Raw genomic sequence first — 72,089 nt, 5'->3', positions numbered from 1 at the left:
ACAGCTCCGGTGTTAGCTTTGCCATCAGATCAAGAGAAATTTGTTGTGTATTGTGATGCTTCCAGACAGGGTCTGGGATGCGTTCTGATGCAAGCTGACAGAGTCATAGCTTATGCCTCTCGTCAACTGAAGGATTATGAGCAGCGTTATCCAACTCATGATTTAGAGCTCGCTGCTGTGGTTTTTGCTTTAAAGATTTGGCGACATTATCTTTACGGTGAGAAGTGTGAAATTTATACTGATCATAAAAGTCTTAAATACTTTTTCACCCAAAAAGATCTGAATATGAGGCAGAGAAGGTGGTTGGAGTTGGTTAAGGACTACGATTGTGAAATACTGTATCACCCCGGAAAAGCCAATGTTGTGGCCGACGCTCTGAGCAGAAAAGGTCCCGGTCAAGTGTGTACTACGGTTATGATAGCTCCTCAGCTAGCCTCGGAAATGGTTAGTGCAGGAATTGAATTCGTGGTCGGGAAACTACATAATTTAACACTCCAATCTGATCTGTTGGAAAGAATCAGAAAGGCGCAACTGGAAGATCCCGAGCTAGTTAAAGTTCGAGATGAAGTGGTGGCCGGTCGGCCTAGAGGTTTTTCAGTCTCGAACAGTGGAATGTTGTTATATAAGGCTCGAGTCTGTGTTCCTTGTGTGAATGAGCTTAAGAAAGAAATACTGGATGAAGCTCACACCACTCCATATTCATTGCATCCGGGAACCACCAAGATGTATCAGGATTTGAAACCCTACTTCTGGTGGTATGGGATGAAAAGAGATGTGGTGGACTATGTGTCTAAATGTTTAACCTGCCAGCAGATTAAGGCTGAACATCAGAGGCCGGCAGGGTTATTACAGCCTTTAGTCCTTCCAGAATGGAAGTGGGAGGACATCACAATGGACTTCGTAACTGGTTTGCCTAGAACCACAGGGATGTATGATTCTGTTTGGGTCATTGTGGACAGATTTACAAAGTCAGCTCACTTTCTACCTGTGAAAGTTACATATTCAGTGGATCAATATGCTGAATTGTATGTGAAGGAGATAGTTCGTCTCCATGGAGCCCCTAAATCTATTGTATCAGACAGGGATCCAAAGTTCACATCGAAGTTTTGGGTGAGTCTCCAGAAGGCTATGGGTACCAAGTTAAAGTTTAGTACAGCCTTTCACCCTCAGACTGATGGTCAGTCAGAAAGAACTATCCAGATTTTAGAAGACCTATTACGAGCCTGTGTCATGGACTTTGAGGGTTCATGGGTTAAGTACTTGCCACTAATTGAATTCTCCTACAACAACAGCTACCAAAGTACAATAGGGATGGCTCCCTGTGAGATGCTATATGGTAGAAAATGTCGTTCTCCTATTCATTGGGACGAGACAGGAGAAAGGAAGTACCTGGGTCCTGAGTTAGTGCAGAAGACCAACGAAGCTATTGATAAGATCAAAGCTCGGATGCTTGCTTCTCAAAGCAGGCAGAAAAGTTATGCGTCCGAAGCGCGAGATGTCACATTTCGGGCAGGGAACATGTTTTCTGCGAGTTTCACCCATGAAGGGTATTCGGCGCTTCGGGAAGAAGGGTAAGTTAAGCCCTAGGTTCATTGGGCCATTTCAGATACTTGAGAAGGTCGGGCAGGTAGCGTATCGGCTAGCCTTACCACCAGCATTGTCAGCTGTTCATGACGTATTTCACATTTCTATGTTAAGGAAATACGTGTCAGACCCGACTCATGTCTTGAGTTATGAAGCTCTTGAACTTCAACCAGACTTATCCTATGAAGAGCAACCTGTTCAGATTTTGGATAGAAAAGAAAAAGTTCTTCGGAACAAGACTATTGCCTTTGGTTAAGGTGCTGCGGAGGAATAGTAAAGTGGAAGAAGCCACCTGGGAGTTGGAGTCAGATATGAGGACTCAACATCCAGAGCTATTCAGGTTAGATTTCGGGGACGAAATCCTATTAACGGGGGGATAATTGTAATGACCGCTCTAGTATTGTGGATTAGAAAAGGCAATTAGCACTAATTTTTATTATTTTATTATTATTTGTGAATTAATTTATTTGTGGATCCCAATATTTAGAAATAAATATTTGAGTTATAATTTCTCAATTCCGGAGATTTTATTAAACTCTAGGGGTATTATTTAGCTTATATGTGAAATATGTTAATTTTGTAATTTTTGCTCGGCGGCAACGGAAAATGCGATGGATGGCTAGATTGATCACATGGGTAAGTTTAGAACCCTATTTCCTAGTGAGGAATATTTTAGAAGAAATAAATTATCGGGATTGAGCGGGGTTATGGAATTTGACCATTTTACCCCTAGTTTCAAAATTACCCTAAGTTTGATTTAAAGGGCATTTTAGTCTTTTAAGGGGGGATTAGGTGGCTGATTGTGAGGATGACACCTAGTCATTTTTGGGCAGCAAGGGATTTAATCAAATCCTTTTTCCAATTTAGGAAAGTCAAAAAAAAAAAAGAAAAGAAAAAGAAAAATTAGAAATCAAGAACCATTTTTCTCCTTTCTCTCTCTTGGGGTTCGGCTATCTCAACCAGAAGGAAAAACCCAGAATTTTCTTCACAATTTCTGTATTTCCATCCAAGGATTCAAGGGAAATTATCTAAGGTAACCCTAGCTCCTTTCTCTTTCAAGTTCTTGAAGTTGTAAGTTGGTTTTTGAAGTGATATTGAGTAATAGGGGCTGTTAGGGTTTAAGGTTTGCTTAGTTCGAATTTTAGGGTTTGTTTAGCTTAATTCTAGCTCATGGTAGCTGGTTTAGAGATTGGTTATTGGTTTTGAGCAATTCTAAGCTTTGAGTTCAAGCTTTAAGCTTTAATGGCAAGTTGTTATTTACTGAGTTTTTCTGTGAAATACTGGCTGGGTTTTATTGTGTATGCCTTGTTTAGGAGCTCTGGAGAGTTTGGTAAAGATTGGGCTTGATTTGAATCAAGGGGGAGAATTTTTTGGGTTTCTGCAGATGAACCGGAATTCCGGTTCTGGGTGGTCTGTACCAACCGGTCGACCGGTTGGTGACCCAGAACCGGGATGCCGGTTGGATCCGGTCTGCCTGTTGGGGATTTTTCCAGAATCCTAGTTTTGGCCAATTTTGGGTAATATAGGGTATTGCCATGAGGTTTAGTGATAGGGGAACATTTAGTTTCGGGTTTTAAGTCCCGGAAAGTGATTTGGCGAGTCACTCATCTGTGTTATCATTCTTGTGATTAGGGCATCCATCTAGCACGTAAATTCCGTTCAGGTCGGCCAGCACACTTGAATTCGGAAAACAGGTAAGAACTGTGTATAATGTATGATGTGATTATCTGAATGTGTGTATATGTGTTTATATATGCATGCTTAAAATATGTTAAACACTACCAACACTTGTGTGAGTGTATTGGTACAGTGATTGTTGTTAATTTGAGTACGATACAGTGATACCAACACAAGCATAGAAAATGCTAAGGTGTGTGGTACATCACTCAGTGATACTCAGTGATCGGGATAAACCCTACCAACACTCGTACAGCGAGGTACGTTGTGTATGTGGTATAGTGGTTGTACCCTGGTATTGAACGTTCATGCTCATCTGTTAAGCTCTGTAAATAGGTGTATGGGCGCCTATTTACAGGTCGGAAATTATATGGTATGTTATATGCATTTCTTACTGAGTCTGTCGACTCACAGTTTCTGCTTCCATGTGTAGGTAAAGGAAAGGCGAAAGCTGAACAGGAGTGAACCTGAGCTCGGGTGAGATTGTACATGTCAAGCAGCGTGACCTGGAGTGTTCGGTCTCGGGACATCTGGGAGTTGTATTTTGAATGTCGCTGTGCGACCTGTAAATCCGTAAATTTTGGAATATATGTTTAAAAAGTAAAGTTTGTAAAGTTTTAAAAATCGGGATCCCGGCACTTGTAAATATTTTATTAAATTACAAAGTTTAATGTTTAATGCAAAAGTTTTAATTTGACACGTTTTTCGAGAAATTTCTTTGATTAGCAAAGATCGCACAATTATTGAAAAAGCACTGTAGCGTGCCTTAGCATTAGGGCGTTACAATTTTGGTATCAGAGCCGCCAGGTTTGTCTACCGAAGCTTGCTATGACATGTACAATCTTCATCAGAGAAAGCTCGGTTCACGGTTCAGTAAGCCCGTACTTGTTTAGTATGTTAAATAAGTGTGATGTAAAAGCATGTTAGGAAGCATATTAGATTTAAATTAAATATATTTCTATAAAAAGAAAAGAAAGTGCGTTGCCTTATGCTATTAAGAGCGGTGTTAATTTTGATCGCCGTCTAACCTGCCTACCTTATGGATTCGCAGGCTAAGTCCTATTAAATGGACGCCCCGCGAAATACGAGAAGCCAGGGTGGCATGGTTGAGGCCGGAGGCGGTCAGGGGAATCCTCAAAATCCCCGTGGTCGCGGCCGTGGCCGTGGTAGAGCTCAGGGTGGTCGCCCTGTAAATCCACCTCAAGCTCCTCCTGATTGGGAGCAAAGATTTGCTGAAATGCAAGAAAGAATTCGTCAGCAAGATGAAGAGATTCAGAGGCTGAGGCAGCAGGGTCCTCCTGCCGTGCCTCCTCAACAAGTTCAGGCCGTTGCAGTTCCAGCGGTGCCAGCAGAACAACCTGTTGTTGGCAACCGTATGGAACCGTTGTACGAAAGATTTCGAAAACAGGCACCCCCAGTGTTTTTGGGAGGCCCTGATGTGATGAAGGCCGAGCAATGGCTTTCGATGATTGAGCGTATTCTCAACTTTATGGGAGTGGTTGGAAATGATCGAGTAACCTGCGCCACTTTCCAGCTTCAGGAAGATGCCCTCGTGTGGTGGGAATTGATAACCCTCACACGGGACGTCACACTGATGACCTGGGAAGAATTTAGGGAGTTGTTCAACTCCAAGTATTACAATGAAGCGGTCCGCAGTGCAAAGCGGAAAGAGTTCACTGATCTAGTTCAGACTGAGGGTATGTCAGTCACTGAGTATACAACGAAGTTTGATCGGTTGGCTAAATTGGCGGCAGGAATTGTACCCACGGACTTCAGTAAGAAAGAAAAATATTTAGCGGGTTTGAGTGCAAAGATCCGCACGATGCGGTTATTACCACTACTGAAGCAACCACGTATGCAGATATGGTTGAGAAGGCTTTGAGAGCCGAGGGTGCAGTAAAGTTTCTTCGGGAGCCCGGGTGACTCGAGTGTTGGTGGAGCCCCCACTGTTCCTACTCCTGTTTATGGTAGGGATGGTGGTGACTCCACCATTGAGCAGAAAAGAAAGGTTGTTCCAGCTTCTGGTGGCTCGGGGCAAAGCAAGCGGTTCCGTGGGAACCAAGGCAGAGGAGGACGCCAGGGTTATTCTTATCCTGAGTGTCCAAGGTGCAAGAAACATCATCCGGGAGAGTGTAACCGGAAGACATGCTTCTTATGTGGCATGGTGGGGCATTTCAAGAAAGATTGCCCCCAGGCAAAGAAAGAGGAGCCGAAAGCCGAGGTGAAACCGGCTCCTGCTCGTGTGTTTGCCATCACCCAAGCTGATGCTGCAGCCCCTTCATTGTGACAGTCGGCTTCCCGTCAACAACTTGTTATTTACAGTATTATTTGACTCGGGAGCTACACGTTCATATGTGGCTACAAGGGTGATTGATCTTTTGGGTAGGCCTTGTGACATTTTAGAAAGAGGGTTTGGAACCCTAATGCCTAGCGGGGAATTGGTTATCTCTAATAGGCGCATTAGGTCTATGCCAATTAGGATCGAAGATAGGGAATTGAGTACTGATCTCATAGAATTGAAACTAACTGAGTTTGATATTATACTGGGAATGGATTTCCTATCCAAGTATTCGGCCAGTATAGATTGTAGGCGTAAAATGGTGACTTTTCAGCCGGAAGGTGAAGATCCATTTGTTTATGTTGGATCGGTTCAGGGGTCTCGGATCCCGGTTATTTCTGTGTTGAGAGCTAGGGATTTACTATACAATGGTTGTGTAGGATTTCTAGCAGTAGTTTTTGACTCCAGCAGACCTGAAACATTTGGGCCTGAGGTAGTCCGGGTGGTGAAAGATTTTCTTGATGTGTTTCCCGAGGAATTGCCGGGATTGCCGCCACAGCGAGAGATTGATTTTGTAATTGATTTGGCACCTGGAGTCGAACCTGTTTCTAAAGCTCCATATAGGATGGCTCCAGCAGAACTCAAGGAGCTTAAGTTGCAACTTCAGGGGATGCTGGACATTGCATGGAGTGGAGTCTTTTTCTATTTTAGGTATTTAATCAGTGTAATCCAGTATTTTTTTATTTATAGTGCATCCGATTTGTATTAATTGTAGATTTTGTATTTTGGATCTAATTGAATTCTTATATTAATTCAAATCTAATTGTATCATTATTTTAGATTGGTTATTTTTAATATTAAATTATTTAATATTTATTAAAAGTATTTTTCTTTCACATAACTAGCTAATAGTAAAATAAATTAAATTATTGTTATTTTATGTCTCGAACAATAAATTAAAAAAAAATTAATAGGTAATAAATTAAAAGGAATAAAAAAAAATATATGTATAAAGAAAGTTTAATTTTGTTTATAAATAAGAATGAAATATCTATTTGATTTTATTAAGTTTTGAAATATATTTATATCATGTGTATTATATTTTTAAAGCACAATTTTTATATTAAAATATTAATTTTATTTATAATTTTTTTTTAAAATATATATAAATATGTATGGATTAGACTAGATTAGATTGATTATTTTTATATGTTAATCAACACTTGATCAGTACAAATACGAATTTTAAATTTTCTAATTAAATTTAATCTACACAAATATAAATATTCACACTTAATAAATTAAATTAAATTAAGTATTTTATAAACACACTTAGTGTACATAATAATGTATATTTTAAATCGATTATATTTTTCAAATTTAAATGCATAATTTTTATTATGTAGATATAGTTAATGAAGGTATACGTATATAATAAGAATAAATATATACATTTAGAGTTATTAATTTATAAAAGAAATGGTTGAAAATGAAAAAGTTTTGGTAGAGCCCAGCAACGGAGTGTCGGTGGGTGGCTGTTTCCTGGGGTCAGACACATTGGTCCATTTTCTCTAGATACATATTTTTCATTATGTGGGAATCCATATCACACTGTTTAAATTTAAATTAGTTCCTAAATATATTTTGTAAAAATTATTGATTAGATTTTGTATTTTGCAAAATTATTAATTAAATTCTCTATTTTGTTAAATGGTAAAATAGATTTTATATTTTCTAAAATATTAAAAATAGAATTTTAAACTCATATTTTGATAATTTTTTTTAATATAACTTACTTAAAGATAATTTCTAATATGAACAGATACAAAAAATGTAATCAGTTTTATCATAACATCTCTAAATCGGATCATTATTAAGTTTTATTTTGATAAAAAATCATTTCATGGTCTTATTTGTATAATTTTAGAAAATACATAATTCATTTTATCATTTAACAAAATAAAAAGTCTAATTACTAATGTTGCCCCTGATTTTGCCCGATATACGTGGATCAACCGGATAGGGACACGTGGATAAAAAGAGTTTAACAAGTCGAGTTAATTGCTAAGTCTTCATTAAGAAGGGTAGCATCCGGGAGCTGCCTCCCGGAGAAGGCATACGAAGCCTCATGTGCTCCCGGAGGCCTAAGCAACATCAAAGCATCTCCGCGAGGTGTCAGGCTTCCCCCGAGCAGTCACCTCGCATTTAATGCGGCATGGGAGGAAACGTGTTGGGACTGCCACACGCAATAAAGTCTGACGACACGAACCCCGATCTGCACCTTCGAAGTCATGATCACTTAAGTCTATTGACGGCTACACTGCGAAGAGTCACGTCAGTCAAAAGACAATAAGGACATTCCACATAAAAGCCCTACAGCACCTAGGGATTTGACCATGCATTACCCATGGTATATTCATTGGGAATACCCAACTTTATGGATTTTTACAGAAATACATGTAATATAATCCTGGGAATCACCCCACCAAAAACACTATAAATACCCCCTCAAAGCTCATTAAATGGGGTCGAGAATTTTGGGTTGCATAAGTGCAAGAAGAGTAAATACTCACCAAGAACATTCTCTGTATTTAATACACTCATAAATACATAGACTCGTGGACTAAGGCTCATTAACGCCCCAACCACGTAAAAATCATTCTCTTAATTTCTTACAGTTCTCTAATCTTATATTATTTTATTGGTTGCCGAAAACCTCGGTCAATATTTTGGTGCTTTCATTGAGAGCTGAAGAAAGCTTCTGTAAACATACTTTACATTACAACAATGGTGGAAACTAGAAGCACCTCGCCCTCTAGAAGATGCTCAAGATCCGAATGAGGAAGACGTTGCCTCAAGAGCGGCTGAGGGCTCCGAGGAAGAAGAAGGAATTCCTGATAATGATTACGAGGGAAACCTCGATGAGTATGCCTACGATGAAGGTAGCTACTCAGAGTTGGTGCTTCTAAGGCAAAAGGCTGTCGATCATGAAGCTGAGATCGCAGCCCAAAAAGCACAAAACCAAAAAATGCAAGAGGTAATGCTGGCCACGCAAAAAGCCATGGAGGTGGCTGGCATCCACGTGCATCCCAAGGCGATGACTGCTGGACTTGGCAAGGAGCCAGAGGAATCCTCGCCTAGTGCCCAACAGCAAAAGTCTAGGGAACCTAGACCTATAAGGTATCCCGCTGAAGGGAACCAAAAGAAAAATCCTACCTCTACCCCTGGGAGAAAGAAAAAGGCGCAGGATCCGCGAAAGGTCCGCTCAGATTTCCCGAAAGGGAAAGGTCCGCAGAGGGGCAAACTCCAAAAAGGGAGTCTTGGCCCTCAGGATCGAGAGGACCGAAAAAGCGTTTCCGTGCACCAGGAGCCCGAAGGTAGAGGGAGAAGAGGACAGAGATGTCCTCCCGTCGATTTGAGAAATCAAATCAATGGGAATCAAGGTGACCTCCGGGATCACCTTGACCAAAAGAAGTACGGACCCGCGGTCTCCACGGGAACGTTAAATGGAGGAATCATGGCGGAACTCGCCATACTCCGAAAAGATATCGCCCGAGTCTCTCGGAGACAGAAAGGGGACGACTCCGACTCAGACTGTGAGGACCGGGAGCCGTGTGCTAAGCACATCCTGGAAGCAGAGCTCCCCAAGAACTTTAAGATGCCTGAAATGACACCTTATACCGGGAACTCCGATCCAAGTGACCACCTGTCGCGGTTTAACCGTGTCATGACGGTCATGAGAGTCAGCAATGACGCAAAATGTTTGTGCTTCCCGCTTACTCTAAGCGGGTCCGCGGAGGAATGGTTCAAGAAGCTGGAACCAGGATCCGTGGGCTGTTGGAACAAGTTACAGACCAACTTCCGGAGACAGTTTGTCGCCGCAAGAAAGGTCAACCTGGAAGTCAGTGCCTTGACTAACATCAAGCAGCTGCCTACAGAGACCTTGAAAAATTATATAAAGAGATTCTGAGAGGAAGCCTCGAAGACTAAGAAAGTTGATGACGGACAACAGCTTGCCCTTCTCCATGCAGGCATCCGTACGGGGACTCCATTCTGGAACGAACTACAACAGGAAGGAGCCGCAAACCTTCAGGACTTCCAGAAAAGAGTCCAAAAATACATCAGCCTTGAAGAGGCCCAAATAGTGGCCTATGGAGGATACTATCCCACCGGGATAGCCGGGTATATGCCCGGAGCCCCGCCGTCGGGTACTGTCCCGACCGCGGCTCCACCAATGAGCGGCATACAATTCTCTGCTACTCCCAGATACAGCCAGGGCCAGGCCTTGGCCCCCGCATCGTCCCATTTTGGAAATCCCTCAGGGATAAATGGACAAGCTCCTTCGAACTCCGCTCCAACCGCCAGCCGGGCGGGTCCTTCTCAGGGTTGAGGAGTAAACGATCCTCCAAAGGCAGCACCCGAACGGAGGAGAAGCGACAAAAAAGGGGGTACACTCCACAGTACACCCAGTACACGGAGTTGACGGACTCCCAGGAGCGTGTGTACTTTGCTACCAGGCAAAATACGCACTACCGGAGACCACCTCCCTTGTACAAAGATAGCTCCCGGAGGGACCCCAACAAACGATGCGAATACCACAACGACATTGGGCACAACACCAATGAATGAAAAAATCTCAAGGATGAGATTAAAAACCTAATCTGATTGGGGCACCTCTATGAGTGGATCAAGAATCAGCAGCCTCACTTTAATCCGGGTCAGGCGACAGGGGTTGTACCGCAGGGAGCACCAGGGGGTGCAACAGGAGTATTGGCTCCAGTTGCTCCTACCGGAGATGCCCAGCACATCCCCGGTCTGCCACCCAGACCTAATGGGAGAGTGTTCATGATCTCAGGAGGACCCCATATTGGAGGAACTACCCGCAAAGAATTGAAGCGGTTGTTAGGCTAAAATTAGTCTAAGTTTCGGGTTGTATTCTCGGTTAGTTTTCACTCTTTGTTTCTAGTTTTAGGGCTATTTTACGCTTGATTCTTTTGTTTTAGGTCCCCGGGTGTTTAAAGAAAGTATGTATAAGAATCGAGGACAAGTGGTGAAAGAATCGAGAAGGAAAACCAAAAATTGTGTCGCTGCCTGTTCCAGTCGCGACGGGGAACATGCCAGTCGCGACGGGAACTGGTAGAAAGATTTTCAAGAAATCGCAGCTTAACCCCATCACGACGGGGGCATTGCTAGTCGCGACGGGGACCCAGTGACGGGATTTTTGGGCAGTTTTGTAATTTCACGAATTTTAAAGATGAGACTTGGTTTAAATAGAGAGAGTTCGTGAAAATTCGGGATTATTCAGATTTGGAGCCCTAGAAACAAAGGAGGAGGCTAAAAGAGCAGCTTGTGGCGACCCGGATCAATTGCTTCAACTAGTTCTTTCTCTTCTCTTTAATTCTTCTATGTTATTTTCTGTTTCAATGTTAATTATGGATTTGATTATGGATGTTTTGAACTAAACTCCTATTTAGGGAGAATGATGAATGTTGTTTAAGTTTTTCCTAGTTAATGAATAATTGCCATTCCTCCATCTTGATTGTGAACACTATTCATATTTGTGTTTAATTTCCATGTGCAAGATTGATCACCTTTTACATGTTTTATGATCTCAATTCGAAATCTGAAAAGTGAGAATTGAGAATGCTAAAATTGAGTAGTCTAGGTTTTGATGTGAAACGAGAGTATTTACATAGCCTTTGTGACAATTAGATTATTGCTTAATGTTGATTTCATGTTAGTTTAATTAAGAGATTAATTAAAGAGCATGTGATTTAGAACCTAAAAGATCTGAAAAGAGTTAGGTTAATTTATAATCTGTCATTCACTTCAAGAGAAGGATAGCAATTAGACATTAACATTAGTAACTTAACAACATGATTCGTCTCCCTATTTTCTTATCTTGATTAATCTTCCTTTGTTATTTTTAATTTTCTGAATTGTCTTATTTAATTCATAAAAAGTATTATTTTACCAGATAGAATCATAAGTATAATTTAGTAGTAATTAATCCAATTCCATGTGGTTCGACCTCACCTGTGTGAGTTTACTACTTGATTGCGTATACTTGCGTAGTGATCATAATTTTTGTAACAAGTTTTTGGCACCGTTGCTGGGGAATTGTATAAAGATTGACATTACATAAAATTAGACTAACTTCTACTTTGGTTATTTTTTTTTTTTTTGCTTATTTCTAATCTGTTTCTTTTAGATTAAATTTTGTAATATTATTAAAAATTAAATTTTGTTCTAATTTGGTTTTTCTTTTTAGTTTTAGTATTAATTTTGTTGTTTCAAATTTTTATCTTTTAATTACTAATTTATTTTTTTTTTTAATTTTACTAATGTTGTACTTATGAGTTTGACCTGCAAGATAAATCCAGATGCTATATCTTGAGAATTTTGTCCAACAACACAATGAGTCATTCTATTCTGCTTGGAGGAGATTTAAAGAGCTTGGAGAGATATGTTATCCCACTTTCTCAAGTGGATGTTTTACGTGGCTCTTTTATAATGGACTTAATAATGAAACCAGAAGCTGGGTTGATTATGGAGCAGAGGCAACTGGAGCGCCTCTATTAATGAGAGGCTATGATGTAATAAATTTGTTGAATAATATGGCAGATTTTGATTACGATTGGCATTGGGATCCATCACTTCAGGGTTGGAGTCACCAGTACCCACCTTATTGCCCAAATTCATCCCAACGAACTGAAAAAGATGAGCAACTACTATCACTTCTACAATCACTTCCAAGAGAGATTAATCGCTTAACTGACATGGTGAGATCCTTATGTGATAATTCAATGGCTCATGATTCAGAATGTAATAACTCCAATGATGAAAGTTATGAGAGTTATTGGTACAATGAAGAAGGGTCATTATTTGAATACAAGGAAGATAATGAGCCTACAATTGAAGATTAAGATCCTTGTGAAGAGGAAATCATTGAATATGAAATCACAAGCAAGGGTATGGATAGCCAAGTGGAGAGTGAGCAACAAGAAGAAGGGTTGTTAGATGAAAGTGTAGAAACTGTGACATTGGAGGATGAAGAAGAACATGGCATCATTGATTCGACTTCATCAATGATATTGACTGATAAACCACCAATGAATCCATATATTTCATCTACATCATATTATATCCTCTACGAGCCACGAAAGGCTTCTCCCCAAGCACATCTTCCAAAGTCTTATGTTGTTGGTGCTGATTTTAGTTCAAACTCATCACTTGCCAAGCTTGAAGGCAAGTACAACAACAATTTTCAAGTTGTCTTGCATGACGCTTATTACGGGCGTCAACCGCTTGTTGATGCGGCGCTCAGGTAAGTTTCTTTTCCTTTTTCTTTAATGTCACATTGGGGACAATGTGAATCTTTAGTTTGGGGGGAAGGATTTAAAAAAAAAAAAATTCTGCATTTTTAATTTTCTGCTTTAATTTTCTGTTTTTAGTTAGGAATGGGCAAAAAGCTAGAAGATAATTGTGTGCTGCTGTTTATTGTAATGTGCTCTGAAATTGCAAAATAACTGTGTGCTTAATTCTGTTAACTCTTTGGATTAGTTTGGATGCTTGTATAACATGTGTAAGAATGCAATTTGATGATCTGTGAAATATGTTATAATTATTTTACTATGGTTTGTGGTAAGATTGACTGGATAGCTTAGAACTTGCATGTCTTATTCTTTTGAGGCGAAATCCTTGACAATATTTAATAGGAATATGATTTAGGCACTTGTTGGATAGTTTGAGCCTTTCAAGCCTACCATGAAATGATTATCCTTAGTTAACCCTCTTGAGCCTAAACTTGTTTTGTTCTTCACCTGTTGAACCGAAATATGTATCCACACTGTTAATTTTGTCCTCACTATTTTATCAATGATATCATAAGCTATATAATTAGTTTGGGGGAGCAAAATACATGGTGTGAGAGAAGATAGAAAAGAAAAAAAAAAACTTGCAAGATTGAGAAAAAAGAGATATTTGGTAAGATCAATATCACTGAAAAAAAAATAATGAAAAAAAAAACATGATTCAAAAAAAAAAATTCAGTGATGTTGGGAAAAAAAACCGAAAAAAGAAAGAAAATTTTCTTTTTCTCAATCATGGTTAGTTGTGGGAACACTTTGGGAAATTTGAAATTAGAATGTGGGTTATTTTTGTGCTTATGATATCTTTAGCCAAAATTGTTTTTCATTTTCCAAATATCTAAGCCATACTTTCTAAACCTCAAAAAGCCCTATTGATTCCGAAAGGATGTTGTCAACATTAGTGGAGAGAGGTAAGCATGCAAGCATATGAGTTATTGGGTAGTGGAATGGTTGGAAAGAGTAAAAACTATTATAACATTGTTTCGATTGTGAAATCATCTTGTGTTTATGCAATATGTGACAAACTGAGCATCTAAATTAATTGTTAGAGTTAGTGGAATTAAAATTCTAGTTTGAGCAATGGAAGAAAACAGAACATGAGGCAGTAGTATTGTGATTATCTGATAGCGTAATTAGTAGTTAGTAGTATTTAGTTTCTTTATCTTACTCGAGGGCGAGTAAGAATCTAGTTTGGGGGAATTTGTTATGCTAAAATTAGTCTAAGTTTCGGGTTGTATTTTCGGTTAGTTTTCACTCTTTGTTTCTAGTTTTAGGGCTATTTTACGCTTGATTCTTTTGTTTCAGGTCCCCGGGTGTTTAAAGAAAGTATGTATAAGAATCAAGGACAAGTGGTGAAAGAATCGAGAAGAAAAACCAAAAATTGTGTTGCTGCCTGTTCCAGTCGCGACGGGGAACATGCCAGTCGCGACGGGAACTGGCAGAAAGATTTTCAAGAAATCGCAGCTTAACCCCGTCGCGACGGGGGCATTGCCAGTCGCGACGGGGACCCAGTGACGGGATTTTTGGGCAGTTTTGTAATTTCACGAATTTTAAAGATGAGACTTGGTTTAAATAGAGAGAGTTCGTGAAAATTAGGGATTATTCAGATTTGGAGCCCTAGAAACAAAGGAGGAGGCTAGAAGAGCGGCTTGTGGCGACCCGGATCAATTGCTTCAACTAGTTCTTTCTCTTCTCTTTAATTCTTCTATGCTATTTTCTGTTTCAATGTTAATGATGGATTTGATTATGGATGTTTTGAACTAAACTCCTATTCAGGGAGAATGATGAATGTTGTTTAATTTTTTCCTAGTTAATGAATAATTGTCATTCCTCCATCTTGATTTTGAACACTATTCATATTTGTGTTTAATTTCCATGTGCAAGATTGATCACCTTTTACATGTTTTATGATCTCAATTCGAAATGTGAAAAGTGAGAATTGAGAATGCTAAAATTGAGTAGTCTAGGTTTTGATGTGAAACGAGAGTATTTACATAGCCTTTGTGACAATTAGATTATTGCTTAATGTTGATTTCATGTTAGTTTAATTAAGAGATTAATTAAAGAGCATGTGATTTAGAACCTAAAAGATCTGAAAAGAGTTAGGTTAATTTATAATATGTCATTCACTTCAAGAGAAGGATAGCAATTAGACATTAACATTGGTAACTTAACAACAGGATTCGTCTCCCTATTTTCTTATCTTGATTAATCTTCCTTTGTTATTTTTAATTTTCTGAATTGTCTTATTTAATTCATAAAAAGTATTATTTTACCAGATAGAATCATAAGTATAATTTAGTAGTAATTAGTCCAATTCCCTATGGTTCGACCTCACCTGTGTGAGTTTACTACTTGATTGCGTATACTTGCGTAGTGATCATAATTTTCGTAATAGCGGTACGCGGGGGCCGTGAAACACAATGAGGTTTGGGAGGTTACTCAACTCCCAGCTCAAAGGCCCCGACTAATGGATCAACCCATCACGTTCACGGAAGAAGACGCCAAGACGGTTCATTTTCCCCACCATGATTTGTTGGTCATCGAGACCCCCATCGCCAACAAAGTAGTGGCCAGGGTCCTGATCTACAACGGAAGCTTCGTGAATCTACTTTTTAAGGAGGCCTTCACTACAATAGGCCTGACGGACCGAGACCTCTCACCTAGTGGTTCCCAACTCACAGGGTTCAACGCAACAACACTCATCCCGATGGGGAAAGTGAGACTTCCTGTCACCTTGTGCCCGGACACCCCCCCAAAGCACATTCAAATACTGCACTTTCGTGGTGGTGGACTGCCCGACCGCTTACAACGTGATCCTAGGCCGATCGGCCCTGGTGGATTTCGGCGCAGTCACGTCCATACGACATTTGTGCCTAAAGTTCCCTACCCAGGAAGCTGGAATAGGGACGGTGAGAGGAAATCAGGGGGAGGCAAGGCAATGTTACAATGTTGCAACCCACCTGCCCGTACTGATGGTCTGGGAAACCATTGAGCCAGAAATGGCTGAAGAAGATGAGTTGGATCCCCGAGTGGGGTCTGAAAAAATTGTAGAACCAATGGAGGATGTCGAGGAGATATCAGTGTGCGACCTCGACTCCACCAAAGTACTTCGGCTGGGAAAGAGCCTAGATCCGGAGGAAAAAGAAAAAATAATAAAAACACTGAAGGGCGCCATCGACATTTTTTGCATGGCGCCAAGAGGACATGACTGGCATAAGTCCCCACGTCATCACCCACGTCCTCAACGTCAACCCGGACATGCCGCCTGTCCAATAAAAGCGACGCCCCCTCGATTCAGTAAAGGCCGAGGCCCTAGAGACAGAGGTGGACAAGCTTTTGACAAACAGCATGATTTGCGACGTATACTACCCGGAATGGCTAGCCAACCCGGTCCTGGTGCCAAAGCCGAACGGGACTTGGCGAGTTTGTATAGATTTTAATGATCTAAACAAAGCTTGTCCGAAGGACTGCTTCCCGCTACCCAGGATCGACCAGATGGTAGATGCCACTTCCGGATTCAAACTACTGTCCTTCATGAACGCCTACGCCGGGTACAACCAAATAAAGATGCACACGGCGGACCAAGAGTGCACTAGCTTCAGGACCGATAAGGGGGGTATAATGCTACTTACCACAGTCAAGGATGCACAAGCAGCGAACCGCTTGGGCGCGCACCGGGTTAGCTGAGACACAAACTCGTCAATCATCTCCGCGGCAAAAGGAGCCAAGGTAGGCCCGAGGAAATGATTGAACCAGTCCGACAGGGGGTCCAAGTTTAGATCCCACGGGTTCTGGTAGTTCTGATCGTTAAGGGTATTTTGCATTTCATCTCGCAAAACCCTTCGCAGGGGTAACCATCTAGGAAGAAGTTGGAGGAAGAGGAGCGTCAGGAGTGTGAGCTCCGGCAAGGGTGGCCAAAATTGCCTCCATGGGGTTAGCTGCTGCAACAAGAGAAAAGAGTAAGTGTTAAAATATCTGTGAAAGCAGTAAACACTTAAGAAAGCAATAAAGCTAGTCCTACCCTGACTCTCTAATTCGGCCCTAGCAAAGTTCTGAATCTTAATGTTGGCTGCATATCCCGAGATAGCTATCCGAGGGCCGAAACCAGCTAGAAGAAAGATAGGCCGAATGATCCAGGGGGAACGGGCTCCGGAGGTCGAGAACCCATCCGGGACCGACCTAGATAATCTCCTAAGTTGGAGAAATAATACTCCTTTGCATGATCCCCCCACCGGGTCGAGGGCATCCTAAACCTAAGGAGACGTTCATCGAACCCTACAGGCCTAAGGCTAGCATATTCGCTAACGGGAGGGACGTAATGTATTGCTAAAGGGGACTTACCAGAGCCGGAAGTGCTGGCGTCAGGAGCCCCTGTATTCGGCACCTGGACGATAGGCCTTGGCCTGGGAGCCCTCTTCTCAACCGGACTCCCAATGCGAAGGGATCTCCCGGCAGCCGCTTGGCTTCTTCTCTCAATCGGGCTCCCAACGCGAAAGGGCCTCTCGGAAGCCGCCTGGGCCTTGGCATAAGCCTTTTCCTGGGCCTTCCGGTAGAGATAATCTTGGTACTTCTTCTCCGCGGTGGCAATAATCTCATCCCGGAAGGTCTTCTCCGCTGCCGGAACCCTCACGTTCGGGCAGATGACCTTAGAAAAGTTGGAGTCCTCCACCGACTAGTGTGCCAGGATCAACTTGGCCTTCCGACAGTTCTCCGTCGTGACCAATCCCCCGACGTCGAGATCCGCCCTATCGTAAGTCTCAAAGGTCTTAGCCCGCTGAAGAAAGATCTGAGTAGGCGCGGTCCGCTCGTACGGAGGGATCCTAACCCACTCCGTAAGGAGCTCCGGGTGCTCCACAGCCCGGAACCCGGAAGAGAAGAAAAAGTGACGGCGGTATTCCTTGACATGTGTTTGCTGGTTATAAGGGACCACACCCTCATTCGAAGGGTGGGCCCGGAAGTCGTAAAAACCATCCTTAAGTTTGTCCCCCTTCTTGGGGATAGAAACAGGTTCATAAAAATATAAAATCTCCGCCGGACTGGGAGAGCCCCATCCCCGGGCAGAGTAAAAAATAAATAAGCCTGAAAGCAGGCGGTAAGCTTGTGGAATAAGTTGGTATGGTGCAAGGCCGACAAATACAAGGAAATTAATAAAATAATCTTGAAGGGGAAGCATAGCCCCGGTCATCAGATGCGTCTTGATCCAAGCCCCGAAGCCTCCGTAGTTGTGGTTAGGGGTCTCCGCATCTCGGGGCGGCCGATGGTACGTCCCGGACGTCGAGGGCTCGATACCAGCCACCTCCACGATATTCTCCAGCTGGTGAGGGCGAGTCAAAGTGGAGTGAAGCTCGGCCGCTTCCCATCCCGTGGCACGAGGCTTATACCCCTCTTGGGCAACGGGACCCACCATGACCTCTTCCAAGGTGGCCAAACGCTTTCCTCCCTTCTTCGAAGATTTGGAACCGGATGCAGACATTTTTGATTCTGAAAAAGAGTTAAAATTCCAGCAATTAGGCCCCATACCAAACCCTAAATTAAAAAAGGGAATGGGGGTCCCCTAACCGCTGGAAAGAGGCCCCCTCCGGACATTTGTCAACAAGAAAGCCTTGGAAAGTAACCAAATGAAGGAAAGGTGGTGGCTTTTATAGGCCAAGGTGCATGTGGAACAGGCACAATCACCTACCAATCGAACGGTTGGGGAGGCGCACGATTCGAATTCCCAAGAATCAACGGTTGGATTGATTAGTAATTAAGGCAGTGGAAACGTTTGAGTATTCGTCTGACACCATTAATGCGCTGCATCAATCAATGGGCATGAAACGAATCAACGCCTACAAAAATTGAATCGCTGCATTAATGGTGATCATTAAATACACCCTCACGCGCCCAAAGCACGTGCCAGGAAACCGAGGAGTCAACCGGAGGCACTCGAACAAGCCTTGATTCATTTTTCAAATAAACAAGGCTTGGGGGTAAATGTTGCCCCTGATTTTGCCCAATATACGTGGACCAACTGGATAGGGACACGTGGATCAAAAGAGTTTAACAATTCGAGTTAATTGCTAAGTCTTCATTAAGAAGGGTAGCATCCGGGAGCTGCCTCCCGGAGAAGGCATACGAAGCCCCTTGTGCTCCCGGAGGCCTAAGCAACATCAAAGCATCTCTGCGAGGTGTCAGGCTTCCCCCGAGCAGTCACCTCGCATTTAATGCCGCATGGGAGGAAACGTGTTGGGACTGCCACACATAATAAAGTCTGACGACACGAACCCCGATCTGCGCCTACGAAGTCATGATCACTTAAGTCTATTGACGGCTACACTGTGAAGAGTCGCGTCAGTCAAAAGACAATAAGGACATTCCACATAAATGCCCTACAGCACCTACGGATTTGACCATGCATTACCCATGGTATATTCATTGGGAATACCTAACTTTATGGATTTTTACAGAAATACATGTACTATAATCATGGGAATCACCCCACCAAAAATACTATAAATTCCCCCTCAAAGCTCATTAAATGGGGTCGAGAATTTTGGGTTGCATAAGTGCAAGAAGAGTAAATACTCACCAAGAACATTCTTTGTATTTAATACACTCATAAATACATAGACTCATGGACTAAGGCTCATTAACGCCTCAACCACGTAAAAATCATTCTCTTAATTTCTTACAGTTCTCTAATCTTATATTATTATATTGGTTGCCGAAAACCTCGGTCAACAAGTAATTTTTACAAAATACAGGATCCAAAACAACATTTATTCTTTCTTTTGTTTATTTCATTTCAAGTACTACTATTTAATAAATTTAGCAAAAAATAAAATAAAAATAGTACTATTTAATAATAATAATGTTAATTTTAATGAGATATAATTATAAACATTAAATTGGTATAAAATTTATTCAATATGACATTGGATGCCGCACTTATATTTTTCAAACTATTAGTATCTATTTTTAGAGAATAAATATTATTTTGGACCCTGTGTTTTGCAAAAGTTACAGATTGGACCATCTATATTATTAAATGACAAAATAGATCCTGTATTTTCTAAAATGATAAAAATAGGATTCTGAGCTTAATTTTTAATAACTTTTTTTTTATATAACTAACTTGAAGACAATTCCTAACACGAACATATACAAAAAATATAAACAATTTTGTCATAACACATTTAGATCGGATTCTTATTAAATTTTATTTTGACAAAAAATCAATTCAGGATCTTATTTGTACTATTTTGGAAAATACAAAGTTCATTTTATCATTTATCAAAACAGAGAAACCAATTGATAACTTTTGCAAAACACATGGTCTAAAATAGTATTTACTATTTACCCATTTTTATAAAACAAATTGTTATGGGGAAAGTGTTTTATAGCATCATTGTAAAAATAATTATAATTAACGATTGATCGGAAACAAGTTTATTCATAATGAAAATAATTAATGAATATTGTTAACTAAAGTGGCATTTGGTAACACCTTTTTAATTAATTTTTTGTTTTTAAAATTAAAAAAGTGAAAATATTTCTCAAAAATATGCTATATAAAATGTTTTTACTTTTTAATTTTTTAAATGAGAATCAAAATTTTAAAAACAAAAAAAAGTCACTTTCAATATTTTTTTAAAATAATTTTTTTTTTCTTAATCAATATTTTGGATTTCGATCAAACCCGGACCCAAACCCCCCCATGGCCCTGGTGCTGAACCCGGCCTTTGACCTAAACCCGAATCCGACTCTGAACCTAGGCTCGACGTAAATAAAATTAAAAAATAAAAATAAACTTTGCAAAACACACTTCTATTTTCTATTTTTAAAATTGAAAAACAAAAGTTGTAACAGAACGAATTTTTGTATTTCAAAAACAAAATTTTTAAGGACAAAAATTTTACTTTTATTTTGTAATTAAAAAAATTAAAAAAACAAAAGTATTACTAAACGGAACCTAGGTATATAATAATTTCTAAAGTAAATGCAATTATTTCATTTTATGAGTTCTTGTTATGTTGGGTCCAAAATAAAAATTATTGAGCCAAGCATTAATGTTTTTTTTTTAGATTAAATGATGAAGTCAAAGATATAACACAAAAAGTGGACAAAAAAATAAAGGGTAAATTGCGGCATAAATACTTAATATTTTTTATTTTATACACTTAAATGCCTAATGTTTATTTTTGTTGGCAAAAATACCTAATGTTACAATTTTCTTACACCGTTACTACCACTTCTGTTATTAATTCATAAATATGGACACTTGGAGGGTCCAAATACATTACATTTATTTATTTTATTTTAAAATTTAATATTCTTAATATCAAAAACTAAATATTACTTGTTTTTTTAAAAAAAAAATAAGAGAGATGCAATACTAAATTACCATAGCTGAGTGAACCAGTGTAGTATATGGAACATGATTATCGAATTGAAGTGCCAATATCATGTAAAAATTGTTATGAGAACAGGTTTTTTTTTTAAACAAGTAGCATTTAGTTTCTGATATTAAGAATATTAAGTTTTAAAATAAAATAAAAATAAATGTAATGCATCTGAACCCTCCATGTGTTCATATTTATGAGTTAACGGAAGTGGTAGTAACGGTGTAAGAGAATTGTAACATTAGGTATTTTTGCCTCCAAAAATAAACATTAGGTATTTAAGTGTATAAAATCTGAAACATTAGGTATTTATGTCGCAATTTACCTAAAAATAAATAAAGAAATATATAAGTATATTTTGTGTTATTTGTTGGAGGGATAGGGATAACGGATAAGATTAATAAAATGGCCTTTTAAAATAAATATTATATCCAAATGTAAATTTAGTATTTTATATTTTTTTTAAAATGCTCATTTGGTATTATCTAACTTATAAAATAATACTGAGTCGTAGAGTATGTAAATTTTAATTACAAATTCACATAACTTTTTACTTCGTGTCTTATTTATATTTAATAATTATAAATATTTTAATTTTATTTATAAGACTTCATTGTTGTTAACGAATTTCCGTGTTAACATTTTGAATTTGAGGTATATATATATGGGATATGATTTTGTCCTGTTATTGTACTTTCACAGATTGTAATCCGTGATGTACGGCAGCCGTCAGATGAGGGAGTTATTTGATCTGACGGCTGAGATTGATCTAGGGGTAATTAGGGTTAAAAAGTAAAAACGTACCCTAACACTCATTTAATGTACCCTGAGACCCATCTAATGTACCACGGAATACATTCCGTGAAAGTACATCACGAGACAAAATCATATCCTCATATCTATTCTATATAAAGTGTGCTTATATAACTAAAATTCTTGGTTTTTGAGAAATTTATGGGTGACTTTTAATTTTTATTTAATAAAATAATAATAAAACAAATCTCATTAATATTTGAACTGATATTTGAGTGACTTTTAATTTTTATTTAATAAAATAATAAAATATTATTTATATATAATAAAATAATAATAAAACAAATTCCATTAATATTTGAACTGATATTTGATGCTAAATATTCGAGAATCACAACACATTTAAAAAAAAAAAAAAAAACCGGGATTTGATACTCTGAGACTCTCAATTACAAAAAAAAAAAAAGGAATATGCTCATCAAATTTGTATTTATTTTTAAACATGGTGAAAAAATGAATTATCTTTCATATTATTCAACAGAGTAAAACAAGTTTTATATTGGTTTACTATTCAACAACCTTGTCAAGAATTCTTGTAAGTTGTAACCACAAAATTGTCAGGTCAAACCAACACTTTCATTGCAATATTCACAGACTAACTACAAAATTATTTCATAACATTTACAGAACCGCACACCCCCAATCATCTTTAATATGGACGTATCAGAATTTATTTTGAAAATATTGACTTTTATTGACTTTTATTTTGTAGGTGTGACAACTATTGACAATTTCTTCAGTTTGATTTTTTATTTTTTTAATCAGAATTTTCTTTGTGAAAACAGAAAAATTACACCACTTCAAATGCATTAATTTATAAAATTAATTAAAAATCATTAAATTTCCTTCCTTTTTTTTTACCCAAAAAAAAACTACAAAAAGATATATGTATTTAATTTTTACTAGGGATTTCTTTATTGGGAAACATATAGCGTGACAAATTATTGTTCATATATTTAATAATTCTTTTTGATTAATGAGATTCATATATATAAATGTGTATATTGAATTCTTTATTCAAATAATTATTTTTGATTTTTACGTGATTATTTATTGTTCTTTATTCAAATAATCTCACCTAATAACTAATAATGTTTTTTCTTTAATTTTTTATTGTATCACTTTCAAATAACATAGAAAAAAACTAGCATAAAATTTAGTATATGTGCCTCGCACGTAGTTTTTGCTAGTATATAAATATATATATATATATATATATATATATAAGGCTCATCTAGTTGATATGTAATTTTTTAAATTGTCAGAATAATCAAATAAGTAGAGAAAATCTCCACCACGTGATTTTTTTTTAAAAAAAAATTAAGAAGGTGGAATACACAATTAATTGATAGAAAATTGAAGAACTCAAACACTAGTAACCATATATATAACAACCGATTGGTTGTTTAATGAAATTCTAATTTTCATTTAAAACTCAATTAATTGAATCTAATTTAGCTCTTGACCATTTAGACTTGGCAAGTGTGTATGACAAAATTAATTAAATGAATAATAATTGTGATGAACAAAATATCACATATGTTATATGAATGTGTCCTTTCGTCTAAATACTAGGAACATGTTAATTAATATGATGATTATACATACTATCTAACTATACAATAATATTGTTTATTTGTATACGAATAATATATAGTGCAAAATCACATCACTCGATCGGCTTGCAACTTCCGATTTTTCTCTTCAAGGTACGTATAAGATATTATAGGTTGATAATGCTAAGAAATAAGATTGTATTGACCAAATTAGCCAAACCTTTAGGTACATAATGACAATATATACTAACAAACAAAACAAGTAAAAGCCATAATCAAATAATATATAGCCAAACCCCATCAACAATAATAGTACCAAACCCAAAAATGGCTTCAAACACACAAAAAAGCCATAGGCTTATAAATTTAAACAAATTTAAGAAGAAAACATATATATACATAATAGGTACTGATACTGTACGTATCATTGTTTCTCTTTTTGAATTAGTAGATAAATTATCTTTTCTAATTATAATGTTTAGCAATATTTAATTTGTGTTAATGTTAGTGCATATGCACCTTAGTTTATGTATATGATTAGAAATTTATATATATATGTAAATGAATTTAGGGAGCAACTACAAAGTTTAGTTGAAATACTTCTAATACTTTTTTTTCCATACCTTTTCTCATAATCATCATTGTGGTTATAGATGGCCGTCTGTAAATTTTTTAAAATGTAAAGGATGTTTTTGGTAATATTTTTTTAATCAATTTTTTGTTTTTGAAATTAGAAAAGTAAAATATTTTCTAAAATCTATAAAACAAAAATTACTTTCTATATTGTTTTAAATATTTTTTTTCTTAATTTATATTTTAGACTCTGATCATATCCTAGATATTGGAACACGCACTCAGACCCTGACATCGACTCCGGACCCGGACCCAGCTCCCGATCCCGACTTCAGATCCGAACGCAACATAAATAAAATCAACAAATAAAAATAGAAATGAAATTTATTTATGTTTTTAAAATTAAAATATAAAAAATATTTATAGAACACATTTTTATTTTCAAAATCAAAATTTTAAAATAAAAATTTTATTTTTATTTTTGTGATTAAAAATTTAAAAACAAAAATATATCCAAACGTCACCTAAATAATTTATAGTGCCTTCAATATGAGATAAACTGTTTGAAATTAAATTGTATTAAGAATTAGTCCTATATTGTTAATTTGTGAAAATAAATTGTGATATATAAGATAAATTGGCTACTCCTCCCATTATCAATTGATTTAGAGATGAAATCTCATTCATCTTATCCCTAAATTCTAACAAATTAGAGCATAATAAATTATTTAAGAATTATTAAACTTTGTAGATGAACTACTATCACAACAATGAATATCATTATTATAAAAAATTTAAGTGTCTTAATTAAATCGTACCCTAACCATAAAATTATTTTATATGTGCCCATTATACAACTCGCTCCCTATAATCTATATTTTATACATGTCACAAAAATTTGACTAAACCTTAAAAATATATTTAAGAAGAAAATGCTTTTGCTTTTTGAAAACGTGTATTGATATTCTACAATATTTAACTTGTGCCGTTGTACGTATAAATTAGTGGACAAAAAAAATACTTAAAGTTCTATTAAGTTATTAATCTATAATTTTCTTTCAGAAAAAAAAAAAAAATCTATAATCTTCTTTGGTGGTCACTAAACCTTGATCTACATTCTCTAAGGTATTATTTAATTTAGGAAAAAACTATGGCAAACATAATGAGAACCAACAAACTTGGGGAATTTTCCAGACTTTTTTTTTTCTCCTTTGGAATAATATGATGAGAATGTCTACTTTAAAATTTACAACCTGTAAGAAAAGTGAGAATAATAATCAAAACTTTTTTAGAAAAATAAACGTTACAAACAACATCAATTATATTTATATTTTCATTTAGGGTAAAAAAAGAAAAGAAAAGAATTGTTTTATGATTTTGAGGAAAAAGTGGTTGCAATTATGGTGGTAAAGGTGTGATCAGGTGGTGTTAGCTTTTGGTTAAACGACAGAGGCGCTATATAAGAGCGCCGTTAATGGAGATTAGATTTTGATGTAAAGTTATAATATAAAATTATTTTGGTGCCAAAATGTAGTGGTAGTGTTATGTTGTAGTGTAGCCCCTTATCCATTCATTGATCTAATCTATACAACTACTACCCTTGCTACACTTTTACCAAAGGTAAAAACTAAACCTATTGCTAGTGTTGTAATTTCGGGAAAATTATGTGATACACCTCCTAAAATAAAGTTAAATTGGGGATATGTGGTGCACATCTCTTCCCTACCTTTTCGGTAGCTTTGACAATTCTGTAGATCAGCCTTAATTGGATCATTGGTATATACTTTACGAAGGTTCTCATCCTATTAAGAATGACACTGCCACACAACAAGTTAGCCTTCCAAAAAATCAAGTATAATCTCTGATAAGTGAGATTAAACCCTTTCTACATATTTTAGTTTAGAGTATTCCTATTATTAGACACTGTTATAGTGCGAAATTTTTGCCTAAAAACTCGAGATCAGTCTCCTATAAAATTGACACGTAGATCCAATCCTTAAGAGATGGATGAGCTGTTAATTAATGGCTCTCCGAGAGTTGAACTCGCTTGAACCAAACTCGCGAGATAATGCGGCCTTGACAGGATCTAGTCGTATACTATGTCTCACATATAATAAGATAAGCAGGACTAAAAGGAATTTATACAAGTCGCGCATATGTCAAAACATATGCAATGACTAAGTAGCTTTCTCCTACGACTAGGTAAAAATTGCTTCTTTACATAAAAATTAGTCTGAATGACGAAAAGTATTCGATGACTCGATAGGGACTCGCCTGTCCCATGTTGTCGATACATACAATGTCCGTTAAAGCGACTCAAATAGAACGTAGACATTCGAGTAGGCTCATTAGTCCTTTTAAGAATATAGAACGTATTTAAAGCCTGCAAGTTTGTGCGAGAATATAAACATGCAACTCGCACTTTATAAATTGCATAAGTTGTTTACTTATTAGAACATATTAAATTGTCCTTCATTTATTCTTTTACGTTTACTTTATTCTAATTTAATATTGTTATCAATGGTAAAAAATAGTTCTATAATCGGTTAGTTATAAAAGGACACTAACTTTTTATATAAAGGAGTGATTCAAGATGAAAAAACTAAGCAAAAATCATTTGTAACAGTGAACTAAGCAGACCGTAATATGACTAAACCACTATATTCTCTTGTGTTCATTTTATTTTTCTATTTGCTCTATTATCTAGGCAGTGTCCTTTGAATACTCGTTGTTCTAAGTAGAGTATTCGTTGTTGTTTTTTTTTTCATCATTTATTGTTTGCTTACATTTTGATGTTGTCAAAATTCTTCCGACAACAGGTACCTTGTGCTTAGCGCTAGATCAATATCGTACTTTATAATTGATTAATAATTTTGTATATTATTATTATTTATTGAAGCAAAATGTGCTCAACTCAATATTAAAATGTGCTAATAATGTTATATTACCTTGCTAATTGATGATTTCTATCAAATCATTATGCATAAATGATAATTGAGAGTATTTACTTATTTTTTTTATTTTAAATGTTAGTAACTAAAGAATATTATTTTTCGGTAAAATTACTAACCACTAGCCAAACAGAAAATAAAAATTCATATACAATTAACATCTCACTTCAAATCTACCTTATAATTAAATCAGATCAATGAAATTTTCAAGCAACTAATTAACTTAAGTAATTATTCATATTTTTACTATTTTTTTTTTTTCAAATTTATAACACACAAAAGATAACTAAAAACAAATATTTTCAAACAATATTAATATTCTCTCTAGCATCATAACAAGTAGGTAGCTACAATACATGAAGAATTTTAAAGCTCAAACCAAACTAAAAAAATTATAAAGAGTCTGAATTAATCAAATTACTAACACTAATTTATTTAGTTCTCTCAAATAATTTGTTCGAAATTTATTGGAGTTGGAAACCATTCATAACAAATTGTAGGAGGAGCCACCTCTTGTTGACATTAAGGTGGCTATATAGTAATAAAATCTTAATAATAGTACTCCATTATAGGTCGAACAAGTTTGTAGCAATGAACGGTTAAGATTTAATCATGGTGGTATATATACCAACTAGTTAGGAGTATGAGATTAGCACACCCTTAATTGAAGATGTATTTAAGCGCTTAAAACCTCTATTAGGGTCGTCCTTGGGACTACTACTGTCTGCAACTAACAAAAAAAGCTCTTTCTTTTCTGGGGCTCTCTCTTTTTCTAAAGCTCTCTCCTCAATTCTTACCATTCTTCTGAGTTGTCAGATGAACACCTCTCTCTCTCTCTTTTCAAATTCATCATCACTTTTTTGCTGTCTTTGATTGAAAATCTATGATGGGTTTTCTTCTTTTCTTCTTCTTCTTATAACAGATCCATAGTTTGTTTCAATATCTACCGTTCTCTGTTCTTGATATATGTACATAACAGTGGTTTCATATCTCTGTTCGCTTATGATTTTGTTAATAATTAAGAAAAATCAGCAATTTTTTTCATGCTGATTTAAGATATCTCTCTCTTTTGCATTTTCCTCTGTTTTTTATTTGAGGATCTTCTTCTTCTTCTTCTTTTTTCTTTATCATATATAAAAACGACATGTCGTACAGAGCTTTGCAGAAAACCAGATTTGAAACGACAATCTGGGCAGGAAAGCTTTTACTGCTTTTAGCCGGAATGGTATCGACTCTGACATTGGTAAAGGCGGCAGTGATCCCTTTCGTCGTTGATCTGACTCTCTCGACTGTTCCCCAGATTTGGTTGTCGTTTAAGAGTTGGGTTATGTCTCCACTTTACATCTACATCGTCGTTAATTTCATCATCGTCGCCATTGCTGCCTCATCCACCTATCAACCCAGTAACGACGACAATAACAAAAAGACCACCGACCACTTAATTTTTCATTCCCAATCCCAACAACAAAAATCAACTCAGTCTCCAACCAATACTTTATCTTTAATCGAGGAAGAAAAAACGGTTACTGTTGTACCTACTGAGCTACTATTCCACGGCGACCCATCACCGGAAATAAACTCCGGTGACTATTCCGTTCAAAACCCAACAGTGGATTGTCAAGAAGATGAAGCTGAAGAGAAATCAGTAACGAATTTAATCACTAAAGACAGTTCATTATTGCTCGGCAACCCATCGCCGGAGACAAAATCCGACGACTATCCCGACGAGAATAAGAAGGAAGAGGATAATAGCTCGCTTGAAGAGACATGGAAGGCCATCTCGGCGGGAAGGAAACTGAAGAAGAGTGAGAGTTGGGACGTGGCGCCGCGGCTGGTGAGAGCCGATGGAGATGAAAATGACTATGGTTTGAAGAAGATGAACGGTGAGGATGATCCGGCGGTTTGGGCACGGCGGGAGATGAGAAAGTCGGAGACTTTCAGTGATAGGGTGTCGTTGAGGAGAGAAAAGTCAATGAGTCAAGAGGAATTAAACAAGAGAGCCGAAGCTTTCATTAAAAAAGTCAACAACGATATTCGTCTCCAGAGACTCGAATCTGAACAACGCTTCTTCGACATGGTCAACCGAGGTCTCTAGCTTTATTTTCTTTTTCTTTTTTTTGATTAAATTAAATTAATAATATATTATGTTATTATTATTAGTAAGGTAATGAGTTTGTGAGTTTTTTTTTTAGAAATTTATATATTTTTTTTTTTGAGTTTGTAGTTTTTGTGAGTGGTGGTTACTAATGTTTAAATTTGGTTCTCATTATTCTGTCTATGTGTCAATACTCAATAGTTGGTGGGAAACTACAAAATTAAACTACCAAATTATATATATATATATATATATATATATAAAGGTATTGTTGTTTATAATAGTATTGATATTAGGGAATTTTTCATTAATATACGTCAACTAGAAAATAATCACACAAATCACGATAAACATTTAAATTATACCAATACGTCTACTTGTACCGATATGCGAAAATTAATATATACTTACTCTTCTTGACTTCTCTTTTACTTAGGTATACTTTTTTGTTTCATCTTTCTTTGTTGTCTAGCGGTCAATTGTTTTAGTTTTTTAGTTTTTTTTATTCTTTTATTTTTAATATGCTATTAGGTTTTTCTTTTTTCTTTTTTTGTCAGCCCTTTTGACTTTCTCTAGCTCTTTTTTAGTTTTAATTTTGTCTTTTTTTTCTTTGGTTTGTTTGTGTCAACAACTTCAGTTTTTTTTTTTTTTTAATTTTACCATACTTTTGAAAAAAATTATAATTGCATCATAATTATTTGGAATTAAGAATAGTATCATCATAATTTAATGTAGTTTATTATTTTTAAAGATGATGTGGTCTATTTTAATGTGTAGGAAATAATTTTTAATGATAAGCTATTTGAAATGAAAAGCAACACTGTGGTTTATCTTATATTTTGTTAACCAAATAAATATATTTAAAATTTAGTAAATATTATTAAAAAAAATCACTAAAATACTAGTTAGTTTTGTTTTAATAAGCTTCTTTTTGAGATAATATTATCATATATATACATTATTATTATTATTATTATTTCAGTTAGTTAAATTTCAAGTTTTGAAGCTATAATTTTTTTTTTAATTTATATAATGTTATTGATCAAGATACATTTATGTCACTTTATTTTCTAGTTATATAATATTGTTAATCAAGATACATATATGTAACTTTTTATTTTTTATTTTTATAACAACTTTTATATTACCTTTGAATATACTGAGCTTTAATAATTACAAAAAAATTACCAAATAACTCATTAGCAAAATATGTATAAATTTTTGTAATATGTAAACTTTTTTTCTTATAATATTTAAGATATTATTTGGTTTCTTTATAAATTTATTTAAAAACTTATTGAAATAAATTTATAAAATAACCTTATATAAAATACATACCATATGGTAACTTTTAAATATGAAATAACAAATACTTTTTAGTATCCTATAAAAATAGTTGACGGATTAAATTTTATTAGTTACTTCTTTTTTAATTAATAAAATTTAAAATAGACAATAAAGTTACTTTTGATTCCGGATATTTATTCGGTACGTAATGGTAAAAATATCTCTCCTTCTACAAATCAAAATGATCATCTCGAAAAATAGATCGTATTGATACTACTCTTGAGCTCAAATGACTAGTAGCGTAGTTAAAATCATTTTTTAATTACTTTCTTATAATTTATTTTAAAATACAATTTAGTTACTTTTATTTATTAAATAACAAAATAAATTTTTAGTAATCCATGAAATGTGGTTGGTATATTTAATTTTTTAGTAGAATTTGTTTTTTTTTAGTTACTATAAAATATTTTTTAATAACTTATAAAGTTTTTTTTTTTTGAAAAGCAAACGTATAAAGTTGATTGATTATAGCTAAGTTTTTACTTTTGCTTATAGCTAAAAGTAAAAGATAAGTATAAGGTTTGCCTTTTTTTTACCGTTTGGATAACTATTATATGAAGGTATTGTTTTAATGAAAAGTGTTTTAAAATGTTTGGATATCATTAAAAAAAAATCTTTTGTGAGTAAATTAAGAATTATGTAAATTATTTTAATTTTTAAAATAACTTCTTAAAAGTTCTTTTGGGAGAAGCTACAAATCTTAGCTTCTTCCAAAAGAACTTTGTTTAAGTTAAAAAATGAATTACTTGCTAACTAAATATAAAAGAAACTAAAATGTTATTTTTAGTTTTAGTTATTTTTCAGTGATGGTTGAAAAATATATGCTTACCAATTACCATATATCAAAATGATCACTTTAAAGTATAGATTACAGTTGTATAACTCTTGATACTAAATAATTACCGGTTAATTAAAAATGTTTTTTTTTTTTAAAAAATTAGGATAAAGATAAATATAAATAATTTTTAATATTAAAAATATATTATAGATGTAGAAAAAGAAAAAGATGACATGGAAATAGTGAAAGAGACAAAAAAAAAAAAAAATCAAGAAAAAAGTTTCAACACCTCTTAATTAATAACTACAAAGAAAAAACAAGGACAAAACAAAACTTTCATCCATGTATATAAAAACAAGAGAGAAGGGATTGGTATATACGTCGGCCAAATAAATTCACAAACATTCGCTAATAAAATCATTATTGTTATACTTGTAATAAATTTTAAATCTCCACTCTCTGAAGTAATTTTCTCTTGATATTATGCATGTTTTGTATATTATATAATATATATAATGTGTGTTTAGGCTTAATTTCCAACTTAATTGGCCAAGTGATCGTTATTAAGTAAGTGTACTTGTTTGTTTATTTGCTTAACCATTAGAGAATCATTTTAATATGTGAGGCCAACTAAAAGTGTTCAATTTTGGAATCTTTATATGTTATATATATTTTATCTCCTCAACAAACAATATTGGGCTTTAGAAAATGAGCTATCAACTCTCTTTTACATTGTTTATTTATACACTAAACTTAAATTCATAAATAAAGCATTCGGAAGTGTCTTTTCTTTCCTTTTGTATTCGTTACTTTAAATTTAAATTTTCATTATTGGAATCAAAGGACAGCATTTATTCAAATTCAAATATATGATGGAAGTAGGAACTAGCCCATAACAGAATAATGGGAAATAAAAGTTTGTAGTGTACTTAATTATTGTCTCACAATAGTTAATATAATAGAACAGAATAGTTATAGAGTAGTAAAACATTAGTCTTCATAAGAATAATTGATGAAATAAACTTTTTCTTTCTTCTATGTAATTAATATTTCTGAAAAAAAAATGTTAAAAAGGTATTATTAGTGTTAACCACTCTCTTCGTTGTCATACTGTTATTGATGTAATTAAATAGCTTAATTAGCAACTTTTCTCCTTGAACTTTGACATGTACTAAATTATACCCCCTGAACTTTTAAGATCGTTAAAAATTCTCCCTGAACTATTGAGATTGTTAGATTTAAGGATTTTTGTCTAATTTTAGTAAAAAAATTCTAACATAGATGAAAGTTCAGAGAGCATGATTTAGTACATATTAAAGTTTGAGGAAATAATTTAGTAGATATTAAAATTTGCGGAGCATGATTTAGTACATAAACAATCACTGAAACAGTAAAATTGAATGAAATTAGACAAAAGTCCTTAAATCTAACAATCTCAATAGTTCAGGAGGAATTTTTAACGGCCAAAAAAATTCAGGAAGCATGGTTTGGTACATGTCAAAGTTCGGGAGGAAAACTTAATTAGCCAATTAAATATTAAGTTTTATTTAACTTAAGAAAATCAATTTTAAAAAATATCGCTAATTAATCGTAAAACAATACCTATAAAAAGTGTTTGTCCAATAACAATGCTTTCTAAAATGGTATTCCATTAATGAGAGTTTTTTTAAAAGGTATTGGGAATAGTTTGCAGAGAGGGATACAATGTCTGTAAGCATGGATAGGCCATAATGTGGTGTGTGTCCATATCTGGTGGGTATATACATGACAAACATAATATGGGTCTTAAGTGCAAATTTTTTATTTGCATGTACACAAAATCAATTTGGCAATATATGAAATATCTTGTTAAATCACAAAGCTATAGTTGAATAGTTGGGTTGGCAATGTCTATGCCAAATTATTTATATTGTTGTTGAATTGTGAGTGTAATGTCTCAATCTCTAGGCTAAGGCAGCAAACAATGAGCCTAGGGGTGTTCATTGGATCACATCCAATGGTTTTAGCCCTATCCAGATCCGATCCAATCATATATTGGATGTTAGATTTTACCATCCGATCCGATCCAATTAATTTCATCATCCAATCGATCCAACATCCATTGGATGTTGGATTGGATCGGTTCTATCCATTGGATGTATTTCATATATATTTATTTATTTAATTTGGGTTTATCTAATATTTTAGACCTAGTATTTTCTAGATTGGATCGGATCCATCCAATATTTTAGATCCAGTATGTATTGGATTGGACAGGATCCATCCAATCCAAGAAAAAAAGTAAAACTTTAATGTTAATTTTCATATATACATATAGATTTGACGTATAACAATATAAAATCTAATTACTCATCCAAACTAAATGAAAATACTAATTAGTTCGATTGGATGTTGGATGTATTGGATTTTTAGACACCCCATCCACCATCCGATCCGATCTAATTGGATATTTAAAAATAACATCCAATCCGATCCGATCATAATTGGATATCCAATGTTCGTCGGTCGGTTGTAATTGGATCGGTCGGTTCTCATTGGATTGGATCGATTTATGCACACCCCTAAATGAGCCTATAGAAGGACACAGGTTGTAGCCCATACATGCCAATTCAACTCTAAACGGACACTTGTCCAACTATTTTGTAACACAAAATATAAAATCAAATTACAATAATTTGGACAGTCTTCGAAATGAAAAATCACATTTATTTTAGATAAGATCGACCATTTTAAAAAAGTGCATATTTATTATCATTACACTATTTAAAATTTCTAAAACGGACAAATAGCTCGACTCCAATTATCTTTTTTTTTCCCAAAAATTCTCGTTGGTGAAACGCTTCATCTTTAACGAAAAACCCACACTTAATAATTAGAGAAACAGTCACCTTAAGAAGCCACTAAAGTTCATCTTAAAGTGCAAGGCACAACAAGAGATATTATATTATTTTTTGTATATTTTGAAATTAGGTTTTATATATTTTAATTTAATAAATAATATAAAAGCCGCTAACTAATTATAAAGTGTCACGTTATTATAATATTGGACACCTTAAGATACCAAATAACAATATTCTTATAATTAGAGAAAGAAAAGGCACTAGCGATGTCTAGCATCCTCTTACGTATTGATATCGATATTAGTATAATTAAGTATTAAGTCTTATATTATTTAATATAATAAATTTTAGGAAGTATTACTAACTAATTATAAAGTGACATATCTAAAAGATATTAAACACCACATGGTGCCTGATAGCAATGCTTTATAATTAGGCTAATTAGGATTTTCGCCTCCTAATGTACCAAATCAAGCCCCTTGAACTTTTCTAGCCGTTAAAAATTCCCCTTAAACTATTGAGATTGTTAGATTTAAGGATTTTTGTCTAATTTCATTCAATTTTATAATTTCAGTTATCGTTTATGTACTAAACCATGCTCCCAAAACTTTGATATCTACCAAATTATGCCTCTCGAACTTTGACATATACTAAATCATTCCCTTTGAATTTTCATCCATGTTAGATTTTTTTACTAATTAAAATGGGATAAAAGTCCTTAAGTCTAACAATCTCAATAGTTGAGAGAGCATTTTTAACGATCTTAAAAGTTCAGGAAACATGATTTGGTATATGTCAAAGTTCAGGGGGCAAAATTAAATCTAAATTAGCCTTATAATTATGAACAAAATATGAAAAAAAAAATGTTATCGGTATTAGTACAATTAAGTATCAAATATCAGAATTTATACAATTATTTTTAAAAAGTAACTAACCAATCACAAAAAAATACATTTAAAAAGGTTTAGTGGCCAATAGAGTAACTTTCATTTCATGTATAGGTTTCGGCATAGTGCATTGGTATTAGAAACTAGTGGTGCTTAGCACTTTCTTGACATGTCGCGTTGCGATTGGCTAGTGATACTTCCTAAAAATTATTATATTAAACTATATGGCATATGAGATCCGATACTTAGTTGTACCAATGGATCTAGGCTCTTTAGCAATTTGAATTTATATGCTTAAAATACCATATTATTTTTCCCCTAAATCCAAACTTATTAAAATTGGTAATATATGACCAATTTAGCAAATTTCTAAATCTAACCCTCTCATTTGAAACCATCAACCTCTCTCTCTTCCTCACTCTTCTCTCAGCCGCACTAAAAAACGGGATCCCCTAAAAAACCCAAAACCCCAACTCAGCCACAGCCGTCGAACCACAACCCCAATCACTCCGGCGTGGAACCTGAACCCGACCAACCGAGCAACTCGCAACCCGACCCCCACTCCGAAAATGTCAAAGGTAAGTGGTTTTTTTTTTGTTTTTTTTCTTAGAAATGGTTTATAGATTTATTTAGTTTGAGTTGTGAAATATTATTGGTAAGATTTAAGAAATTTATTGTGAAAATGGGATTCGGATCCGTAAAAATTGGATTTTGACTGTAAAAAATGGTGAATATGCGTTCGGATTTGGGGGAAGAAGGTGGCCCGATGGGGAAGAAGGTGGCCCGATGGTCTATTTGGTATGGGTCCGATGGTCCAATAAAGTGGGTCCGATGGTCCGATTAAATGGGCCCGATGGTCCGATTAAATGGGCCCGATGGGGGGTTCGGCTGTGCTCTGTATGGGCAGACCGATGGGTCCGATTGGCCCGATAGGGTACCAATCGGACCCATCGGTCCAATTAGACCCAATTTTTTTTTTCGTTTTTTTAAATATTAATGGGGCCGATGCTTAGTAATTATTTTGTATGGGTCCGATGGCTACCAATCGGACCTCACAGTGGGTCCGATTTGTAGCCATCGGACCCGTGGGTTGATTTTTTTTTTTTTGGTTTTATTAAGTAGTAATTATTATTTATTGAATATTGTTTTTTTTATTAATTATTGTTTTAGTATTAATTATTGTTTTAGTATTAATAATTGTTTTATTATTAATTATTGATTATTGTTTTTCTATTAATAATAATTTTATATTATTTACTAGGTATTGTTTTATATTAATAGTTGTTTTATATTAATTATTAATTATTTTTTATTATTAATTATTAATAATTGTTTTACATTAATTATGAATAATTGTTATATTAATAAATTGTTTATTAATAATTGTTTTATATTAATGATTGATAATTATTTTATTAATAATTTTTTTATTATTAATGATTAATTATTGTTTTGTTATTAATTATGAATTAGTGTTTTTTTTCTATTAATAATTATTCTATTAATAATTTTTTTTATTATTAATGATTAATTATTTTTTGTTAATTATTAATTAATGTTTATTATTAATTATTAACTATTGTATTAATTTGTATTGTTTTATTAATTATTATTTTTTTACTAATTATTAATTATTAATTTGTATTATTTATTAATTATTTTTTTATTATTAATTATTAATTTTTTTATTAATTTTTATTGTCTTATTATTATTTATTGATTATTGTTTTATTATTAATGATTAATTATTGTATTATTTTTTATTGTTTTATTATTTATTAATGTTTTACTAATTATTAGTTATTAATTATTAATTTTTGTTAATTATTAATTAATGTTTATTATTAATTATTATTTTTTTACTAATTATTAATTATTAATTTGTATTATTTATTAATTATTGTTTTATTATTAATTATTATTTTTTGTATTAATTTTTATTGTCTTATTAATTTTTTATTATTTATTGATTACTGTTTTATTATTAATGATTAATTGTTGTTTATTTATAGGTTTAGGGTGTAATATAATTTTTTTTTTCAGTCTTCCAAAGTTCCACGACTTTTACTGCCAGTGTCTGAACATTACACTGGTCGTGTTACTTGGCGGGGCGGTAGTTACTATTACCCCAAAGTAAAAGCCAAGTTTGTACAAATGCAGTTGTTGGAAAGGGTGAAGGAGGAATCCCCTTTCAACAATTTTTTTGAGAGAGAGCCATTAGCGTTTTCAGGTGCTCTTATCCATCAGCTCTTCATGCATAAGATAAAATCAGATAAAGATGATGAGGTGCATTTTTATATTGCAAAGAAGAGATGCCGATTCGGCCAAATTGAGTTTGCCTTGGTGACTGGGCTTAATTTGTTACGTGGACCGACTGAGGCTGAGGTTTCGGAGAGGGCGACGTCAGACCGTTTGATAGTGGAATATTTTAATGGGGATCCATCTATCAGCATTGGTCGTCTGCGCAGCGTCTTTGAGAGTTGCACTGAGAAGGATGATTGTTACAAGTTGGGTTTGGTGCTGTTCGTGATGGGTGTTCTGACTGGGAAAGAAGAGAAGACCCTGGTTCCCCCATTTATCATTAGAATGGTTGAGGACCTCCCTTTTTTCTACAATTACCCGTGGGGGAAAATTTCTTTCAACTTGTTGAAAGATACTTGGAGTAAGGACTTCGTACAAAAGAAAAAGCATATGGATGAGAAGATTGTGAAGGGAACGACTCAGAAGGAGTCAAAGTATTCGGCCTATGGATATGCTGTAGCATTGCAGTATTGGGCTTATGAGTCCATCCTCGAGCTTGCTGAGAAATTTGCAATCAGAAGATCGCATCGCTTTCCCCGAATGGTGAACTGGGAGAGTAAGGATGCCCCACTCGGGAAAGAGGAAGTCATCAAATTATTTGCAAAGAAAGTGAGTTTGTTAATTCATTGCATTTGCTTACGTTTATTTATTTATTTTATTTTAATTTAAGTCTAATAATCAATTTGTTATAATTTGCAGTTGACAGTGTACTCCGTTTTATGTCCGCGGAGTAATGAGGCCGAGTTTTTGAGCCACGTCACTGGAGGTGAGGCGCCTCTATTTGTGGATATATGGAAGAATTGGTTATTGGCGATGATGGCCAGCCTACTCAGGATAGTTTGCGCAGCCAAGCTTCAAAGCTTGCACTCAAGCTAGAACAGCGAGCGGAGGAAGCTGGAATCTTCAGAGATGATACACCACCACATTCTCCACCATCAGGGGCCCGTTCTGTTCCACCGTCTGCCTCAATGCCCGATTCTGCATCTATGCCGCAGTCAGCATCTATTCCCAGCACCTCACAGCCTCAGGTGCCAATATCTTCTGCCATATTGGCAAGATTGGAGCGTGTTGAAAAGGAACAGCTTGCTTTGAAGCAAGGCCAGACTGATATTTTGAAAGGGCAGAATGAGATAATGGGTTACTTGAAGACCCTATTGGCTCTTATGGGAGATCAGAGAAGGCCCAGCGCAGAGGCAGAGCCACAGCCAGACGCCGTGTCTCCAGGAGATGAGTTCATTCTTCCGAATGATTACAGACCTAATGATGTGGAAGATGTACTCCAGACACCTCAGAACATGTCGGGTCACGTCCATTAGAGATACCCAAGATTCAGAGGTTCAGGTTTTAGAGACCGTTCCAACACCGGTGGAGAAGAGAACGAAGAAAAGGCCAAGGTGGTTTGACGAGTACACCGAAATGAAGAAGAAGATGAAGCCATCAACAACCAATGTGAATGTTGACCCACTTCGGCCCGTTGATGAGAAGCTACTACATAGTTTTCGAAATTGGTTAGTGGGAACCATCGGAAACAAGTATCCGAGGGACGTCTTCACCGGGCTGTGTGGCGTGGCTTGGTTCTCGACCCTAAATACAGACAAACTATGGCTTTCTGATGACGTAAGTTTATTAACTAAGTATTATATGTTGTTATTTACTGCTTTTTACCATTGTTATTTGTTTTTTTTTTTTTAATGTTGTAATGTGGTTGTGCTGACTTATTTATATGTGCTGTGCAGCATTTGGATGCTGCTTTCCATATGATGAGGAGGAGGCAACACTTCTTCCCGGAGTTGTACCCACGTAAGTGTACTGTGATGCCATCTTGGTTTACCTCATCGTTGAGGGGTCGGTGGGATGCTTGGAAGAGCAATACTGACCATGATGGTTTTGTTTGGGATGAGTCCATCTTGGAACTCCTTCGTGGGGATCCAAACCAATTTTTGCCTTCTTGGAAGGGTATGGAGTGCATATACATGGCCATGTTCTTGAACGGACCGAAACATTGGATCGCTATGGAGGTCAATCTTGAGTTGTGGAAGATATTCCTCTTCGATTCGAGTCTTGGATCTCTAACGAAAGACGAACTGAATTCGCTTATGGATGTGTGGTGCCCTTTACTAGCCAAATTGGTGGACCAGTGTGGTGTATGTGACACTCATTACATGGTGATGGTCCCTCAAATGACAGCCTCCGAAAGTCAGGTCAGACCCTTCGACTGGGAAATGATGGACAATAAAGTTGTACCTCAGACAAAATCGAGGTAATTTAAATGCATTTTTTTATAGTATGTTTATTAATTAACAAAAAAATTTTATAATATTCTCTATGGTTTATTAAATTTTGCGTTTACCTACTATTGCAGCGGCGATTGTGGAATGTACGTCATAGAGCATATTGAGCATAAGTTATTGGATCTACCATTCGATGGAGTACATGATCAGCATATGTCGCTCTTTCGCCAGAGATGGGCAGTAGATTTATTCTACCAGAACTTGGCATGAACTTTAGATGTTTAATTTTTTATATTTGTTGAACAATGTTTACTTTTACACTTTTCAATTTGAACAAACTACTTTCACTAAAATTATTTTATTTTATCAGTAGAACTTGTTTTTGGCTCAGATTTTTAACAAAGTTTAGAAATAATGCAATGCGAAATACGTAACAGTACAACACATGTTCATGCCACAAAGTAAAAATATTTTACACCATAAATATAAATAACATAATAGTCCAAATATGATCACAATACTAATAAACTAAAAATTTATGTTAAACCTCGGTAGGTGCAAGTGCTTCTGTTGTGTCCCGTGGCACCGCACTTGCTACATTTTCGTGATTTGATAATCCTTTCACCATTACAAGCAGTTCGGTTGTTCTTAATTCTTCCAACCTTTTGCTTCTTGGGTCGCCCTACTGGTTGCTTCTCAACAGGCACTCCAACTGTCATGTTCTTTATGTCATCAGGTAATTCCCAATCATCCTCGTCACCAACTGGCATAATTGTTCCTTCGTATGTTCTCCTCCAATATTCTGTTGTGTAATATGGCGAGCATAGTGTGTACACGCTAATACTTCGCTCCTGAGATGCAGCACATGCATGAGGACAAGGAAACTTCATGCACTGGAACAAGCCGCAAGTGCAACTCTTTTCCTGCAAGTCCACTACGCCACCGGTGAGAACTGTTCTTCCAGGGTGAACCTGCAACGTGTAAGGCCCGCATGAGTCAACGTTCAAAAACTGACCTTTTTCAAAATGCAATGCCAAGTCCTCCTCCATTTCTGGTGCTAGGGGTTTCGTCCACTTGTCAGCTTTTTCTTTTCGTGAAGCAAACCACTTCTGGACTTTGGACCTCAGGAATGCTACAGCAGCAGTGATCGGGAAGCCTCTTGCATCCTTAGTTGTGTTGTTGAAGCTCTCAGCCCAATTGCTCATCATTACATTGTAACGTACCCCTGGAAAGTACGACCGAACCCATTTTTCAAATCCGATTTCCTCAAGATATTTTGCAACCGCTGGATTCATGGCCCGAATGTTCTCAAATTCTCTGTGAAACTCTGATCTTGAATACGTGTACGCACACGTGTAAATGTGATTCGTGAAGACGTCAGTCTTGAACTTGTGGTTGACGTTCATAATAATGTGGTGGTAGCATGCACCGTGGTGTGCATCAGGGAACACGATATCCAAAGCACGAACAATACTTTGATGCCTATCCGAAACAAAAGCTAAGTTCTCAACATCACCAATCGTTTCTTTCAATTTTCTCATAAAATAGGTCCAGGAATTGTGGTTTTCACTGTCAACTATAGCAAAAGCTATCGGAAAGATATGACTCCCTGCATCCAAAGCCACTGCACACAACATTTGCCCACCATACCTAGTCTTCAAGAAAGACCCATCAACGCATATAACAGGTCGACAAAACTTAAACCCCCGAATAGAAGGACCCAGAGAGAAGAAACAATACTTGAAGCGACCATCTTCTACCACAAAATCCGTGATGGTACCTGGATTCCGCAACTGTAGCATGTGCAAGTAACTAGGTAATAAAGAGTACGAATCTTCAGGTGTACCCCGAGTCAGGTGTATTGCCTTCTCTCTGCACCTCCATGCCTTTTCGTAACTCATTTGGATCCCGTAATCCTTGTGCATACTTTTTCTTATATCAGAGGGCAACTGATCCGAGCCGTCAGTTGTGAACTTATCCTTAATTAGATGGGCAACTATTACGGGTGATGCTTCGACGGTTATCTTTTCCTCGAAGATCAAGGGAACATGTATGTACATTATGAAATGTACTCACCTCAAACATGTTAGAAAGTACGTTCTTCTTCGCTCTTAATCTCCACCCACAATCTGTATCCTTACATGTGACGTACCAAATATCAGTACCGGACTTCCTAACGTAGTAGTCAAACCCTTTCTTCATTGCATACAGGCCAACAACCATCTTTAAATGCTCTTTGACTCTAAAAAACTTTCCCACATGTAACTCCCCGCCTGGTGTGCCACCCGTAGATATATAATGACTATGATCCTCGATGTCTTCTCTTGTATACATTTTCTCCTTGAATTTACCGTAACTTGTCGAAGAAAAAAATGGATCGCTCCATCCAGTCACATTGGTACCTCGAGCATCAGTAGGACCACTAACATCATTGGTCTCTCTACCATTATTAGGACCTGTACTGTCAGTAGTTCCTCTAGCATGACTGGTTTCGCCTGGACGACTACTACTAGTACCAGGTGTTTGGCAATTTTCTCTACGGGGCATTCTTTTATGTGTCGGTGGCCTCGGTGGCCTCGGTGGTATTTGGTACGATAGTGGAGTCAAGTTCAAAGGTACAGCAACAGGGGCCTCTGTACCTTCGTCGTCTCTTACGCCATCATTGCCCTCAACATAATATTCAGGGTCTGGACCATCACAAAAACCATCAATGAAGGGCATTTGTGCTACAATATCAGCACTCGGCATCATAGTGTTTAATTCAGGTAATACATCCGCAACCAACACCTCTGGATTTGTTTCTGGAACAAAACTCCCAACCTCGCTACGATTATCCTTAACAGAACTTGGTGTGGGACTAGGATCAACCCAAACATTCTTCATTAACAAAGTCACAAACAAAGGAATAAATTCATCTGGCTTCTTCGCAAGTGTAGATAAAAAGTACCTTGCACGCTTATCATTTCGAATAACTTCAGGAGGATACTCATAGCCTTTCCTGTACTTGTAATTTACTTCCAATTTCAAGTCATACTCCGCTTTGTCAACATCCAGTTCTTCGTACAAAACATCAACCAAACCTGAGTAGCTTAGGTTCGGATCAATGTCAATTGTCAAAGCGGCACTCCCTTTATAAATCCAATCTCTACCATCAAGCTCCCAAACACCATTATACATAACACACGCATTAACAGTTGAATCTGTCACAAACATTTAAAAAAACACAGTTATAATTTACAACAAAAATCTCACCGAAAAAAATCTTAATTAATCATTAATAACAAAACAATAATAATTAATTGATAATAAAATAATAATTAATAATTAATAAATAATAATAAAATAATTATTAATAAAAAAATGAAAAATAAAACTATAATTAATAATTCATAATAAAACAATAATTAATAATAAAAAAAATACAAAAAATTAATAATAAAATATAATTAATAATTATTACTAAAACCATAAAAAATATAACAATGATTAATAAAACAATAATTAATAATAATTCATAATATAAAACAATTATTATTTTAAAAAAATAAAACAATAATTAATAATTCATAACAAAACAATAATTAATAAAAAAAATAATAATTAATAATAAAAAATAATTATTAATTGATAATAAAATAATAATTATTAATAAAAGAAAAATTAATAACACAAATATTAATAAATCACTACAAAATAAATTAAGCATACATAATAAACAATAAATAATCATAATTAATTAAATAAAAAAAAAAAAAACTTGCAGTAGGGTCCGATTGGTCCGACCATCGGACCCCATGGAGGTGCATCGGACCATCCTTTAAAAAAATAAAAAAAATTCAAAAAAAATCCAAAAACCACTCGGGTCCGATGGGGTCCGATTGGTCCGACCATCGGACCCATATGGAGAGCATCGGCCCCAGGGTCCAAAAAAAATTAAAAAATCAAATTTCCCATAAAAAATTAAAAATTAAAAAAATACACAGGGTCCGACCATCGGACCCACATGGTCCGACCATCGGACCCATCAGACCCACATAGAGAGCATCGGACTCAGGTCAGAAAAATAAAAAATAAAATAAAAAAAAAAAACAAAACGGGTCGGACCATCGGACCCACATGGTCCGACCATCGGACCCATCGGGCCCACATAGAGAGCATCGGACCCAGGTCCAAAAAATAACAAAAAAATTAAAAAAAATACAGAACGGGTCAGACCATCGGACCCACATGGTCCGACCATCGGACCCATCGGGCCGTCTTCCCTGCCATCAAATTTTTCAGCTCATCGGACCCCCATCGGGCCAGCATCGGGCCCGACGAAAAAAATGCAGAAAACCAGAACAAATCTAGATTTCACAGGCAGCAAACTTTTTATCAGAAAAAACAGCCAAATAACAGCAACAATCTACAAATGAAGCATCAAAATAACATTCTAAACTAAATATAACAACAACAAACAAGATTGTTCAAACAAAAAAAAAATTACCCATGAGTTAGTGTATGATGCTCGTCCAAAAATGAGAGAAATTATGTGGTGAGCCTTGTGCAGTGTGGTGCTAGTGTAGTGAGGATGAGAATAGAGGAGCAAAATTTGACCTTCCCTCTGTGTAGCTTCGGGCAGGTTAGAGAAAAGAAGAGAGAGGGAAAGAGAGAAGAAGTGATAGGGGGGTGAAGGAAAAAACAGAGGGTATTTTGGGCATAATAGAAAAATTGTCATATATTTTAAGATTACCTTCCTTTTTTTTTTTTTTTGGTTGTTAGAGAAAAAAAAGTATGAAAATAATAAGAAGCTATTTACTTTAGAGTGGATGAGACGAGCATATACTCATAGTCCCAGAAGCCCATTCTATAAATAAATGAATCTCAAAAAGCCATTAAAGCTGAGGTGGCAGTTGTCTCGCGCGCGATTGACCCAATGCGAAACTACGAGACGATTCAAGCTGTGAATTGCACGCGCCTCATACATATTGCTTTTCGACAGAAGAATACTATCGCGCCTAACCGCTCACTCTGTATGTGTATATATACACAAGTGTGTAGTGATGAGATAGCTCATTAATTCATTTCATTTCATCTATAAACATTCATTCTAATATCACCATCTTCTACTGGTGTTACTTCGTACGGTCGTTTCTGCTACACCATTATCATCTCCGATATTGAACCATTTTCATCTAGCTATTAGCTTTGGATATCGTCAGGTATATATATATAAATGTAAATATTACACATTGTTATTTTATTAGTGAATTCGTACATACTTTAGTGTTGGATCAATCAAAGAATTTCAATGTACTTTTTGGTGTATATATGTATGTATGCAGAACAGACTACGTACAGAGATCGATCGAACGATATGGAGAGATATTTGAGAACAGATTGGGGTGTGAAGAACGTAATTGTCATGATGGCTGTAATCGGATCGGTTTTCTTTAGGTGTAATGTCTTCGCTGCGAACATCACAGTCGGCGGCTCTTCTGGTTGGGATCTTACTTCAGATCTTCAAGCTTGGACTGCAGAAACTCCATTTCATGTTGGCGACTCACTAGGTTCGTACATTATATACACATATATCAGATCTGCAATGTCAAAAATTCAATTCATATATATTAACATTATTTGTTTTTCTTAATTACCTTCTTTAACATTCATTATTTCCTATTGGTCATATATATACAATTTTAGAAAGAAAGAGAAAAGAAATGCAATTTTCAATCTCTCCTGCAACATTGTTATATTTGGTGCAAGAAATGGAGTTAGTTATTATTGATTAGTTATGCGTGCGTGCATATTATATGGCAGTGTTCTCCTACAGTGGGGCCCACGATGTGATAGAAGTGCAGGAACAGGATTACGAATCGTGTAACGTCTCACACCCAATCAAAACCTACAACGACGGTGAGACGGTGGTCCCACTGAACCAGCAAGGAACCAGGTACTTCGTCTGCGGTCGCCAAGGTCACTGCCTCATGGGCCAAAAACTCCAAGTCAATGTACTTCCCTCCCCTACCACCAGCGAAGGCGGCGCCGATAACCCTGATCGTCGCGGTGGCGGACGGCAACATGCTAGACCACCTCCTCCTCCTCCTCCTCATAATAATAATAATAATTCATCAAATAATAATAATAATAATAATCCTCATGATCAGCACGAGTTGCCTTCGTTGGATCCTCAGGTTTGTGTTTGTAGCGGTGGTAATCCGGAGAAGGTGGTGGCTGTGGCTGACTCTGCGTTCGGTTGGTTGATGCCGTTGGTTACTGCGTTGATGATTAATCTTGTTGGTGGTTTGGATTATCTCGTTGGTGTTTTCCATCTCGTCATGATCTGATGAGTAGTGACGATGATGATGATGATGACTTTAATAATGATAATAATAATAATCTGTTTTGGTGTGATTGCTGATCCCCCCACTACGAACTATTTTAGGTACTAATTTTCGTTGGTTTAATGTGTCATTTTGGCTTCTGAAAAAACTGTAATTGTAGTGGGAGCTATACTCAAAATTAGCTAGAATTACTACTTTTGTCTATTATACAAATTCATTGAGTCTCATTTGATCAGTTTGATCATTATCATCACACATATAGATATATATACCTGTTAAATTTAATACACATGTGCATTTCATTTCATTCAACAGTAATCAACACAAAAAATGCTGATTAATATTCAAGATGATCAAAGCATCTATTTAGAGCATTGATTCTACAATAAAACATATGTTCAATATTGGACATAATATCTCCATGAGCCATATGTTGAAACCTTTTGAATTTCCAAGAAAATCACAAGAAAGTAGAGATTGTGTAAACAACCATATTTTCACAGTACCATTAGTCCCAATAAAGGGCTCATAATTATTAATAATTATATATGATGGATTATTTAATGTGTCACTTATAGTCGTCATTAGGCTATCATATTCCTCAAAAATAATTAGTGACTATTAACCATCTCTTTACAGGTTAATTAATATATAGTTGTGATTGTGATTATAATATTATCCTTATGATTATATATTAGTATTTATAATAATTGCAAACAATATTTACATATGCTAAATCATTATAATTTCAGCACGATTAGTAAGGTACTATTATAAGTTGAACAGTGATAACACCAACCAGGAAAAGAGAATTTTATATAAATATAATTATATCTATTCTATACAAAATGTGCCTATATAAAAGAATTCTTAGTTTATGAGAAATTATTAAGTGATTCTTTTTTTTTAAAAAAAAATTCTATTAAAAAATAACAGTGTTTTTTTTGGCTGAGAACCGAAATCATCAACACGTTATCATTTTTCATACTTAATTAGAAAACAAAAACGTAACTTTTTATACACATGGCTACAGCAAGCTTCAATCACTGCGAAGCCACTATATAAGATAATAACAATAAAAATCTCATGTATATGCACTCACCGCGGCTATATAACGATAATAACAATAAAAATCTCATGTATATGCACTTTTAATAGAATATTATATACTCCTCAATGGATACTATTTACTTAAAAAAGTTGAGTTTTTAAACTGAATTTTCTTATTTAATTAAAAAAATATATTTTTATACTACATGAGCTAGATTTGTTCCATTAACTGAAAAAACAATTAAGAAAAAAATTGACAACAAAGAGAAATAAAAAAAGTTCAATTTTACTTAAATATTTTGTGTGCAAATATATTTTTGATATAATCTAAAATAAGATATTTTTTATTTTTTTTAATTAAGTAGCAAAATAAAAATAAAAAATTTTCTTTTATTATTCATTATTTGATCAAAATTTAATAATTTAATACTTTTACAATTAATATTTATAATTTGATTTATTTAATAATTATTAATGAGTAATGCCCATTAAAAAAATGTTTCATATATGTATATATATATCCAATTAAATAAGACTGATTATAGTTATACCATATCACATGATAAGAGTGTTCGCGGTGTGGGCGGTGTGAGTTTAGATTATCATATGGTATTTTCAACAGCCATCGAAGCCATATAAGCATCACAGTACCACAAGCTCAGTATTAATATCAATCAACCAATTTAGCTTGCATATTGATGCTAAAAATCCTATTGAATAAACATAATTAAACTTGTGAGTATATTAAAGTAAATTTTCAAGAGTAATATAAAATAATAATATTGCAATGATGCAAGTTTATTTACTAATATTTTAAAAATGTAAGCCAATTAAATATTCCTAATATACTAATATTTCAAGAGTTAGGAAGTAAAATAAAAATAAAAAATAAAAAATAAAAAATATTAGGAATAAACTTGCATCATTGCAATATTATTATTTTACATTACTCTTGAAAATTTACTTTAATATACTAACAAGTTTAATTATGTTTATTCAATAGGATTTTTAGTACCAATGTGCTAGCCAAATTGGTTGATTGATATTAATACTGGGCTTGAGGTAGTGTGATGCTTATATGGCTTCGATGGCTGTTGAAAGTACCATACTAGAAGGTGCTATATAATGGCCACTCGTGAATTTGTTACTGTCCAATAAATACTTACCAATTTTTTTGGTAACTAATTCAAGTTATTTAATGTTAATAGTCTCAATACTATTTTCGCTTATTTAATTAAATTATGACAATATTTATTGTAATATTTTTTTTAAAAAAAATACAAGTATATATGTGTAAGTATATACTAAGTATATATGTGTAAGTATAAACACTGTCACATCTTATTTTTATGTTTAGTTCATATAAATCTTATTAGATTTTTCTTAACACCCATTTCTGATTTTTTTTTTCTTACAGGCAAAGTAAATAAAAATAAAGAAAACAAACTACAGAGTAACTAAAATGAAGAAAAGCATATAGGAAGTTCCGAAGTTATTGGAGCTTGGAGTCATATTTTTAGAACTATGTAAATAAAGATAAAGTATAATTAGGGATTTATACTTCTCTTCAAAAGATGTGTAAATTATCAAGTTTTCTTAAACATTAATATATTGCATCCAATATTTAATTATAAATTATTAGGTATACATAATAATCTCACCTAATAACAAATAATATTTTTTTCTTTAATTATTAATTGTATCACTTTTAGATAAAGTGAAAAATACCTAATCTAAAATTTAATATACGTCCCTCGCACGTAACTTTTTACTAGTATATATATTCATGAATAATAATCTTATTCTAGTAATCATAACTAAAATATGAAGTTGTTCATGATCACGAATTTATAAATATATTAATTTATTTAAAAGATTTCCTTTTTACATAAGGGCTCGATAATATATTTTTTATTCTAAGGCCCACCAAATGCCAGAAATTTTTCTTCTTCTTCTTCTGTTTTTTTTCTTTTTTTTTTTTTTTTTTTTTGAAAGAACCCTTAAGTGGTAATTTACCTTCGATATCACAATTAGACTGCTTCAAATCAAATTATAGATAACTCATTTGGGCCCTAAAAAATGAGTTTTTGTTCAAAGAAATAGTAGTTTGAAAAAACCTGAAAAATATGTATATTTTTACAAAATAATAATATTATCTTTTGGGCCTCTGGGCTTGGTGAGCCGGCCCTGCCATATACCAACCAGAAATTTATTTCTTCTATCACTTCTAGGTTAGGTGTCAAAAATAAATATTAGAGAATGATAAATCACAAAAGAAAAACCCAAAGAAAATGTAATTTGGACATACTTTAATTATAGGAAAAATTAAATAACGCACCACTTTTTGTAAATTAATTATATTTTTATATTAAAAGAATTTTTTTAATATTTTTATGGTTTTCCAAAAGATAACACGAAAAAAATATAAAATTAACAAGAAAACTATATAAAAGTAACATAAAAATAACAACAAAAAATAAGATATATAAAACAAAAAATCAACAGCAAATTAATAAGATTACAACATAAAAAGACCGTATTTTTTGTAAATAAAATAAAAAAAAATCGTAAAAATATTAAATATTAATTCCATGAAACTGTATTTTTGTAATTTTTTTTTATTATTTTTTATGTTTTTGTGAAATAATCCCTTAATTATATTCAAGTCTTTTTGGCTCATTCCTATCCACTTTTCGTGACAATTTTTGCTTTCCCAATTTTATTATTAGCAGTAATCCTGGGACTAATAATAAGATAAAAATTCTAAAACAAAACGGCACTGGTGAGGATGTGGTTTTCTTAATTAATTGTTTCGAGTATTAGAATAGATGTGGTCCAAACTCTCTACAAAATATTTATATGAGACATTATTAGTTATTAGTGAGTCCCACTTTTAATTTCTATTTAATGATTTACCCTAATACTATCTTGTCTTTTATAATAAAATATAGAGTCCTATAAATATAATATCTACTCATTTTTAATCTTCTATGAGTTTTTTTTTTTTTTTGGTTGCTTTATGTGAATATAAAGATAATTGTTGAAATATATAATTAATTTTTAGTATTTTTTTTAGTGTCATACTATTATACTATTATTGATGTAATTAAGTATTAAGTTTCATATAATTCAAGAAAATAATTTTTAAAGAATAATATTACTGACCAATCTTGAAGCTTCACTTATGAAAAGCATTAGGCACCTCTAATACTTAATAGTAATGCTCTTATAAAAAATACATTAAATGTAATTTGTTATTTGTTTGCTATAATAAAAAGCAATTAGAAAAAGAAAAAGAAAATAATAATAAAGTTAATTAGTAATTTTTCCCCTCGAACTTTGACATGTACTAAATCGTGTCCCTGAATTTTTTTGGTCATTAGAAATTCCCCATGACCTATTGAGATTGTTAAATTTAAGGACTTTTGTCTAATTTCATTCAATTTTACTGTTTCAGTGATTGTTTATGTACTAAACCATGCTCCCCAAACTTTGATATCTACCAAATCATGCCCCTCAAATTTTGATTTGTACTAAACTATGCCCCTTGAACTTTCACCCATGTTAGAATTTTTTTACTAAAATTAGACAAAAGTTCTTAAATTTAACAATTTCAATAGTTTGGGAGGAATTTTTAACGACAAAAAAAGTTCAGGCGGCACGATTTAATACATGTCAAAGTTCGGGAAAAAAATTACTAATTAGCCTAATAATAATAATAAGGAAGTTCTATGTTAGGATAGTCTCTCCTTTGTTGTTATTATTATGATTTTCTTTTAGGCACGTAAATTTCTTATAATATCAATTTTTGTTAGTACAGACTCTGTTATTGTCACATATAAAGCTTAAATTCTTGATTATTGGGTCTAGATAGAAAAATGTAGTATTAGTTACTTTCAAATGTTCTTTTAATAAATTCAAAACAGAGTCTATACTGACGAAACTGGAAGAAAATTACAGTTTTACAAACATTAGGTACTTATGCCGCTAAAAATAAACATTGAGTTTATGGCGCTTACAAATATAAAACTTTGAATACTTATGCCGCTATTTACCCTAATTAATTTTTTCTAAAAAAAAAAGCAGAAAAAGGGCACGTGAACTGTGCACGTGACATGAGGGTGTGGGGTTCACAAGTTGGAGTTACGAATATGAATTCTTAACCAAACGCGTCGCCATTATTTGTGTGGCCAATGCAGGTGCAGTTGGTCATGACTATGAGATAACATTTTCATTATTATTATTATTATTATTTAAATTATAATAATTCGTGCTTCAAATGACGAAAATGCCCTTTATGGAAAGATGGTCCTTTCCTTTCAGAATAAACCAAGCACAAAGATGGCATATTACAACTTTACATTTTTTTTCAGTTTTAGCATACAATATTTTTGTTTTTATGGGAACGAGTAGTGTTTATTTTAGAAAAAATTATAAAAAAAATTTATATTTATTCTTTCAATTTTTTTATTTATAAAAATACCGTTTCAATAAAAATAATAAAATATTTTTTTTTGTTTTCTAATTTATTTATAGTTGTATTATAATTGTTATGCAGTTGTTTTTTTTATTTATTTTTTGTTCTTTTATAGTTTATTTATAGTTATCGTGAGTTTAAACAAAATAAATTTTTAAAATTTTAAAATTTTATAAACGTATTTTTATAAATAAAAATTTTAAACTGTTAAAAAAAAAGAAAAGTATCTTTCAAAATTCCCTTTACTTTATATATAAGCCTAAGAAATGAGAATTGTATTTTGGGTTAGAAAAGTACTATGAACATTAGTTTCATATATAAGAAGGTAGTGGTTTGAGTACTCTTTTTAGTGGTGGTGTTCAAAAATGCATATGTATACTATATAGTCATCAAATAACATGATACATTATATTACAAGGAAAGAAAATAAAATTGAAAAAAAAAATCATAGAATTAGGTAAGGATTTCTTACCATTTTTTCAATTATTAGGTTATTTATAAGGAAAAAGACAAATATTTTTCGAGGTATATTACTCCAACTTCTTTTCTTATTTATTTTTTATTTTGGAAAATATACATTACACTACACTGAACTTCAACCATCACAAAAATTTCCATAAAAAACAAGCTACCAAAAAAATTGCTTCAATTAATGAAAAGCTTCTTTAAAAAAAAAAAATGCTATAAAACAAACCTTTTCTTAAAAAAAAAAATTGTAGTTTTATTTTGTTTGAATTTGCTGCTAAATTCTTCTTAATTGTGACTTTATTTGTATTTAATTTTTTAAACTCAAATTTTAACGGTAAAATTGTCCAAACTACTGATAGTAAATTTAAGGTGTCATTCAATTAAGTGTCACCTTAAAATGAATGGTAGCATCTAATGATAGAAAATAAATAACACTACCAATTTAATAGTTTAAAGAATTTTACTTTTAAAATTTGAGTTTAAATACAAATAAAATAATAATTAAGAAGATTTAACCGGCAAACACTCCAAATAGAAATTAGATGGCTTTACCTAAAGAAACGGTAATAAAAATAAAAACTGTAAAATAAATAAATTGGGGAAAAACAATTGAAAGGACAGAGTTTGTAGAGAAGTGGGAGAAAACAGATAAAATGATCTACTTAGCTTATTTTGGTTTCTCGCTATATAAATCTCATCCATGGATCTTACTCATGGCGGATATTTCAAGGCTCAAGCCTATCCAACCCATCATCACTCGCGCCATCCACACTCCACGTTCCCATTTCTCTATTATATGATTTTTCATCTTCTCTAACATGGCTTATCTTTAGTTTCTTCTTCTCTCTCTTTCTCTCTCTTTGATTCAATTCTTTTCCATTAACATTATTTGAAGAAGCAAAAAAATAAAAAAAAAAAATGGCGGCGGCTTTGCCTTCTTTGGGTCTTGGGGTTCACTTCAATAACAGTTGTAGTTCCAGGAACTTTACTATTCCCCTCTCAACTGGGGCTCTGGCGAAGGGGTTTGGTACTAATCACTACTACATTATTCCTAAGAAGAGGTATGCTAATATAATATGTTGTTGTGTTGATTTTGTAAAAAAAAAAACATAAATTATTGTTCTTTCTTGTGTTTGTGGAAAAGGGTTTCATTGAATTTGTTCTGACTTTAGTTTGCTGATTTGGGTTCTTTTCCATTTAAATTATTTCCTGTTTGGTCTGTTTCTTGTGGTTGTCAAAATATCAATAGGTTCTTAAGCTTAATTCATTAATCTTAAAGGTGGTGGATGATTTTGATATTATATAGTTAATTATCTTAACTATATATAGTTTCTTATTGTATTTTATATGATTGCCCTTTTATTGTATAGTACTTTAGTGTTTATGATGAATTCATAAGTAAATCTGTGATGAAATTAAGTAAATCTTTGGTAAATGATGTTAATTTACTACTAGCTCCAAAATCTGACCAGAGCCATGATTTGTTGGTGTTGAGAAAATGTGAAAAATCTAATACGGCTATGAGTACATTCTGTTAAGAAAAAAAAAAGTAGTTTTACTGATTTGAAGTCCTATTGATGCCATTCTTTTTGGTTTAAGTTATTTGTCATCTTTCACAGACATTTATCTTCATCAACAATATTTGTTCCAAGAGCATCATCTTCTGCAGCTCTTGAGGTAGTTCTCAACTCTAATTATGTTACTAGTCATTTTTGCTAATCATCTTTGAGAGTGATTGGGTCAAACTTACTGTCTTTATGGCTGTTTGTATGCTTGGTTGGTTGGTTTACATTGAAAACAGGATGGAAATAGTGACACTGATACAATTCCAATCCCCAAAGTTATAATTGATCAAGACTCTGATCCTGATGCAACTGTGGTGGAGATAACCTTTGGTGATCGGCTTGGGGCGCTTCTTGATACTGTATAAAACACATTACTTTACCTCTTTCTTTTGTTTCCAATACTTTCCTCCATTATGGATATTCTCTTTTGTAATTGGATGCTGTGAAAATCTTTTCTTTTACCCCTTTTTGGTAATGTATTCATTATTAGCAAGTTCTAATATAGTACTGTTGTCCACAAATGGGTTGCAGATGAGTGCACTCAAAAATCTTGGCTTGAATGTTGCCAAAGCCAATGTCTTTCTGGATTCTTCGGGGAAACACAATTTGTTTGCCATAACAAAAGCGTGAGTGACACTTCATACTTTTAATGGTGTTTTTTTTTTTTTTTATCTTTTAATTTAATGTTATTCTTTGATATGAAATTTTTACGTTTATTCTTATTTGTCTGCACTGTGAGTTGTTAATTGTTTCTTTCATTCAACACTCCCTTGAAAAGTTAAAGGTTTCTTGTGCTTCTATGGAAATTTAAATATCGATTTTTGAATATCTTTCCTATGCTTGTTTTCTTTACAAGGTTGATTTACCTACTTTTCATAGTTGAATTGTAGCTGTTTTGCTTCACCTACTGATATTCATTGATGATTATAAGGAGAATAACTTCAGAGTTAGTTTGCTAGTTAAAATGGGAAGACCTTATTTCATTGCACTTTTATGCGCTTCTTTACTGTAATAGCGGTTCTTGGATTTGATTGACTTGGTGGTGGAGCTTGTTTGCAGTGATACTGGTAGAAAAGTAGACGATCCTGAGATACTTGAGGCGATTCGTTTGACCATTATAAACAATCTAATTCAGTATCACCCGGTATTTGTTTTTAACTCTTGATCCTCAGATCATATTTAATTGAGAACCTCCACCAGGAATATTTTTTTTTTTTGTAAGCTTTCTCATTGGATTGAGTTGGTGAACCAGGAATCAAGTTCCCAGTTAGCAATGGGAACGGCATTTGGGGTTGAGCCACCTAAAGAACAGGTTTTTGGACTTCTAATTTTCCATTTAAAACCTATTATCATCTTCGATAGTGGATTATCTCTTTTACAGAATCATTTTCTTTGAAAGTTTAAGTAGTCGACCTGAGACTTTTTGTGGACTGAGATTTGATTTTATGTTTACACTTCTGCCTATCGTGTTTTTGTTTGGTAATGTTGTGTGTTCATATGTATTTACGAGCTCAAATCACAACACTTTCGTATAAATTCAACTGTTCAAGCTAGACATGTTGTTATCTATCACATTGATTTGTAGAAATATACGTTGTTTTTCCATCAATTTACGAAAAAAATCCTATTCCTTTTGTATTCTTCAAGTGTAATGCATTAAATCTTGTTTGTCTACAAATTGTAGCAGAATATTTCATCTTGTTTGATAATATTTCACAAGCGATAATATGGATGTATATATCAATTGCTGAAAGGAGCATGATTATGTTCTATTATTGTCTATACTCTAATTAACACCTTGTAATTCCTCAGATTGATGTGGACATAGCAACTCACATAAGCATCAGAGATGACGGCCCAAAACGAAGGTAGTCTTTCCCAATCCTTTTATTGGTATGATGGGGGCTCTTGCAACCCTACACCGTTTCACAAGACATCAATAATGGGTGTAATCTTATTTCTAAATCATAATACACCGATATCGCTTCTTATAATATAACGTCGGTATCTCTGCAGTTTGCTTTACGTGGAGACAGCTGATCGGCCCGGTCTACTGGTGGACCTTGTAAGGATAATAACTGACATCAATGTTTCCGTTGAATCTGGAGAATTCGACACTGAGGTTCTGTCCTCGTCTTTCTATGCAGCTCAGATTATTCTATGTTTTACCACTCTTAATTTTCATTTCCTAAACTGTTTTTCACTTGATGCAGGGATTGTTGGCAAAGGCATCTTTTCATGTTAGCTACAGGGACAAGGCCTTAATAAAGCCACTCCAACAGGTATAATTATTAATTAGTAATAGTGTTTAATTACTTATCAGTTTAAATCATTTGGATTCAACAAATTAACCCCGTTTTGACACTTTTGACAGGTTCTTGCTAACAGCTTGAGATACTTCCTAAGGCGACCCTCGACTGAAGAGGCTAGTTTCTAAGCTCCCTGCACACAACATTTATTAAAAACCAAAAGCTTTTAGGTGGGATTTTGGTACTTCCCAGAACTAAAATGAGGAAAAAGGCTGGGAAAGTTGTTTAGAATGTTTTTCCCTGATAGAATAATGTTATGGAACTTAAATTTACTTTTAATCTTCAGTAACAGTGTAAAATGATGGCATTATTAAAATTGTTGTAATAATTAATAAACCACCACCCTTACAATAACTACTATCTCTTGCCTTGCTTAGAAGAGAAGTTAAAGCAAAATATGTGCATGAACGAATCAAATGTCTAGTTTGTACTTTTTTATTTTTGGTGTTTAAATCGTACACCATTGAGTTTTCTTCATATGGTCATCAAACTATGGGTGATTCAGATTAACACACTTTTTATTTAGTACTTCTAAAGTTTTTTTTTTTTTAAGAAAAATAAATAAATAAATAAAGCACCTTCACTTCCACAATGTTTATTTATTTATGGAAAAAATATTATATATTCTTCAAATTGAATTTGACATCATGACTCAATCTCTTTACAATGGTGGGATAAGGTACCGACCAATCTAATTTTGATTGGAGTGGTTGGTTGGTCAAGTGATGTTGAAAGATGATATGTATTATTCAACTTTTCTTAATTTTGGTCACGTTTGGGTATCGATTCTATTTAACATTTGGATAGGATAGCATTCATTTAAAATATACATATAAAAATAAAAAATTAATAATTGAATAAATAAATAATTTTCCAATAGGAAAAAAAACAAGTTGGATATAAAATTATAAGTCTTTTTTTTATTATTAAAATAGGAGTAATTTGCAGTATAAATATTTAAATTTAACTTTCAATTGTAAATAAATACTTAAATTTAATTTTTATATAAGTTATAATTCTGAAACTTCTATCAGTACCTGACTGATAAATGGTAAGTAAATTGCCACGTGGCAATCCTTGATTAGTCCAAGTTATTAAAATTTTTATTTCTTTTTTATATTGGAGCACAATTTAAATAGTGGAGTAAACACAAATTTAATTTTTGTGGCAAACTTAACACAAATTTTACATTTTGTATTAAAAATGATCTAATAGCTACAAAGCTAAAAATATATCTAAGAGCTAAAAAAAAGTATCAAAGTAGTAGTACATACAATAAATGAACTATTTTCACTAAAAAATTTAACTAATGAATATTGTGTAGCTACAAAAAACTTTTAGGTTTTAGTACTATAATATTTTATTATTTTTATAGGGTACTTTTGAGTTTTTAATTAAATATTTAGGATATAATATATATTAACATTTTATTGTCTATGTATTATAAAGGTATGATTTTTTGAGAGAAATATAGAAAATATGATGTATAGAGAAATATAAATGAATAAAGTAAAATAAAAAACTCTGGGGAATTGCCATGTTTACTTTTCATTTTTTTCTCTTTACTTTTATGTTCTTTTAGTTATTTTTTTTATAAAAGTTATTTTCATTTTGAAGTTATGTTATTTTTATTTTTTAAAAGTTATTTTTATTTTGACGTTATGCTAATTTCATTTTGAAGTTATGTTATTTTTCTTTTTATCAATGAATAAAGAGTTAATTATAAAAGTATAAATGAAAAATCTAAATTAGTGAGACATTTTAAAAAATAAAATAGAGAAATCGATAAAAGTGCTCTTAGGACATAAAAATTCAAGTAAACAAAAATAAGATTAGAAAAATACTAAATAAATTAAATTAGTAATTTTTAGTCATATTTGTATTTTATAAAATCATTTTATTATTTATGTAAATATATATATTTTTATTACTTTCATCAAATTAAGATCTAGCCATAATTTAATAATTCTACAGAATTTTTAATGACTTAAAATAATTTTTAGTCGCATTTGGTACATGTCACAATTGTTTGGACGAAACTTATTACCAAAGACTTTTTTTTTCCTTGATTTAAAAAAAGAACTTATTTCCAATGCATATGATATATGATTAATTTTGGCGATTTAGTTATTTATGATATTTTGTAAAATTTTTAAAAATTTAAAAAATTTTAATATATGTGTAAAATAAAAGAATATTATGTGTAATATACTGTATAAACTTTATTTTTAGGATGCTAAACTTTTTGTATCTCTAAAATTTTAACCACTTGAGGCTAGCTCAAGTGGCCATAGGTGGGTGTGTGAGTCTTGGAGGTCCTGGGTTCGAGTCCCAGGTAAAACACGTTGTAATATATAAACGCTTAAATCAAAAAAAAAAAAAAAACGTAGAAGATTATAAAAATATTAAAGTAACAAATTCTGAGACCATAATTATGATATAGGATTAGAATTTAGATGGTTGTTACTGTTAGTAGTTAGTTCAACCATAATTATTGTAGAAAGAAAAAAAAATTAAGAGCATCAGCTCAGACCATTTCGGAAGAACCAACCTATCTTCCTTCGCTAGGTCAGTATTTTCCATCTTCATCTTTCTTCTCTTCACCATTTCTGAAATTCTTGATTACATCTCCTAATTAGGGTTTCTCTCTCTCAGCTTCCGCTCTTCTCCGTGAGTCCATGAACCCCTCCTCACTCCATCGCCTCGACAGGACCGCAGCTCCCCAACTGGCAGAGTAAGTTACTTTTTTTATTTTTATTTTTTCAATTATATTATAAAATCTTTTTGATGTGTTTGAAATTTCTGAATGAGTGTAGATAAATTACTGGAAAATGCAAATCAATATGTAAATGTATATATGTGCGCGCGTGTTTTTATTTACTCTCTGTATTGTTTTGTTGAAATTTTTGTGCTCTTATATTATATACATTGATTGAACAAGAAATCTTAAACTAAAGATTTAATTATTGATGTTGTTTAATGTGACAGTTAAATTATGCTCGGTTAATTTTTGTGAAATATGATTTTAGAAGCAAAATTTGATTGTAAATATGAATTTTCGTTTGAATACTGTTGATTGTGATCTGTCTTGTAATGGCTTTCATGTTGATTCTTGAGATATTCCAATAATATCTTGAGCTGCTAAAAAGTTGGATGTCAAATTTTTACAGGTTGCATATTCTAAGTTATTTAAAAAGCATTTATAGTCTAAACAATATTGTTGCGAAATGAAGATAATGAGTTTACAAAACAAAGATGTTTTGATTGAGTATATGAATATATATATATTTATATGCCTTACGAGTCCATATGTGCATGCATTTATGTTTTCTGGTCATATTATCTTCCTTGGTTTTGCTTTGAAGTCTGCATTCATGTGCATAGATGTATGTTATTGTGGCCACAATACTTTGAAGTATTCTTTTCGTGTTAGTAATTGTTCTTCTTAGTTTTAGTTCTGAGTTTACTGAATGGTCTGTTTGCATATTGATTTACTATGCACTCTATTTGATTTTGTAGAAAGAAGCTAGTGTTACAGCTTGGAAGAAAATAAGGAGTAGATGAAAAACCAAGAAAGTTATGTGCCACCCTCTTATGTTCCTCTGGGGCAGTCAGATTCCGAAGCAGATGTTGTTTCACAAGATATAGATCCTGCCTTGCATAACCCTATCATTGAGGGGTCATTACAATGGTCTTCTGGAATCTGTGCATGTTGCGATGATATGCAGAGCTGTATGCTACTTTTTGCCTTGTCACCTTGATTTATCAGAGGGAAAATTATGAAGGTGCCTCTTGTGAATAGAGAAAGGAAAACCTTTTTCTCCCTTTGTTTTTGCTTGTGTTTTCAGCTTTACAAGCTTTAAAAATGGTTAGTGCACAGTGCATATAGAATGGTTTGAAAGGCTTTACTTAGTTAACTCCTTAGAACTTGGAGAGTTCATGGCTAGTTTGTAGGCATTTTGAAATAGAGTGGGTTTCTGTTGAGAATAAGAGAGTGTACAGCTCTACTTGAGATTCAAAACCTTATTAGTGTTTCCACTTATGGTCATTCCATTCTTTTCAAATGTATTTAGAAAGCCATTATTTGTCTATAATGATTCAGGTTTTTGCTTGACTGCCTGCGCAAGCAAAGATGAGCACTTGTGATATTTCTCATAAAAGGCACCTATTTTTATCCATATCATCTAAATTGTGTATTCTATCCAAAGACAGTATGGGAAGTGTAGGCCGTATCCTTCTCCATTGCTGATACTCTCTTATAATGTGGTATAGATTGCTCAAGGAGCTGGGGATTCCTAAAGTTGTTGAGTATCTTTCATTTAAGTGTATATGGTCGGGTTTTAGAGAAAACAAGAAATAATTGGGAATGTGGCAGTTTTAGGCATTTTTAGGCCATTATGGTCACATGGTTGGAGATGATCAGAAGAATTTTGAGGATTTAAAGATAGGTGATGATGATTTATGGGATAGGGTGAAGCTCGTTGCATATGTTGGTTTGGTCGTATTTTTCTTTACTTAAATTCCTCTATTCTGGATATACCTACCTCATGAACACTCTAAAACTCATAGTTAGCTCCTCCTGTACAAAATTGTAAATGACTTGTTTTAGAATCATCCTCCCTCTTTGCCTTCAGGCCTAATCTTCACATATCTGGTTATTGATGTTATGAGAAATAAGTTTCGGTTGCTTTGTAGTGTGAAATTTTGTGTGATATTAGAAAATAAGAATATGATTTTTTTTTTGAAGGAAGAAAATAAGAATATGATTTGAATAAAATGGAATAGTTTTTAGGATGCTTTGGAATATTTTGAAGCTTTTAAAGAATAAATGATGTTCTAAGTAGCTTTGCTGCTGTTTGGCCGAGAAAAAATTTAGGGCCTCCCTAGTTCCTTCTATTCAATCCTTATGTTTCAGTTTCTTTTGTTTTTTGAGGTTAGATCCCTTTGTTTTTTAGGTGTTTTTGCCTTTTGCTGTTTTATCTTTTTGGTTGTTGTGTGATGAGAACATTCTGTTCTGTTTTTCTACCGTTTCATTCTTTGTAAATATTTTCATTTGCGTATCACTACGTTGGGATTTTGTGAATCATTTTTCTTCCTTCATGTAAAACTTATGACTGTTCAATTTGGATTTCTTTTTGCACAGGCTGTATAGGCCTTTTTTGTCCATGCTTTCTTTTCGGAAAAAATGCTGAATTTCTGGGCTCTGGAACTTTAATTGGATCATGCACAACCCATTTTATATTGTGGGGACTTGCTAGTACTGTCTGCTGCCTATTGACTGATGGCCTTCTGTTGGGTTTGCCTGTGTGCTTTGTTGCGTGTTATGCATGTGGCTACCGCAGGGCTTTAAGATCAAAGTATAATCTACAGGTATGTCTTTTAATATTTTAGAGGTTCTTCCTTAGTTTTGGTTTCGTTCGGTGTTATGTGACTAGCACAGGACTGAGATATAGTAAGGCCTTTGAATTGGTATGTTGTTGATAAAGATTTTGCATTATTGTGTTGTTGCTACATTATGCAGGAAGCGCCGTGCGGAGACTATGTCACTCATCTTTTTTGCCATCTGTGTGCTAATTGTCAAGAATATAGGGAGATTCGAGAAAGAGCTGGTTCCAGTACTCCTGATCTTAACCTTGCCGTTGTTACTGCTCCTCCGGTCCAGACGATGGTTTCAGTCTCTGAGAATAACACAAATGCTTAGGTACTAAGATCAGCATTTTGGCTTGGGATTGTATGATTTTATCTTGTCTATTATCACATATTTCTGACTATTCTGAATCTGTACAATAGGGTAATTTTTGAATTACTTGTGCCCTTAGATTCGATTGAATGAATAGAGTTAGTAGAACTCATCAGAGCCCATATTTGAGTGAGGTATCATTTCTCTAGTTCTACTTCATAAATATGTAATAACAGACTTTTATAAGAAGCTTTTGAAACATGACTTTTAAAGTTTGGCAAATCGATGTGTATGTAACAACTGAAATCTGAAATTTTTGAGCTATGAGGAAACAAAACAAAGCTTGTTGACAAGTAAAGGGAACCTTGGACTAGGTGACTTTGGTGGTCACCTAAACCTAGTTTGTGTGTTGCTTTGCTACTATAGATTTGAGGCACAATGGAAAAGGTGGCTTTTAAATTCTGAGGAGAAATGGTAGAAGATTGAGTCGGTTAACTCCAACCAACTAGAAATGTATTATTGAACTTTTGATACTACATGATCCTACCTTTTCTGTTAGGTTCCGTTATGCCACTTTTGTTAGGTTCTGTTTCTTTTATCATTATATAATTATGCTTATTTTGTTAGGTTTTATTTCTTTTAGGGTTGAGATGCAAAATGATTATAAATTTGGTAACTAAGTTTAGTAAATGTCCACTTTTTAAAAAAATTAAGAAAATAGCCAAATTTAATAAATTAGCTAATAAAAATTATAAAAATATATTTATCACATATTTTTTTAAAAAAATATATGTAATAATAAAAGGGAAATTTGATTTTACATACTTAAAAAATTAAAAAATTTTATTATTAAACCAAAACTTTTCAAAATAAAAAAACTATGACATTTTTATTAAAACCCCAAAAATACCCCCTCACAATTCAAACCCATTCTCTCTCTTTCCCTCAAACTCTCTCTGCATCATCTCTCTCTCTCTCTCTCTCTCTCACAACCGCCCACCCTCACCACCACCTCCGACCCTCACCACCACCTCCGACCACCCGCACCAACACCCTCGACCCAGCCCCCCTCTCTCGGACCACCCAAACTTCGCACCCCCTCAGCCCCACTCTCTTTTCCTCTCTCTGCAATCGCAAAAAACAAAAAAACAAAAAAAAAACATACAGGTCCGACCATCGTCCGACCATCGGACCAGTATGTTTTTTTTTTTTTTTTTTTTTTTTTGCGATTTCGGAGAGAGGAAGAGAGGGGGGGTCCGATGGTCGGACCATGGGGTCCGATGGGTCCGATTGGTCGAACCCCGTGGTCCGACCATCGGACCTGGGGGATTTTTTTTTTTTTTTCGATTTCAGAGAGAGGAAGAGAGAGATGGGGTTGAGTTATGAGACGGGTATTTTTGGGTTTTAGATAAAAGTGTCATATTTTTCTTAGTTTGAAATGTATTGGTTTAAAAATAAAATATTAAGGTTTTTTAAGTATAGAAAATCAAATTTCCCTAATAAAATTAAGTTACATAATTTTTTTAGTATCACATATTATTATATTGTAACAAAAATAAATAAATATATTAGATCATTTAAATAAATACAGCAGTATTAGATATATCGTAGTACAAAGAAATTATAACAATGCTAAATTAATACTTAAAAAATATATATATCATGCTAACAAAATTATATATACTACCATTAAAATATGAATACATACCAAAAAATTAATTTATATATAATAAAATAGAAACTAAATATCATATTAAATAAATAATATATTATAGACAACAAAAATCACATACCATACAATAAAATGTATATACCTACAATAAAAAATAAAACAAAATAATATAATATTATTAAAAAAAATGATATATATCATATTAAGAAAATTATATATCACATTTATGTATACTAAAATAAAAACTAAACATGCATTATCTAAAATAAAATGATATACCATACAATAAAACTTATATACCATATAACATAAAGTATATACCTTACAATAGAAATATATATAATAATAAGAACAAATAAAAATAAAAATATATAGGATGCTAATAAAATTATATATCATGTCAACAAAAGTACAATAGAAAATTAAACTTAAATATTATTTAAAAAAATTATATACCGTATAACAAAAAATACATATACCATACACCAAAATATATACACAAAAAATAATAATAAAAAAAATATAGATTACTAATATATATATATATATATCCATGTATACTATACTAATCAAATTATATACCACAATTAAAATATATATACCATGACCATTGTATATAATAAAATAAAAACTAAATTAAATATTATTTAAAATAAATAATTATACAATCAAAAAATATAAAAATAATAATTAAATATATGTAGCATGGCAATAAAATTATATACATACATTAAAATATTTTTATTATGCTAATAAAATTATATACCACTATTATACCTATCATAATAAAAAATAAATATCATCTAAGAATAATAATATACCATACAACAAAATAGAAATATACCATACAACAAAATCTATATACCAACAACCCAAAACAACTCATAAAAAATTAAAAAAATTGACATAACTTTAAAATAAAAAAGATTTTAACAAAACTAATATAGATATACCATAATATTTAAATAATTTGCTTCTAATTCTAAAAAAAAAAATAATGATTTTGAAATAAGGACATTTACTAACACAATCTTATAATTTAGGGTCATTTGCTATATTTTTTTGAAATGAGGACATAAACTAACATAGTCCTATGATTTGGGGCCATTTACTATCATTTCTCTTTCTTTTATTATTGAGACTTAATATTTTTATCCTTGAATTTTGAACAATACTAAATTTTACTCATTTTTATTAAAAACAAAAAATAATTTTAAAAATTATATTTTTTTTTTATTAATTCTGAAAAAAAAAATTAAAAAAAAAACTTGATAAAAGTGTTAAATTGATAAAAACATATATGTTAAGTTTAATTAAAAATCTAAATTATACTTAAAAAAATATTTTTAAAGTTTATTTCATTTATAAATACGTATCTTAAAAAATCAAACAAAATCTATTGAAATTCTAATAAATAATTTAAAGAAATGAAGAGAAAATTAAACTTATTTTTTACAAACTCGTGTTTTAAAAAATAAAGACAAATAATTAGAAATTAAATAAAAATATAAAATTATTTTTTAAAAAAAATAAAAATTAAAATAAAAAAAAATGTTATGTTTACTTAAATAAATTTAGATTTTTTTTTTTCTAAAAAAATAGGCTCAAAATTTTACCCGTATGCTTACCGAGATTTTTGAAAATCGATTATAAAATGATTAAGCTTAACAAAGAAATGAATTAAAAAAGAATAAACAAAGATTTCGTGGTTGGAGCGTAAATGAACCTTAGTCCACGAGTTAATATATTGAGCTAGAAAAGTTTCAAAGTATAAGGAAACTAATATTCGATCTGTTAGGAAAACTTGGATTTGACTATTATATAACATGTTCCCAGCCACTCATGTTATTGAGCTCCTAAAATAGAAATTGTAAAAATCATCTTCTCTGAGAAACTTTAACTAGTAAATCAAAGAACACAATGAACACAAATAAGAGTTCACGTATACTCAGAATTCAGGCTGATCTAATAATGGTCATCGTTAAGATATGAATAACTCTTTCATAGTAAACGACACATTAATGAAAGATGTTTATTACATATCAGTCCAATCATGCATATTGAGTTATTCATAACACCTTTACGACATATCTATCCACATATGTAATCTGAATCAAAATCTCTCTCTCTCACACACACACACACTAGAAGTATAGTGTATAGTAAACTGTACTTAGCAATTTCATATTAAAGATTCACAATACTTTAATATACTACAAACTTATTTTATTTATATTATATAATCTTAATTCTCTTGTATGTCCTTACAAGATCATACCTTATCTATATGAAAAAAGAATTTTTAGATATTTAATAAGGCACTCCGTATGCTAACACATCCGAGAGAGGTAATACTCATTTTCGTATGATCCATGCTCCTTGTCCGAAAGAGTGGATCAACATTACACAGGGGTTTTCACCCTTATTTTCTTGAATTAGACCATCTCCAGTACCCTGTTACGCACTACTGGCTTAGGGTAGACGAGATTGTTGAGATTCTGACCCACTTTATCCCGCCTTTTCAATCTAGTAGGGTAGAACTATTTACTTTGATGCAATACCTAGGTTTCTTCCAATACGATAATTTCTTAGGTTGTGATGATGTTTTTCTGTTTTCATAGGGGGGTGTGAATTACAACGATTAATGGTTGAACTCGGACGAGAGTCACATGCTTGTTTGCTAACTTTATCATGTATTCTTTATTATTTTTGAGTTTTTAACCCTGACTTTATTTACTTTGGCAGTGTGCCCTCACACTTTGTAGATGAATATCCTTGACACCTTCGTCAAGAATGTAGACTCTCGGAGCGAGGAGGTGCAGAAGGCCACAGGAAGAAGAAGAGCAAAGCTTCCTACTCTAGGCCACAGGTCAAGGACACTGTGTCACCTGCCAAAGTAGTAGATACTTTTGTTACAACCCATGCGTCAGCCGGTTCCGCCAGTGCTCCTACAATTTTGGTAGTTCCACTAAAATAAGTTTTGCTAGCCCCAAAAATACTAGTCCCAAAAAAGCAGGTGATCCCTATTGACGATGAGGATGATGCAGATTGGCCAATCTTCCTGATGAAAAGGCCAATAAAAATGTTGATAGGTCAATAGTTGGTTGCCCGACGAAAGTCAGAGAGGGAGAAGGGTGAGCAAAAAAGAGTCAAAAGGGAGAAGACCGAGAGGAGCTCCTGAAAGGAAAGGGAAGGAAAGGCTTTCCTATGGAGTTTACAATGTATTTTTGGTTTTCAGATCTAGAAAATCTCACCCTTGCATGGAGCAGTAGTGCCATATTTATAGGCACTATTCTTAATGGGCTGACTTATCCAGATCCATTAGGATTATATGAGTGTAAAAACCCACTGATGGGATAAAATACATTTGTTTATTAGTATATTTTAAGCTATTGGGTCGGGTAGGTAATCCAATCCAAGTTGGATTGAGCTGCCTTTCCTACACGGTTGTGTTGTTGATAGTGATAGGTGAGGTGTGGGCCATTAGTGGGAGAAATAAATGTCAGAATAATGAGTATCCTTCAAAAAAGATAATTTCTTTTTTGTGTGCCTTTCCAAGGCCTAACAGAGGAGACATGCTGCCAAATTTCTTAGGATTGTGTCAGGAGAGTGCCACGTAGACGACCTCCAAGACATCATTGATCCTGGATGCTTTGTTGTATTCTATTCCTGGATGACCCTTGAGGATATGCTCCTTAATAAGTTCATATTGTATGCATACTCAGTACTGTAAAATTATTATCTAAAACTTATCGTATAAATTCATCATTTATGTGAGATGCGAGAATCGCAGTGGCTATCCAGTTTCGTCCGTTCTTAATTAGTAGATGGGCTAAGTAATTCATCCGCTTTGGGCTAGGGAATGAGCCTAATTTTTGCAGTGGGCCTCGACGAGAGCCCACGTGTCATTTATTCAAAATTATTGCGGATAACAACAATATATTTAAGAAACCTAAAAGGTGAATCACCATTTTATCACTGTTTTTTTAATAAAGAATTTTTGCTCATGGATTAAAAAAAACCCAAGAACTATTAATCTTTTGTGTCCTATCAACCAACACCGATCTTAAATGTAGTGGTTCATTTAGAAGATTTGGTGTGAGTTCCATTACCGTTTTATGATACAATTTCGAAAAGATAACGATGATACTTGATAGTTCATCAAGAGTTTACTTTCCTATTCATCTTTTTATTTTGAGGTACAATAATTTTTTTTTTTGATAAAAAGCGTTCATTGGATAAGTAAATAAAAGTTAGACCTCATGATCATTATATAATAGGTCTGAAGGAATTGTTTCTACCGGAATGACTCCAAACCTTTGAAGGACGAAAGCCCATTTAACCACGTTATGGGCATTAAAATTACAAGTTTTGCCGATATTATAAAAAATACAACTATATTAAATACTTTCATTACATACCTGATTTAATACCACAAAACCAACAATCCATCCTTATTTGTATGTGGACCCATCTTGTAAATTATCCACTCTATTTTATTATCTTCTTCATCAATAGATAACATGTGAATACTATTCATTTTTCTTTTAATATTTTGAAAATATGATAATAATAGTGGAATACCACATATATTTTACATTTATTGATTTATGAATGTATTAAAGAAAGTGCAATACAATAACAAAAATCAACTATACATACAAAGTGTAGTCATTCTTTTCAACTAATTATGATGAAACATGCCTCATGCATGTTTGTTTGTTTGGGTTTGTTAGTGTGGAAACTAGCTTGCATCACAAAAAGACATGCTGAAACGGTCCCCATAACCAATCCTCATTGGGATGAGAGAAGCGGATAACAATAATAACTATATCCTCTCATACCCTTTACGTAACCATATCTTTTGCATATTTATAATATATAAAAAATGACAATATAATCTTCTAAAAATAATAATAATAATAATATAATAATAATACTATGCAAGAGAGCTATATATATATACACTATCTAAGTAAGTATTATCCCCAAGAAATAGGGAGAATATACATTAGCTTTAACATGGCATCAAATGCACTCACTAGAGGATCACATACCATCAACTCCATGGTTCTCAACCTCAAGTAAGTATTATTAATTTACTTATTAATTATATTATGTATTAGCTAGAAAATTTGATATCTAAAATAATCATTTTTATTTTAATATCATGTTATGTGACGTACTTATTATTAGGCCGTTTGGAAGAAAAACAAGTTATCACAAGAACTCGATTCGAGAGACGATGAAGATGGAGAAGGAAGAAGTAAGTAATGTGAGGCATATTAATGGAGGTCATGATCATGATCATTGTGATGAAGTGAGCAAAAATGATGGGAATGAATGGATTCCTGATGTGCGTACTGGGATTTATTACCCAAAAGGACATGAGAAAGTTATGGAAGATGTTCCTCCCAAGGCTGGGAAAGATATCAATTGGATGTCATATAGTGACAACATTCATTAAGTTTAATATATTTAAATATATTATATTTATATATATACTTAATTGTTATTAAGAGAATTATCTGATAACAACTCTTGCAGATAAATCAAAATATTGGACAAATTAATTCCTATTAGTGCTAAATTCTGCTTTTGAAAAAAGAAAAAGAAGAGTTGATTATAGGGTTGTGTTCACAGTTAAAAAAAATGATGAATATGAAGATCCTCATCTATATTTTATCACTTTTCTAATAACACGTTTTGAAATCCGCATGAAACAAGTTGGTTTGAATTCTACTTAAATGTGTTTGGATCATTTTCGGTGGATATGGTGAACCCGTTTGTTAAATGGATCATTTTTAAGTTGACAGAGATTTAACCTAAGGAAGAAAAAAAACACTTTTAGAGGCGGTTTTTAAGCCCTTTCAGCGTCGGTTTTGGCGAAATTCGCTACCGACGCTAATTAAGGCGACGCTAAAGGGTTTTTAAAAATCGATGCCATTTATACTCCTATGGCGTCGGTTATTAGCTAGGAACTGACGCCATAGGGGTATATATGGCGTCAGTTCCTAGCTAATAACCGACGTCATAGGTGGCGTAGCACCGACGCCAAAAACGAGCATTTTTCAGTTCTTTTAATTTTATATAATTTATTTTAATTAAATATTTATTAATTTATATATTATTTTATTTAATTTAAATTACATATTTATTTTTTAAAAGGTAAATTAAATATTATTTATATTAATTTTAAAATTGACTAAAATACATAATTTCACTTCATAAAAGTAATTAAATATTACACAAATATTAATGTAAAATTAGTCCAAAATATTAATAAGTTAATAAATATAACTACAAGTTAATCTAAAAAAATTACATAAGGAAGAAAAATTCTTGGACCTTTCAACCTCAATCGTCACCGTGAATCACCGCCATCAATCGTTCTATCCACTTTCGCTGTAATGGTAACAATTCAGTTTTTGGATCGTATTGCTTCTTACCCACAAACTGTTAAAAAAATCAAAAATTTATATTAATTAGTTTATATATTTGTTATCATAATAAATACTATAATCAATAATTAAAACTTACAGGTTTTTGATCTTGTATGTAACGGTTGGGGTTTGCACGTGCGACGATGTCAGTGATATATTTCAAGACATAAAAACCACATTCTTGACTTTTAGGTTGTCTTGGACAATTTGCTTGTGAAATTCCTTGCCACGGGCCAAGATACTCATGTGCGTCCCCAATACATCTGAATGCACTGTTTTGAAAAATTATATTAGCATTTCAATTCATTAGTTAATTTAAATTTGTTACATAAGAAGTCATTAAATTATTACATTCCGATCATTTGAGTAATTTCTTCGGGAATTGGGCGGCCACGTACAGGGTCTAAATGGATAATTTTCTTTGGCATAACCACCACTAGCGTCCAATGTGCACTAGAAAATTATATTGGAATATAAGTAAGATAGTATAAAAATAATTTGAAGTCATAATATAGAAATGAACAATTAGCACTAAAGAATTAAATAGAGTTTACCCGATATTCCAAGGAATAAAGAACATTTGGTGGTTGCTATTCATTAATGATAACCAATCAGCCAATCGTCTTGCTGCAGCGTCAAAAGACTGCCTCTTTTCTTCATCGGTTTTCCCATGCACTACGAGAAGCTCTGGGTCGTAAAACTTGAAAAATTTTCTCATACCGTTGATGCTCTCCCAGATGTGCCTGCCAAAAAAAGTGTTAGTGTCTTATAATAATTTGACTAGAATTTGATATATAAGGTTAATTAGATTAAAGAAGAGTATACATCATTCCAAACAACATTCCCTGGTTGTCGATGAAGTCACACGTAGCAACCTGCTGCGAATCCTCTCCAGATAACGTGATCTGGGTACGCGGTGCTATGAATCCTCGGGGTACAGGAATTGTGATTATATCACGTTTATCTTTGAGGTTCAGGAATTCAAGAACCATCCATTTTAGCGATTTAGGGATCAAGGCCATCTTCTTTTATGAGAACAATTCATCTTCCCGTGCACCACCGCCTTGTGGAGAAAGCATCGGAGCTTTTCCCTTCAACGCATCACGTCTTGAAGGCGGTTGAGCGAGTGGACCCTAAACAAAACGGAACATAATATATCAAATTTTATCCAAATTCTACTGAAATTTCAACAGCATAACAGTTGTAATTGAATGCCCCCAAAAATTTTAAACATGCATGTATAACGACAAATAACACATATATAACAGTAGTTTGTTCATCCATCCCACCGTAGCACATATATTCGCAAAACCTACTTCACTATGGTTGAATATTGAAGACATTCAAACTCCACTAATCAGTAATAATTAATTTATAAGAGAAGTTACCTCGGTTGTTAGAATTAAGTGTTTAGGCCAAAGAAGGAACATCTGTGACACGTCCCTAACATATCTGCACCCTTCAATTGGGATTGGGATTTCAGCGTCCTCTTGCAGGAATTCTGAAACCAGAATCCGGCATGTGAATTGTCGTAGTCCGTGCAGTGAATAGTGATTTTACCAACATGCTCGTACAAATACGCTCGGGCCACAATGTTGTCGATGTTGTCAGAGCAGAGATGGACTTGCTGATTAAGGGCCGCATGGTCATCGAAATTGTATAGGAGACCTTGGTCGTTGAGGGAAATAAACTCCTCAGCATAAGTTTGTGGTTGTCCCTCATCCTCAGGAGCGTATGGTTGTGGAACATACGCCTCACCAGCCACCTCTCCTTCTTCCTCTTGTTCGGCAACGTTTCTCTTCTGCTTAAGGGATTGGACTTCGGCTTTTAATTTTTCAATCTCCTTCGCTTGCCGAGCCACAACATCAGATACTTCCCTTTTCTTCCTGTCGAACAGTTTAGATGCCCTGGTCAGGAACCTGCAAATCATAAAATGCAAATTAGCTACGATTTTATTTGTGTAACTAAATAAATAACATTTCAAGTAATAACATACCCAGCAGCCTTGACACGTCCAGGATGCTCTGGTGTCCCGAGCGCCTGCGTCAGGATATTGTTTTGGTCCTGAACCTGATTTTGTCCCTGACTAAGCTTCTCCTCTAGTTGAGCCTAATGCACGCATATATTCAAGCAATTAGTATCTGAATTATATACGCTAACTCATTAGTAGAACTCAATTAAGGGTTAATATATACTTACTATCTTCTCTGCAATTTCCTTATCGTAATCAGTGACAAGTTTTCGACTCTTGGTGCGAGATTTGATCCACACACGGTGGCGGGGGGATCTGGAACGTCGAGATTCTTTTTCTACATTATTTTATGATAATTAAATGAGTAACAATTAAATTTTATAGCACATTATTAGAATTTCAGCATTAAATTTTCTACAGCTTCCCGTACGTTCACCATTCCACTCCGACCACTTCGATGTC

General features: G+C 33.5%; 6 protein-coding genes across 9 annotated transcripts; all 6 read left to right on the top strand.

The window, feature by feature from the left end:
• The first annotated feature begins 27,855 nt into the window (after positions 1-27,855).
• Positions 27,856-29,523, top strand: LOC115700851 (uncharacterized). Its single transcript, XM_061102457.1, has one exon. The coding sequence runs from the start codon at positions 28,331-28,333 to the stop codon at positions 29,279-29,281; it is 951 nt and encodes a 316-aa protein (XP_060958440.1). The 5' UTR covers positions 27,856-28,330; the 3' UTR covers positions 29,282-29,523.
• Positions 29,524-38,749: 9,226 nt separating this feature from the next.
• Positions 38,750-40,055, top strand: LOC133030176 (uncharacterized). The gene is made up of 3 exons (XM_061102456.1): positions 38,750-39,051; positions 39,171-39,694; positions 39,797-40,055. The coding sequence occupies exons 1-3, from the start codon at positions 38,851-38,853 to the stop codon at positions 39,933-39,935; spliced, it is 864 nt and encodes a 287-aa protein (XP_060958439.1). The 5' UTR covers positions 38,750-38,850; the 3' UTR covers positions 39,936-40,055.
• A 4,469-nt stretch (positions 40,056-44,524) lies between these two features.
• LOC115699149 (blue copper protein-like) lies at positions 44,525-46,218 on the top strand. Of its 2 annotated transcripts, none has more exons than XM_061102447.1 (3): positions 44,525-44,866; positions 44,995-45,214; positions 45,468-46,218. In XM_061102447.1, exons 2-3 carry the CDS (start codon positions 45,022-45,024, stop codon positions 45,992-45,994), a joined length of 720 nt encoding a protein of 239 aa, XP_060958430.1. In that variant the 5' UTR covers positions 44,525-44,866; positions 44,995-45,021; the 3' UTR covers positions 45,995-46,218. The 2 variants fall into 2 exon arrangements, with proteins under 2 accessions (XP_060958430.1, XP_060958429.1); XM_061102446.1 differs by having other exon boundaries at positions 44,528-44,866; positions 44,990-45,214.
• Positions 46,219-52,505: 6,287 nt separating this feature from the next.
• LOC115699554 (ACT domain-containing protein ACR11) lies at positions 52,506-56,214 on the top strand. Its single transcript, XM_030627027.2, has 10 exons — positions 52,506-53,047; positions 53,606-53,663; positions 53,788-53,910; positions 54,083-54,177; positions 54,611-54,695; positions 54,804-54,863; positions 55,364-55,419; positions 55,568-55,673; positions 55,765-55,833; positions 55,926-56,214. The coding sequence occupies exons 1-10, from the start codon at positions 52,905-52,907 to the stop codon at positions 55,986-55,988; spliced, it is 858 nt and encodes a 285-aa protein (XP_030482887.2). The 5' UTR covers positions 52,506-52,904; the 3' UTR covers positions 55,989-56,214.
• Positions 56,215-58,259: 2,045 nt separating this feature from the next.
• On the top strand, positions 58,260-61,822 carry LOC115701394 (protein PLANT CADMIUM RESISTANCE 10). Of its 3 annotated transcripts, XM_030629179.2 has the most exons (5): positions 58,260-58,428; positions 58,516-58,594; positions 59,380-59,592; positions 61,004-61,230; positions 61,382-61,822. In XM_030629179.2, the coding sequence occupies exons 3-5, from the start codon at positions 59,421-59,423 to the stop codon at positions 61,559-61,561; spliced, it is 579 nt and encodes a 192-aa protein (XP_030485039.2). In that variant the 5' UTR covers positions 58,260-58,428; positions 58,516-58,594; positions 59,380-59,420; the 3' UTR covers positions 61,562-61,822. The 3 variants fall into 3 exon arrangements, 2 of the variants coding, with proteins under 2 accessions (XP_030485039.2, XP_060958438.1); XR_009684027.1 differs by lacking the exon at positions 61,382-61,822 and having other exon boundaries at positions 58,276-58,428; positions 59,380-59,645; positions 61,004-61,141; XM_061102455.1 differs by lacking the exon at positions 58,260-58,428 and having other exon boundaries at positions 58,435-58,594.
• A 6,316-nt stretch (positions 61,823-68,138) lies between these two features.
• LOC115701344 (uncharacterized) lies at positions 68,139-68,789 on the top strand. Its single transcript, XM_030629114.2, has 2 exons — positions 68,139-68,296; positions 68,409-68,789. Exons 1-2 carry the CDS (start codon positions 68,154-68,156, stop codon positions 68,677-68,679), a joined length of 414 nt encoding a protein of 137 aa, XP_030484974.2. The 5' UTR covers positions 68,139-68,153; the 3' UTR covers positions 68,680-68,789.
• Positions 68,790-72,089: the final 3,300 nt, after the last annotated feature.

The sequence above is a fragment of the Cannabis sativa genome, chromosome 8, assembly GCF_029168945.1.
Source record: "Cannabis sativa cultivar Pink pepper isolate KNU-18-1 chromosome 8, ASM2916894v1, whole genome shotgun sequence".
Taxonomy (NCBI): Eukaryota; Viridiplantae; Streptophyta; class Magnoliopsida; order Rosales; family Cannabaceae; genus Cannabis; species Cannabis sativa.
The sequence above is the reverse complement of the archived record's forward strand: the minus strand, read 5'-3'. Positions and strand labels throughout refer to the sequence as shown.

Excerpts from the sequence above, each read along its gene's own strand:
- LOC115700851 (XM_061102457.1), top strand. The coding sequence starts at position 28,331 with ATGTCGTACAGAGCTTTGCAGAAAACCAGATTTGAAACGACAATCTGG.
- LOC115701344 (XM_030629114.2), top strand. The coding sequence starts at position 68,154 with ATGCAAGAGAGCTATATATATATACACTATCTAAGTAAGTATTATCCC. Across the intron at positions 68,297-68,408 it reads TCCATGGTTCTCAACCTCAA|GCCGTTTGGAAGAAAAACAA; the intron begins GTAAGTATTATT and ends ACTTATTATTAG.
- LOC115699149 (XM_061102447.1), top strand. The coding sequence starts at position 45,022 with ATGGAGAGATATTTGAGAACAGATTGGGGTGTGAAGAACGTAATTGTC. Across the intron at positions 45,215-45,467 it reads TCATGTTGGCGACTCACTAG|TGTTCTCCTACAGTGGGGCC; the intron begins GTTCGTACATTA and ends ATTATATGGCAG.
- LOC115699554 (XM_030627027.2), top strand. The coding sequence starts at position 52,905 with ATGGCGGCGGCTTTGCCTTCTTTGGGTCTTGGGGTTCACTTCAATAAC. Across the intron at positions 55,420-55,567 it reads GATGACGGCCCAAAACGAAG|TTTGCTTTACGTGGAGACAG; the intron begins GTAGTCTTTCCC and ends GTATCTCTGCAG. Across the intron at positions 55,834-55,925 it reads TAATAAAGCCACTCCAACAG|GTTCTTGCTAACAGCTTGAG; the intron begins GTATAATTATTA and ends CACTTTTGACAG.
- LOC115701394 (XM_030629179.2), top strand. The coding sequence starts at position 59,421 with ATGAAAAACCAAGAAAGTTATGTGCCACCCTCTTATGTTCCTCTGGGG. Across the intron at positions 59,593-61,003 it reads TTGCGATGATATGCAGAGCT|GCTGTATAGGCCTTTTTTGT; the intron begins GTATGCTACTTT and ends CTTTTTGCACAG. Across the intron at positions 61,231-61,381 it reads GATCAAAGTATAATCTACAG|GAAGCGCCGTGCGGAGACTA; the intron begins GTATGTCTTTTA and ends TACATTATGCAG.
- LOC133030176 (XM_061102456.1), top strand. The coding sequence starts at position 38,851 with ATGAAGAAGAAGATGAAGCCATCAACAACCAATGTGAATGTTGACCCA. Across the intron at positions 39,052-39,170 it reads AACTATGGCTTTCTGATGAC|CATTTGGATGCTGCTTTCCA; the intron begins GTAAGTTTATTA and ends TGTGCTGTGCAG. Across the intron at positions 39,695-39,796 it reads GTACCTCAGACAAAATCGAG|CGGCGATTGTGGAATGTACG; the intron begins GTAATTTAAATG and ends CTACTATTGCAG.